The 59945-nt window shown below is 41.9% G+C and overlaps 2 protein-coding genes and 1 pseudogene across 5 annotated transcripts; all 3 read left to right on the forward strand.

The window, feature by feature from the left end:
- The first annotated feature begins 7565 nt into the window (after window positions 1-7565).
- On the forward strand, window positions 7566-22730 carry LOC115170024 (CMRF35-like molecule 8). 3 transcript variants are annotated; one of them, XM_029726250.1, is made up of 7 exons: window positions 7566-7691; window positions 7969-8298; window positions 8768-9088; window positions 20772-20870; window positions 21481-21585; window positions 21855-21904; window positions 22281-22730. In XM_029726250.1, exons 1-7 carry the CDS (start codon window positions 7646-7648, stop codon window positions 22605-22607), a joined length of 1278 nt encoding a protein of 425 aa, XP_029582110.1. In that variant the 5' UTR covers window positions 7566-7645; the 3' UTR covers window positions 22608-22730. The 3 variants fall into 3 exon arrangements, with proteins under 3 accessions (XP_029582110.1, XP_029582112.1, XP_029582111.1); XM_029726252.1 differs by lacking the exon at window positions 8768-9088; XM_029726251.1 differs by lacking the exons at window positions 20772-20870; window positions 21481-21585.
- A 7871-nt stretch (window positions 22731-30601) lies between these two features.
- On the forward strand, window positions 30602-37939 carry LOC115169208 (uncharacterized serine-rich protein C215.13-like; annotated as a pseudogene).
- Window positions 37940-49748: 11809 nt separating this feature from the next.
- On the forward strand, window positions 49749-55772 carry LOC115170026 (CMRF35-like molecule 5). Of its 2 annotated transcripts, XM_029726258.1 has the most exons (6): window positions 49749-49921; window positions 50197-50544; window positions 52746-52889; window positions 53949-54053; window positions 54279-54328; window positions 55029-55772. In XM_029726258.1, exons 1-6 carry the CDS (start codon window positions 49876-49878, stop codon window positions 55353-55355), a joined length of 1020 nt encoding a protein of 339 aa, XP_029582118.1. In that variant the 5' UTR covers window positions 49749-49875; the 3' UTR covers window positions 55356-55772. The 2 variants fall into 2 exon arrangements, with proteins under 2 accessions (XP_029582118.1, XP_029582117.1); XM_029726257.1 differs by lacking the exon at window positions 49749-49921 and having other exon boundaries at window positions 49945-50544.
- The last annotated feature ends 4173 nt before the right edge of the window (window positions 55773-59945 follow it).

Raw genomic sequence — 59945 nt, forward strand, 5'->3', positions numbered from 1 at the left:
TCTAGATCATTTTAAATGGTATCCTCTCTAGATCATTTTAAATGGTATCCTCTCTAGCTCACTTTCAATGGTATCCTCTCTAGCTAACTTTAAATGGTATCCTCTCTAGCTAACTTGCTGTAATAGTATCTGAGATACACATGAGATCACTTTTTCCACAATTTATTGAATAGCCAGATAATTTGCCAAATTAATTGATAAAGTCTAGTAGTTTAGGGACAGAGGCTACTGGGTCCGAGAGGTATAAAAGCACATTGTCTGCATATAACGAAATGTGTCTTTCTATTTTTCCTACTTTAAGACCTTGGATATAAGGATGAACCCTTATTTGTGTCGCTAGGGGTTCAAGGACGATATCGAAGAGCAGAGGACTGAGTGGGTAGCCCTACTGGACAGATCTATGTAGTTTAAAGGGACTGTATTTGTCACTGTTGGTCAGAATAGAGGATGTTGCGCAGACATAGAGAATTTTGACCCAGGCAATAAATGAGTCGCCATATCCAAACCAGTGCTTCAAACATATATGACCATTCTATTTGGTCAAACGCTTTTTGAGCATCTAGCGATATAATAGCCACCTTGGAGTCTTTCCCGTGATTTGCATATAGAATGTTAAGCAGCCTACGGGCATTCGAGAAAAAAGAGAACCTTCCGGGAATAAACCCTGTCTGATCTGGATGAATAATGGTTGTTACATGTTTGTTCAACCTATTAGCAAGCACTTTGGTGATTCTTTTTTTATTTCAATTAAGCAATGCTACCAGGGCCTGCAGACTTTCCAGGTGGGAAAGCTTTTATTGCCTCCAGTATTTCCTTTGTTGTGAAATTTGAGTTCAATTCTTTTTTGGCGCTGTCATCAAGTTTTGGCAGGCTGGTGGAATCAAAGAAGGCTGATACATCAGAACTAGAAGCATCAGATCTGGAGGAATATAACTGAGTAAAATTATTTGAAGCGGTTGTTTATCTCTTTAGGATCTGTCAGCAAGGTGCAACAGATGTAAATCGTACTCTCCTTGCGTTGTGTTTTGTCCAAATAAATCACATCAGCCAGTGCTCCCAGTTGAGCATCATTTATTTATGTTGCTGTTGTTAAATAGGAAACAGCACGTTAGTTGTACAGGGCTTAACGGTATTGATGGCTGTCGATGGCAAAATCCCTTGCACCACATTTTCATACTGGGCGAAAGCAGTCCTAGACGGATTACCAGGACGTGTACTCAGAACATGCTCTGACCAACTGGCAAGTAACCTGCCTAAATGACTACCGACCCGAAGCACTCACGTCTGTAGCCATGAAGTGCTTTGAAAGGCTGGTCATGGCTCACATCAACACCATCATCCCATATACCAGTCTGGGTAGCCATTTGATTAGCTGTCCAGGAGTCTTATGTCTTGGGAGCTAGAAGCCGTTAAGAAGCCTTTTGGACCGAGACTTGGCACTCCAGTACCATTTGCCGTGCGGTAGCATAGAAAACAGTCGATGACTAGGGTGGCTGGAGTCTCTGTCTCCCTCCCTTCATCTACACTGATTGAAGAGGATTTAACAGGTGACATAAATAAGGGATCATAGCTTTCACCTAGATTCACCTGGTCAGTCAATATCAATGGAAAGAGCAGGTGTTCCTAATGTTTTGTGTACTCAGTGTATATTAAGGTTACGACTGATTTTCCATTGTGAGACAGATTGATCAGGACACAGTTGTATGTCAGTGAAGTGAGAAGCTTAGATGGAATACAATGAGGGAGAGGGCTGGGTGTGTCTGTCTGACTGGAAGCGTGACAAACAGCTGGACCACAACTTAACTTCCTGTGTGCTCTATTAAATGTTTCTACATCTGTCTCAGATTCAGAAACCTGTCAGTATTACTCAACTGTCTTCAGATGACCTATATTTAGGGCATCCTGTGTATGAGAGATAGAGAAAGGGAGAGTTGATTTATTTTCCATTGTGTACTTTAACTATTTGCACATAATTTAGGCACTTTACATAGCCATACTATGACATTTAAAATATGTCTATTCCCTTGAAACTTGTGAATGTATTGTTTACTGTTTATTTCACTTTTGTTTATTATCTATTTCACTTGCATTGGCAGTGTAAACAGATATTATAGAATACATTTTTTCTGACAAGAAAAATTTGAGAGAGAGTGAGAGAGAGATGTGGTTAGCTAAATGACAACTAGATTAGAAACCACACTTCCTTCTTTACACCTGTCAGTTCAATTTCAGGGTACATTTACATTTCAAATTGAGCAAGTACACTGACATTACAATTCTCTTCAATCAGAATCATCTTTATTCACTAAGTACATTTACACATACTCAGAACGTTGCTTGGTATAACGGTGCTGCTAGTGATAGACAACATGCTAGTGATATACAACATGCTAGTGATATACAACATGCTAGTGATAGACAACATGCTAGTGATATACAACATGCTAGTGATATACAACATGCTAGTGATAGACAACATGCTAGTGATAGACAACATGCTAGTGATATACAACATGCTAGTGATAGACAACATGCTAGTGATAGACAACATGCTAGTGATATACAACATGCTAGTGATATACAACATGCTAATCAGCCCCTCCAGGATAAAAAAAGGAGTGATTTCCGCTGCCAAAAGTGCTTGATTTTGCGGCAGCTTTTCTGAAATTCTGCATTTTTTTAAACCTTAATTTCATATAAAGCAATAAAAAGTTATATGTGATCAGATTTAGGAAGATTTTAACAGAATACATAATACAAAAACAATTAGAAACATCTGAAGTGCTCAATTTAGTTTATTTTCCTGAACAAACAGCTCTGTCATAATCCACTCTCACATTCACTCACTCTCACCTCTCCTCTTCATTAGGCTTGGGGCTTGCTATCAACATGAGATATACCTCCCATTCCCACTCACACTCACCTCTCCTCTTCATCAGGCTTGGGGCTTGCTATCAACATGAGATATACCTCCCATTCCCACTCACACTCACCTCTCCTCTTCATCAGGCTTGGGGCTTGCTATCAACATGAGATATACCTCCCATTCCCACTCACACTCACCTCTCCTCTTCATTAGGCTTGGGGCTTGCTATCAACATGAGATATACCTCCCATTCCCACTCACACTCACCTCTCCTCTTCATTAGGCTTGGGGCTTGCTATCAACATGAGATATACCTCCCATTCCCACTCACACTCACCTCTCCTCTTCATTAGGCTTGGGGCTTGCTATCAACATGAGATATACCTCCCATTCCCACTCACACTCACCTCTCCTCTTCATTAGGCTTGGGGCTTGCTATCAACATGAGATATACCTCCCATTCCCACTCACTCTCACCTCTCCTCTTCATTAGGCTTGGGGCTTGCTATCAACATGAGATATACCTCCCATTCCCACTCACACTCTCTCTCTCTCTCTCTCTCTCTCTCTCTCAAAAAACCCATATAGATTCAAAGCTGATCAATCGCTTTCAATTTGAGGATCGATATTTCTTTTGCATAGATTGTCTTCAAAATACTTGAGATTGTGATTTTTTCTGAAAGGTCCTTAGCTGTTATTTTGTTGGCAAATGAGATTGATTTCTGTTCATTGTACTGCCTGTCAGCCACCAACAATCACCCATCATCTTCGCATGTGAACATGCTGATAGCCTGGGGGAAAAACGTTGTTGACGTGTGGTTGGATTGGGCCATATTCATGGCAGTAATTGGTCAAAATTACAAACCCGCTTTTGATTGGACCCTTTTATGCGCTAAAAGTGAGGGTATTGGTCAAAATTGCGAGCTCTCACATAATATGCGCTGATTGGTTGATTTTGCATTGAATTATAAGATCGCAGAATAGAGATAGACAACATCCTAATGATAGACAACATGCTAATGACAGACAACATGCTAGTGATAGACAACAGGCTAATGATAGTGATAGACAACATGCTAGTGATAGACAACATGCTAGTGATAGAAACATGCTGATGATTTACAACATGCTAGTGATAGACAACAGGCTAATGATAGTGATAGACAACATTTAGAGACTGAATACAGACAAAAGAGTTTACATACAGTATACACAGCTAGGTAGAGTGAGCATAGAGCTATAAGAGAATGAGCACATATGTAAATGTATAGTGGCTATACGGCTGATCTTTCCTGTAAGCTTCCTTGCCCTGGAGTCGTAAAGGACCTCGATGGAATCAAATCAAATTGCATTTGTCACATGCTTCACAAACAACAGGTGTAGACTAACAGTGAAATGCTTATTTACGGACCCTTCCCAACAATGCAGAGAGAGAAAAAAGAGAAATAATAAAAAAATAGAAAAATAATAACACAAGGAATAAATACACAATGAGTAAGGATAACTTGGCTATGTACACGGGGTACCAGTACAGAGTCCATGTGCAAGAGTACGAGGTAGTTTAGGTAGATATGTACATATTGCAGTGGAGGAAGGGGAGGACCATCCTTCTCAGTGAATTTCAGAAAAATGAAAATAGTGAAACATTAAAAAAGTTATCCTTTTTAGATAAAACTATACTAAATACTGGATATTCACGTCACCAAACAATTTATTAAAACACACTGTTTTGCAATGAAGGTATACAGTAGCCTCAGCAGCACTCTGTAGGGTAGCACCATGGTGTAACCGGAGGACAGCTAGCTTCTGTCCTCCTCTGCGTACATTGACTTCAATTCAAAATCTAGGAGGCTCATTGCTCTCACCCCCTTCCGTAGACTTACATAGTAATTATGACAACTTCCGGAAGACATCCTCCAACCTATCAGAGTTCTTGCAGCATGAACTGACATGTTGTCCACTCAATCAAAGGATCAGAGAATTAATCTAGTACTGAAAGCATAAGCTACAGCTAGCTAGCACTGCAGTGCATAAAATGTGGTAAACAGTTGACTCAAAGAGAGAAAGACAATAATTGAACAGTTTAAACAAATTAATTTATTCCATAATGAAGGAGAAGCAAGAGAGAGATAGAGAGTGCAATTTTTTTCAATTTCAGTTATACTTACTTAGCTATCAAATGCAGATAGCTAGTTAAGCCTTCTCAAACACCCTGTTCAAACAGAGGGATGCTTTGTTAGCTAGCTGGCTATGACTATCCAACACAACACTGGAACTTTTCCACGGTAAGGTTTTGGTTTTACTAATTTAGTGTAGCGCGTTTACTAACGCGTTACAAATATTGGCTATGTTGACTATGACGTTACTTTAGCTAATATGGTGACAATGACGTAGGCTGTGTGTAGCGGTTATGATATGGTTTGGCTTGGAAAGGTTTTTTCACCTGGTCACAAACAGATTATTTGTTGTGCATTGAAGTACACAAGCGAAGGGAAAAGGTGAGAGGAGGAGAGAACATATTTGCAAGAAGAAATACAACGTGGCTGCTATTAAAGTGTACTGTGTTTACGCGTGATCAGGGGTGTATTCATTCCGCCGATTCTGTTGAAAAAAAATTCCTACATGGAAGCAAACAGAACAAATAGGGGATAAACATACCTGAATTTGTCCAATAGAAACTCTCGTTTGCAACTGTTAGACTAATGATTACACCCTATATCAGCTAGATGCAGATAAGAGTTTTTATCTGGACCTGTGTGCACCTACATTGTAAACTTTTCATAAGCTAGGTTTTAGCAACTCATGATGGATATTGTGAACATTTTTGTATCATGTAGTAGCCTAAACCTATCGCTGTTACATTGAACTGGGTGAATGGAATATGAATGACAGTCATCCAATATGCTGTAATAGAAAACAATAATGCTCATGAATGTCTTTTTTTTACCGCACTGACCGCCACTGGAATGTATATATGGTCTCATTTCATGGTGCTCTGAACAATACGGAGTGTTGCTGGTCTTTTACTCCGCCCATTCCATTGGCGGCCACAACGTGAATCACTGTATATGGAATACATAATCATCATGTGCGCTTACTGCACTACAGTACAGAAAACCCGCTTACCAAACAAAAGTGCAGGGCATGCTCGCTGAATTAAAGGGCAACTACACTCAAACTATGTTATTTTTTTATTCCAGACATCAAAAGTCATCCCCTGATGTAATTTAAGAATTGTTGTGAAAATCAAATTTAGTTGTTTCTTTATTGAAAAAAATTGAAAAAACTGGGAAAATTAGAAAAAAACAAAACCAAGAAAACGGAATTTTGGGGAAAAAAACAGAATTAGGTTAAAAATGGAAATGGATTTTAAAAGTCCCCACCAACGTTTGAACGTTTTTTTGTTGTGCATGACTGCACTTAAGTGTGTGTCATCCTGCAGCACAGCATTTTGGTGAAGGTTGAGGTTACGTCCAATTTTGACTGTGTACCCAAGAGGGAAAGACGTTGGGCCATCGTAGAAATGTTTTTTAATAATATTATATAACATACACAATTTAGCAGACGCGTTTATCCAAAGCGACTTACAGTCACGCGTGAATAAATGTTTAAGTATGGGTGGTCCCGGGAATCAAATACACTATCCAAGGCCCAAATCCCTGTGATTCACATGAGAAAGAGATGGAGATAATGGGGACGTAGGTCGGGTGCCTTGTAAGGATCCGATAGGGAGTGGGTAATCTGCCTCTACCATCAGTCCTATTAGCCAAAGTACAATCTTTGGATAACAAAATAGACAAACTAAAATCATGAATATCCTACCAACGGGACATTAAAAATTGTAATATCTTATGTTTCACCGAGTCGTGGCTGAACGACGACATGAATAACATACAGCTGTCGGGGTTATGGACAGCTAATCAGACTCCTGGACAGCTAATCAAATGGCTAGCCAGGTTGGTATCTGGGATGATGGTGTTGATGTGAGCCATGACCAGCCTTTGAAAGTACTTCATGGCTACAGACGTGAGTGCTACGGGTCGGTAGTCATTTAGGCAGGTTACCTTGGCGTTCTGGGGCACAGGGACTACGGTGGCCTACTTGAATACATGTAGGTATTACAGACTCGGTCAGGGACAGATTGAAAACGTGAGTGAAGACATTTGCCAGTTGGTCAGAGCACATTCTGAGCACACGTCCTGGTAATCCGTCTAGGACTTCTTTAAAGTCCCTGGCCACTAGGAGCACCGCCTCTGAATGAGCATTTTCTTATTGGATTATGGCCTTATACAGCTTGTTGAGTGCAGTCTTAGTGCCAGCATCGTTTTGTGGTGGTAAATAGACAGCTAAAAATATCTCTTGGTAAATAGTGTGGTCCACAGCTTATGGTGGATAGGTCACACATTTAAGCCAAATGTATGAACCGTTTATAAAACAGGACAGGATTTGTAACACATTCATGTAGTTGTTATGAAGCCTTTAAGAATAATTTATGAAGGCTTTATAAGGTGCTCTTTAAAGCAGGATCATGTTGTTATTTAACATATATTGTAGGAATAAATGATTAAATCACGGTGAGCAAACTCTTTATAAATGTCTTAGAAATTGTTTATTGACGGACGTTATTACAAAGTGTTACTGAGAAGTGAAATGGTTTCAGGAAGTACTCAGTCAAACAGCAGGACTTCCTTGGCTCAGCGTAGACACACTCACACACACACACACTCAGAGAGGTTCTCGTACGCACTGCAGGAGCAGACCTTCCTGCCACAAATCATCATGGTTATCCTGCTGGTTCTCACACTGAAGATTGTCCTCCTCTTAGGTGAGTACATCAGACTGAATGAACACATCTCCAGTGACTCCTCTCTATAGTTGGATACATTTGGTTATAACATTTTACAGTGTAACTCCATTCACTCACTGATAATGTTGTTAGATAAAGGGGAGGGGACACTGAGGAACACAAGGTCCAGTATGTACTGATGGATGTGATGGGGAACACCAGTGGTGTACCAGACCAGAATCCACTCTTACAGTATGTGAAATGGAAGCTGGGGTGTTTGTACTGTTTTTAATAAGACTGTTGGTGTGTCCTACAGCTGCTGTGTGGAGTGTGTATACAGTAGAGTTGATCACAGTGGAAGGATATAAGGGAGGCAAAGCAGAGATCAGATGCCCCTATAGAGAGGAGTGGAGGAGCCACCAGAAGTACCTCTGTAAAGGCAGCAAAATGGAGTGTATAACATTTTTGGGAGACAATGATATTGAGACTGAGGATGAAGAATGGACCTCTAAATGGAGATACTCCCTACATGATGACAAAGGGGTCAGAGTCTTCATTGTGACCATCACCAACATGGTGTCAGATGGTGCTGGAAAATACTGGTGTGGAGTGGAACGATTTGGACTGGACCCTGAAGTGTATGGAGGTACTGTAAACCTTTGATTCTCATCCTCAAAACTTTATAACTTTCATACTCAACATTTGACTTAAAATATTCCTAGAGAGGCCTCTGCAACTGGCCCGAATCCTAACTTGAGATCCCTACACATTGCTTAACAGTTCATGCATACTGTGTTTTTAATTGACTCAACCTCAATCCATGATTTACATGATCATTGACATAAAGGAATTCATCTCAAGTTAGAATTCTGCCCTAAACTAGGTCAGCTCATTCAACTTCTGTGAACAATGGGATCAAACACACATGTATTTTGCATGTATTGGAGGACAGATCACAGATAACTAATACATTAGACAAGGAAGTTTCATGGTGTATAATTCTTTGTCATTGGAGTTTCCAAACCTTTCTTATGTTATGGTATATATTTATTTTATAATAAATCGTCTGAACTTCTTTCTGAGCTCTAGGCCTGCATGTTTGTTTAAAATGACAGATTGGTGCTGTGAGAATCCCACTGCAGTGACAGGCTATGAAGAACAGACAGTCTCCATCTATTGTATGTATGATGAAAAAACTGAAGACAATGAGAAATACTTCTGCAAAGTGACGACACAGTCGAGGTGCATAGATGACGTAAAAGTGACAACAACGAAAAGCCAGAACGGGAGGTTCTCACTGTTTGACAACAGGACAGCCGGAGCCTTCACCGTGACCATCACCAGACTAACCCAAGAGGACGCTGGGAGATATCTCTGTGGCGTACAGAACAACCAAGCTCTCGATACCCTGTCAGCAGTCCAGCTTGATATCAAGAGTAAGACTGTTTTTGAATTTGCCTGTTTTGCATTATGAGACAGATTGATCAGGACACAGCTGTATGTCAGTGAAGTGAGAAGCTTAGATGGAATTATAACGACAAAAGGCGAGACCCAGATGCAGACACTGGAGGCAGATGGTTTGAGCTCTGGTATTTATTGTAATCCAAGGGATAGACAAAAGGCAGGTCGGGGACAGGCAATAGTTCATTGCCAGGCCAGAGTCCAAAACGGTACAGGGGGGCAGGCAGGCTCAAGGTCAGGGGCAGGCAGAGGGGTCAGGCAGGTGGGCTCAGAGTCTGGACAGGCAAGGGTCAAAACCAGGAGGACAAGGTAAGAGAGAGACTAGGAAAAACCAGGAGCTGAGAGAAAACCACTGGTTGACTTGGCAACCGAGACAAACTGGCACAGACAGACAGAAAACACAGGTATAACTACCCAGGGGATAATGGGGAAGATGGGTAACACCTGGATGGGGGTGGAGACAAGCACAAGGACAGGTGAAGCAGATCAGGGTGTGACAGGAATATAATGAGGGAGAGGGCTGGGTGTGCCTGTGTGAGTTGAGGCATTAAAAACAACTGGAACACATCTTAACTTCCTATGAAATCTATTAAATGTTTCTACATCTGTCTTGGAAACCTGTAAGGCAGTTAAGATGTCAACAAGAACATAACAGAACATTAGTTTGGCATAGCTCATACAGTATTACTCAACCGTCTTCAACTGTGTTATATTTAGGAGAGAGAGAGATAAAAAGAGACAGGGGGGGAAGAGCGAGCGAAAGAGAGAGCAAGAAAGGGAGAGAGAGGGAAAGAGAGCCCTGACAGTAAATCTCAGTAAGACAAAAATAATGGTGTTCCAAAAAAAATTCAGCTGCCAGGACCACAAATACAATCTAGACACCATTGCCCCAGAGCAGACAAAAAACGATACATACTTTGGCCTAAACATCAGCGCCACAGGTAACTTCCACAAAGCTGTGAACGATCTGAGAGACAAGACAAGAAGGGCCTTCTACGCCATCAAAAGGAACATAGAATTTGAAATCCTAATTAGGATCTGGCAAAAAATACTTGAATCAGTTATAGAACCCATTGCCCTTTATGGTTGTGAGGTCTGGGGTCTGCTCACCAACCAAGAATTCACAAAATGGGACAAACACCAAATTTGATTCTGCATGCATATTTCTGAAAAAATATCCTCTGAGTACAACGTATAACATCTAATAATGCATGCAGAGCAGAATTAAGCCGATACCAGCAATTGATAAAAATCCAGAAAAGAGCCGTTAAATTCTAGAACCACCTAAAATGAAGTGATTCCTAAACCTTCCGTAACAAAGCCATCACCTACAGAGAGATTAACCTGGAGAAGAGTCCCCTAAGCAAGCTGGTCCTGGGGCTCTGTTCACAAACATAAACAGGCCCCACAGAGCCCCAGGACAGCAACATAATTACACCCAACTAAATCATGAGAAAACTAACAGATAATTACTTGACACATTAGAAAGAATTAACAAAAAATCTGAGCAAACAGAGAGTACACAGTGGCAGAATACCTGACCCCTGTGACTGACCCAAACTTAAGGAAAGCTTTGACTATGTACAGACTCAGTGAGCATAGCCTTGCTATTGACAGAGGCTGCCATAGGCAGGCCTGGCTCTCAAGAGAAGACAGGCTATGTGCACACTGACTGCTGAATGAGGTTGAAACTGAGGTGCACTTCCTAACCTCCTGCCAAATGAAAGACCATATTAGAGACACATATTTGCCTCAGAATACACAGACCCACAAAGAATTTGAAAACAAATCCAATTTTGAGAAACTCGCATATCTATTAGAGAGAAAGAGAGAGAGAGAGAGAGAGAGAGAGAGAAAGAGAGCTACATGACAACTAAAATATCTGAACAGAGCAGAAACCACACCTCTTTACACCTGTCAACAACAACATTATTTTGTGTTAACTTAGTTTTTAGCAGCACCAACAATAACCACCACCACAACAGAAACTACTACAAGCACAGGAACAAACCCAGCTTCACCAACTCAATCATCCTTAGCCACCTCCACCTAGCACCTTTGTATGAGAGAGAGAGAGAGAGAGAGAGAGAGAGAGAGAGAGAGAGAGAGAGAGAGAGAGAGAGAGAGAGAGAGAGAGAGAGAGAGAGAGATGTAGTTGGCTAAATGACAACTAAAATATCTGAACAGGAAGAGCAGAAACCACACTTCCTTCTATACGCCTGTCAGTGATTGCAGTGGTCAGGGTACATTTACAGTGCATTCAGAAAGTAAATCATACACCTTGACTTATTACACATTTTGTTGCAATACAGTCCAACTTCAAAATGGATTAAATTGGCACAATATCATTTTAGCAAAAGTATTGAAAATGAAATACAGAAGAATCTCATTTACATAAGTATTCACACCCCTAAGTCAATACATGTTAGAATCATATTTGGCAGTGATTATAGCTGCGAGTCTTTCTGGGTAAGTCTCTAAGAGCTTTGCATACCTGGATTGTACAATATTTAGACATTCTTTAAAAAAAGTTCTGTCAAGTTGGTTGTTGATCATTGCTTGACAGCCATTTTTAAGTCTTGCCATACATTTTCAAGCTGATTTAAGTGTAACTGTGCCACTCAGGAACATTCAATGTCCAACTCCAGTGTATATTTGGCCTTGTGTTTTAGGTTATTGTCCTACTGAAAGGTGAATTTGTCTCCCAGTGTCTTTTGGAAGGCAGACTGAACTAGGTTTTCATCTAGGACTTTGTCTGTGCTTAGCTCTATTCCATTTATTTTTATCCTAAAAAACTCCCTAGTTTTTGCTGATGACAAGCATACACATAACGTGATGCAGCCACCATGCTTGAAAATGGATAGTGTTACTCAGTGATGTGTTGTGTCGAATTTGCCACAAACATAACGCTTTGTATTCAGGACAGAAAGTTAATTTCTGTGACACATTTTTTGCAGTTTTACATTAGTGCCTCATTGCAAACAGGATGCATGCTTAGAATTGTTTTTATTCGGCGGCACTAGTGCGCCTGCGAATTGGGTAGAAGCGTTCCTTCAGATCTCCTCTCCGCAAATTTTGAAATCTTTATTTTATTTGCCAAAAATATACCCGTTGTTTAATATATTCCCCATGCACTAACTAGCAGTGAAAAAGTGAAATATGGTGACAAAAAACAACCAAACAGCTAACGCAAAGGCCCAGGCCCAGCAAGCAGCAGCTAGCGCCATTTTGAGTCTGATGATGACAACTCTCCAGATACCCAGCAACAAGATACGGCCACGGCAATGTGTCAAAAATGGAAGAGGCTGTAATAAAAACTATCAATGAATGTTTTGACAGGCTTGAAACAAAGTTAGAGTGTCTAAAGACAGCACAAGACGAACAGAAGGGTGAGGCCGATGAGGCCCTGTCTGATCATGACACCCGGATTGGAGGCCTGTAAACCACCAGAGCGCAGCTTAAAAAGAAGAATGAGGCGCTCCAAGCCAAGGTTCTCAATTTAGAAGACAGGAGTCGCAAGTTGAGCATCAAACTTGTGGGGATTTTGGAGGACGATGAACAAGGGAAACCCACAGAGTTTGTTTCCAAGCTCATTCCCAAGCTGCTGGGCAATGACAACTTCCCAAAGCCGCTCATCATTGGCTGTACACACCGCTCTCTACAGGCAAAGCCCTCACCAGGTGCCAAGCCGCACACCATAATCGCAAGGGAACATCACTTTCAGGAAAAGGAGCTCATTCTACGACTTGGACGACAGCGATCTATGGAATACAAAGACCAAAAGGTTCTCATCTTTCCCGACTACACCATGGAGGTGATGGAGCAATGTTGCAGACCATGAGAAAGGCATAGGTGAAATACAGCCTGCGTTTTCCAGCCAAGCTACATGTTCATCACAACGGCATGACAAGAGTCTTCACCAAGCTACATATAAAAACTACAGCAAACCCCTGAAAGGGTGAAATCACTTGCCACACATTTTTGGGATATTGACTGAGCAAACAGTGGATTTGATGTTTATTCATAAACGGTAGCATATTCAATTGTTTTCCAAGATCCGCGGAGAGAATCTGACTGCTTCTAGCTAGCTAGCGTAGTATTGGGTTTATTCTAGCCATCATGCCCGGCGGTCCTCATTTCATGAGATGTAGAGGAGGGTACTTCATTTGGGGAAGCAGTGGGGAGGGCGGGTTTCTCTGGAGAAGCAGTGGGAGGGAGGGTTTCTCTGTGGAAGCAGTGGGAGGGAGGGTTTCTCTGTGGAAGCAGTGGGGAAGGAGGGTTTCTCTGGAGAAGCAGTGGGAGGGAGGGTTTCTCTGTGGAAGCAGTGGGGAGGGTGCGTTTCTCTGTGGAAGCAGTGGGGAGGGCGGGTTTCTCTGGGGAAGCAGTGGGGAGGGCGGGTTTCTCTGGGGAAGCAGTGGGGAGGGAGGGTTTCTCTGGGGAAGCAGTGGGGAGAGCGGGTTTCTCTGTGGAAGCAGTGGGGAGGGCGGGTTTCTCTGTGGAAGCAGTGGGGAGGGCGGGTTTCTCTGGGGAAGCAGTGGGGAGAGCGGGTTTCTCTGGGGAAGCAGTGGGGAGAGCGGGTTTCTCTGTGGAAGCAGTGGGGAGGGCGGGTTTCTCTGGGGAAGCAGTGGGGAGGGCGGGTTTATCTGGGGTCTGCTACTGTGTTTTGTTTTCTGCTGCCAGAGAAATTTTATTTAAATTCGTACATATTTAAGATGTTTTATTTGAAATGCTCTTGGATATAAATGTGAGGAAACAATCTTGGGAATCAGTCAGATGTTAAAGGTGTCACATTAGTCTCGTGGAATGTGCACGGACTAGGGCACCCACACGAAAGGGCTATGGTATTTAAGCAATCCATAAATTAAGGCAGGCAGCTTGCTGACATTGTCACGGTTGTCGTAAGGAGAAGCGGACCAAAGTGCAGCGTGATTATCATTCAACATTTTTATTGAACTGTGAAACCATGCAATACATATAAATAAACTGAATAACACAACAACAAACCGTGACGCAGAGGTGAAAGATACACTAACTCAAAGACAATCTCCCACAAACCCAGGTGGGAAAAAGACCTACTTAAGTATGATCTCCAATTAGAGACAACGAGGACCAGCTGCCTCTAATTGGAGATCATCCCAAACAAAACCCAACATAGAAATACAAAACTAGAACATAACATAGAAAAACTAAACTAGAAACCCCCCCTGTCACGCCCTGACCTACTCTACCATAGAAAATAACAGCTTTCTATGGTCAGGACGTGACAGACATATTCTAAAGAAATAAACAACCGCTTCAAATAATTTTACTCAGTTATATTCCTCCAGATCTGATGCTTCTAGGTCTGATGTATCAGCCTTCTTTGATTCTACCAGCCTGCCAAAACTTGATGACAGCGCCAAAAAAGAGTTTAACTCAAATTTCACAACAAAGGAAATACTGGAGGCAATAAAAGCTTTCCCACCTGGAAAGTCTGCAGGCCCTGGTAGCATTGCTTAATTGAAATAAAAAAAGAATCACCAAAGTGCTTGCTAATAGGTTGAACAAACATGTAACAACCATTATTCATCCAGATCAGACAGGGTTTATTCCCGGAAGGTTCTCTTTTTTCCGAATGCCCGTAGGCTGCTTAACATTCTATATGCAAATCACGGGAAAGACTCCAAGGTGGCCATTATATCGCTAGATGCTCAAAAAGCGTTTGACCAAATAGAATGGTCATATATGTTTGAAGCACTCACTAGGTTTGGATATGGCGACTCATTTATCGCCTGGGTCAAAATTCTCTATGTCTGCGCAACATCCTCTATTCTGACCAACAGTGACAAATACAGTCCCTTTAAACTACATAGATCTGTCCAGTAGGGCTACCCACTCAGTCCTCTGCTCTTCGATATCGTCCTTGAACCCCTAGTGATACAAATAAGGGTTCATCCTTATATCCAAGGTCTTAAAGTAGGAAAAATAGAAAGACACATTTCGTTATATGCAGACAATGTGCTTTTATACCTCTCGGACCCAGTAGCCTCTGTCCCTAAACTACTAGACTTTATCAATTAATTTGGTAAATTATCTGGCTATTCAATAAATTGTGGAAAAAGTGATCTAATTTGTATCTCATATGCTATTACAGCAAGTTAGCTAGAGAGGATACCATTGAAAGTGAGCTAGAGAGGATACCATTTAAAATGATCTAGAGAGGATACCATTTAAAATGATCTAGAGAGGACACCATTTAAAATGATCTAGAGAGGATACCATTTAAAGTGGTGCATGACCACTTAACTTACCTGGGACTAAAAATACCTAGAAATCCAAAGCTCATCTTCAAGCTTAACTACAGTGAACTGGTTGCAAAGCTAAATCAAAACATAGAGAGCTGGAGAATACTGCCTCTTTCTATAATGGGGCACATTAATGCAATAAAAATGGTTTCTCTTCCCAGGATCCTTTATCTTTGCCAGGATCTTCCAATTTTTCTTACCTCTTCATTTTTTAAGACTTTGGACTCGACAATCTTGTCATTTGTCTGGGGTTACAAAAAACATTGTAAAGCCCAAGGAAAGTGGTGATTTAGGCCTACCCATCTTTAAGCATTACTACTGAGCTGAAAATGCCAGGGCATTAACATACTGGCAACTAGGTTTCCCTGATAAGTTGGACACTTGTCCACCTGTGGCTAAATATGGAAGTCAAGTCTGAAACAAGTTCCTCTCTTCCAGCCTTGCTTTGCTCCAAGGCAAAAGCAAGTGCCCGAACAAACTGACAGGCAACAACTTTGTTTTGTGAAATTCTTTAAGAATTAAGCATGTTTATAAGGTGCCTGATACCTCTGTATACACCCTGATATGCTTGAATCATTATTTTGTTCCATCTCGGTCTGATATGGTGTTTGTTGAATGGAGGGAGAAGGGGCTGGCCACAGTTGAAGACTTATGCATAGATTAGCATCATTCATCCAATTAAAGAATCAATTCAAAGTCAAACACTAAAGTCAGACACTATGTAACGGTTGTCGTCGGGAATAGAGGACCAAAACGCAGCAGGAATGTGGATGCTCATCTTGTATTTATTTTTAAATAAAGAGAACACCAAAATAACAAAAACGAAGAACTCACGAACAACAAAACAGTCTTGTCATGCTCACACAGACAAAACAAGACACAATCTCCCACAACACTACACCAAACAATTACCCATATATAGGACTCTCAATCAGAGGCAACGAGAAAGCACCTGCCTCCAATTGAGAGTCCAACCCCCCATTAACCTACACATAGAAATACTACAAACCAGAAAGAACATAGAAATACAAAACATAGAACATAGACCAAAACCCGGAAATAATAAATCAAACACCCTACTACAAAAATCACCACCCCGAACCACATAAACAAAATACCCTCTGCCACGTCCTGACCAAACTACGATAACAAATAACCCTTATACTGGTCAGGACGTGACACACTATATCAAAGGGAAAATTCAAAATGTTGACACCCTCCATTTACAACATTTGTTTTATGATTTCCTACAGCGCCCTCCCAACTCAAAACACCTCATTTCACAATTTGTCTCCTTTTTCTCCAACTACACAGAGGCCTCTACTGGTCATCTCAAGGAGACCTGCGGTAAAGAGTGAAATACTGAGATCTCAGATGATCTGTGTGTAACGTCTGCTTCCAACTCACACTCTCAAACACATAGATCCCGTGAACGCAGCTCACTCTCCAGATCCCAATCACCTGAATTCTGATCACCTGTTCACACACCTGTATGTCATTCACACACACTATTTAGTTCAGTTCTTTGCACCCCATCATTGTGAGGTGTTTGTTTTGATATACATTCTAGTCGGAGTGCTGTTATTTTCGTATTAGTCCTCCTGTGTGTAATACCCTTGTTTGAACCAGGTATTGAGTTTATTTGTTATAATTAATTGGTTATATATTTAAAAGATAATTGAATTGCTCCTAACCTGTAATGTTGTTAATGCATTATGCTTTTGAAGAAATATTTATTTAATGTATAAGTGAATAGTTTGTTTTACTTTGAATTGTAAGTTTTGACCAATAAGGTCGCTCGTTAAGTTGTGGCCAATGGGAATTTGACCTGGTTAACGGGAGGCCTGGGAAAAAAAGAGAGAAAAAAGACGTTGATGAAAAGGATGGACGTTTTTACCTTAGGACGGTTGGTAAATTAATGATAAAAGATGACAGAACTAGAACAGAACCCATACCTACTAGGATATGAAGGCAAATACATGTTTTATTTTATAAAAGAGTTATAATTTTGTTCAAACTCAGTAAAGACTGAAGCTACCGTCTCGTCGTGGAGGTATTTGTCAGCATTGAGGTTAGCCTAGCATCGTGTGACACTGGGAGATAATTGCCTGGGAAGCTTAACGAGTTCATGTTCCCATGGGGATATCGGTTACGGCTAAGGAGTACTGTCTGCATGGGTAGCTGTGCTTGCCTTGGACTTTGTGAGGAAACCTGCATGGAACTGCCATACTTCGCTGAGGGAATATCTACCAAGCAGTGAGTAACCACAACGTGAGGTGCTTCAGGATATTTTTGGGTGTAATCATGTTTTGAGCTCCAACGCGCGCCAACGGTTTATTTAAGCGAACTTGAAATAATTTGGACTCATTGGGGTTTATTATTTTCTATTTCTTTTGTTGTGTCTGAAAATGTATTTGTGTTTGACAATGTTCTAATACACATATGGAACGTTATGTATATTGAGTTGGTGGAGTCATTGATTGTCTCAATTTAATTTAATGCATGGGATGGTCTATCCTGATTCAATAACAAAAACCTATAATCATTTATTCTGAAGTTAATACCCTATTGTCATAACCCTAGATAGTTTACAATAGGAATTCTTATTGGAGATGTCCTTCTCACCTAACATCCCATGCTGCTGAGATACTCTGCATAAGTTAATATTGTGAGTTATATTCGAGCCTGGTGAGAGGGTTACATGTGTATTGTAGTTTTTGGGTCATCCTCACTAACGATGCCTTTTTGCCTATTCCCCTGCCTGTACTTTTGCCTATCAGATTACCTGTCATCAACCTCTTGCCTGATCTCCCAGACTACGTTATTAGACTTTTCCTTGCCTGTAACTGTTACCTTTCTGGAGTCCCTGTGTATGACTTTCTGCCTGCCCCTGGACCCGGCTACCTACCTCCTCCTATGGTCCTTTACAAATAAACACCTGCTGCGCCCTGTGCTTGAAACCAGCAGTCTGTCTCCCATCGTATTCAGTACACTATGGGGAGAAGCACTGCCTCTACTAGTCATCTCAAGGAGACCTGCGGTAAAGAGTTAAATATTGAGATCTCAGATGGTCTATGAGGAGAAGCCCTCCCGGTCTAGAATTCACTCCTGTTCCATCATTGCCAGATATAAATTGATACAATACAAAGTCATGCATAGACTTTATTACTCCAAATTACATAGAATTTATCCCCAGGTCTCCCCACTGTGTGACACATGTAAAGCCTCAGAGGGTTCATTAACTTGTCTTTTTTGGCTTTGCCCCTTACTTAATAATCTTTGATTGGTACTCAAAGGTATATGAGAGGGCCATTGAACATGATGCAGAACTTGCTCTCCTTGGCTGAGTCTGTTCTAAGATCATCCTATGAGGAAGGGTGACAGCAAAAAAATCCTCACAGATCCTCACAGAATGGAAGTCACCCACCCCCCCTTTGCTTCCGTAGATGGCTAGCAGAAATGATTAATACCATTTACTTGGAAAATATTCGTTTTTTCAGGACTAACTTCTCCAGCAGATTTCTCAAGATTCGGGGTCCGTCTCTGGACCATCTTGACAGACACTGATTGTGAACACTGACTAGGAACGCTTACTGTTGTAACTGTCACTGTTGCTCTATTCTTGTCCCATGTCTTGATTAAGCAATACTTAATTTCATGTCTGGCAGCTGTGTTTTTTTTGTTATTCTTTTGTGTTCTCAGTTTTCTCCTATCACAGCCATTAAACGATGTAACTGTTTTAAATTCCACATTGGCCTCATGGTGAAATCCCAGAGCAGTTTCCTTCCTCTCTGGCAACTGAGTTAGAAAGGATGCCTGTATCTTTGCAGTGACTGGGTGTATTGATACACCTTCCAAAATATAATTAAAAACTTTAATATGTGTCAGTTTATTTATTTATTTCCCATCTACCAATAGGTGCCCTTCTTCGCGAGGCATTGGAAAACCTCCCTGGTCTTTGTGGTTGAATCTGTGTTTGAAATTCACTGCTCAACTGATGGACCTTTTGTATGTGTGGAGTACAGAGATGAGAGAGTCATGTTAAACACTATTATTGCACACAGAGTGAGTCCATGCAATTTGTGACTTGTTAAGCAAATGTTTACTCCTGAACTTAACACTTTCAATAACAATGGGATGAATACTTACTGACTCAAGACAATTTCGCTTTTTATTTTAAATACATTTGTAAAGATTTCTGAAAACATCATTCCAATTTGACATTATGGGTTATTGTATGTAGGCCAGTGACACAAAATCTAAATTTAATAAATGTTAATTTCAGGCTGTAACGCAACAAAAGTGGAAAAAGTAAAGGGCTGTGAATACTTTCCAAGGTACTGTACATCTCAATCAATTCAGGAAGTAACCAGCAATGCAGATTCTCTTCTATGCTTTTCATTAACCACGTTTCCACCCACAGTTTGATGCAGATAAAGTCGTACAGTCTGAAAAAAAATCACATCTGTGGTAGAAACTGTAAGTTTAGGTACAATTTGATAAACGCTGACAGATCATTTGATCTTTCGATATGGTGGGGTCTTTTTGTGTCTGTAAAATTAATAATGCGAGAAAAGCTGGTGAAACTCCTTTATGCGCAAATATTTACACAATAACAATCATATCGAAGTAAACTTGGAGTCACGTAATGATGTGGTGTGTGGTCCTCCCACTACAACTCGGGAAACTATGCAGTTTATTCGGCTCCAGATGAAATAACTTTTGATGAACTTCATAGGGTAGTGAAAGTACACAGTGATGAGCTGGTTTTATTCTGGTGACACATTGATTGATTTTTGACTGCCATTTGATAAATACAAATATTCTCGCGCTTCCCATAATAATCTCATAATGAAGACTAGCCTAACCAGTACCCTCACAGTCTACTGTATCTTTGAGCTGTTGGCTAGAGCGCACATGCCAAGACCAGAGTAGAAACATTTGCTATTTAAAGTAACAGTTTTTGTTTTTGTGACAAACAATATGTGGAGTTTAAAATGTGATGGAAACTCATGGAACTTTAGATTTTTATTCGGTACATGAAAATTTAAGCGGAAAAGTACGTCATCACAAACCGCAACAAATTTGTTTAGTGTTATTTGTTTAGTTTTTCCCAACACCATTGTTGGGAAAAAAAAAATTTTTTTGTAGTTGCTGATTTTCGAATATTTTTATGAAATTCTGTCACCAATTGGATGGAAACCTAGCTAAATAGAAATATTTTTGGAATTGGAATTTGGTTTACTTTTCAAATGACTAATTTAAATGGAATTGACCCCAACTCTGATAGAAGTTGAGTGAGTTCATCTGTCAGACACTCAAGCATACTATATGTATGAGACACATTCTCTCTTTCTCTCCCTCTCAAACCCAGTTTCACCAACTCTATCATCCCCACCTACCGCCACCTCCCAACCTACTGCCAACTCCATCTCACCATCATCCATTTTACCATCAACACACAACAGATCTGGTAAATAGACGTTGAGCCTTTTTACACTGCGCTAGTTTGTAAACATATTTTTGTATTGTAAAGACATGGATCTGGTGTCAAATCTGACTTTGGAATCAGATTCCCAAGCCACATCCGCAGGCAGTGTGGGACACTTCTATACCAGATTCCCCACTCTCAGAGGTATAGTATAAAAACCGTGTCTCTCTGACAACACATGCCCTGCAAGAATGACTTTAATACCAGCACACAGCATTTGTAGTGTTAGCCAACTGAAAAATTAAACTCTTTTAAAATATCAACACATTTGTGAATTGATGCCTAATTAAAGTGTGCAATATGGTTTAGAAGAGAAGCTCCTGTATAGTTTGAACAGCTAGCCTTATTTTGTTAGTCTATATACTATGGTGTATACAGTATGCTAATAGCTGCACCCAGACAGGAAGCATGAATGTTGGCCAGCACATCCAAGGCTAATGTGAGGACAGGATGTAAACAGAAAAGATGCACATCTCATGAGGAAGAGAGGCAGATCTTACTTCACATATTAGTGTAAAAGGCCCTATGTAAGTTGAACAGAAGTGCTGATTGTAAAGTATGTGTTCTAATGGTACTGTTTGTCTGTGTTCAGATACATCAGTGGTCATCATAGTATCTGGGACTCTGGTCATGCTGCTATTGGTGCTTGTGGTCAGCCTGCTCATAGTCTATAGAGGGAAATTCAACAAGGAAACAGGTGAGAAACACTCACTCACTCACACAAACAAACAAACAAACACACACACACACACACACTGTGTCAAATAAAGGGAAATTACTATTTTCACACCCAGTTTTCGTTCAAAGAAAACATTTGCATATACAATCCTCCTTTGACCCTGGTTGAGAAATAGAGGTCTCATTGAGAACAGGGCTCTGAAAACCACCTGAACAGACTGCTGCAGCCCAATAGTAACATGTGTGAATTGTATGACAGTCTGTGTACGTGTGTGTTGTGTTCCACAGCTGACTCCTCAGCACCCAAGGTGAACACAGACACTAGGATCAACAGAGAGGTCAGTGTGTTTGCTGGCCTGTCTGTTTGACTGAGTGTGTGTGTGTGTGTGTGTGAGAGAGAGAGCATGTTCTAGTCTGTTATAAACTGAGTGGTTCGAGCCCTGAATGCTGATTGGCTGACAGCCGTGGTATGACAAAACATTTATTTTTACTGTTCTATTTACGTTGGGTACCAGTTTATGATAGCAATAAGGGACATCGGGGGGTTGAGGTATATGGTCAATATACCATCGCTAAGAGCGTTTCGTTGTGCATAAGAACAGCCCTTAGCCGTGGTATGTTGGCCATATACCACACCTCCTCAGGCCTTATTGCTTAATTCTTCCCTCTCTCATCATGTCCTCCCGTCCCTCTCCTCCTTTTCCTCCTCTCCAGGGTTGTCATGGTGATGGTGAGTATGAGGAGATAAAGGACCGCCCTCGACAGTCCAGTTCAGGTGGTGAGACCACCACCGTCTACGCCACCGCCAACTTACCCACAAGACCGTTTGACTCTCTCAACTACGCCAACGTCAACTTCCACAAGAACCCCAGCTGCCCTAATGAAGCCACTGTTGCCATCGCTAAAGAGGGCACTTCTCCTGGTGACTATGCCACTGTCAACATTGGTCAAAGCCCCGCCTACTCTACTGTCAATCATCCACACAGCACCTCTGAGGCTCCTCCCATCTACTATATAGTCAGCAAACCCAGAGACCCCTGATTCACTGACAACCAATCACAAGGGACATATTCACACTGGCAACAAATCATAAGTGACATGTTATTATAATCGTTTTTTTATTTTTATTTTTTAAAATTTTATTTCACCTTTATTTAACCAGGTATGCAAGTTGAGAACAAGTTCTCATTTACAATTGCGACCTGGCCAAGATAAAGCAAAGCAGTTCGACACATACAACAACACAGAGTTACACATGGAGTAAAACAAACATATAGTCAATAATACAGTAGAAAAATAAGTCTATATACAATGTGAGCAAATGAGGTGAGATAGGAGAGGTAAAGGCAGTTATAAGTATATGTTCCACCGACAGCCTCTGTTTTTAGAAAACAGCTGCACGATCAGGGCCTGACTTCCCAATAGCGATAGAACTTAGGCTTACGAGTGTTTTAACGATGCATAGTTCCTACAACGGCCGAAGATGTAACTTGCGTTTTCTAAAACACCACGCAGCGAGAACATTCGCTAAGTGATTCATTGGACCATGTGTCGATACTGATAGGATGGAAAGAAAAGCAGTGTCACTTTCTACATTCAAATCTGGAATTAGAATTAGAATTACTGCACAAGATTGTTGACTGTTCAGCTCCTAGAGAAATATACAGAAAATAAATATAAATGCAACAAGCAACAATTTCAAAGATTTTTCTGAGTTACAGTTCCTATAAAGTTATAAGTCAATTGAAATAAATTCCCTAATCTATGGATTTAACATGACTGGGCAGGGGTGCAGCCATGGGTTTCAAATCAAATCAGAGTTTATTTGTCACGTGCGCCGAATACACCTTACAGTGAAATGCTTACTTACAGGCTCTAACCAATAGTGCAAAAAAGGTGTTAGGTGAACAATAGGTAAATAAAGAAATAAAACAACAGTAAAAAGACAGGCTATATACAGTAGCGAGGCTATAATAGTAGCGAGGCTACATACAGACACCGGTTAGTCAGGCTGATTGAGGTAGTATGTACATGTAGATATGGTTAAAGTGACTATGCATAAATGATGAACAGAGAGTAGCAGCAGCATAAAAAGAGCGGGTGGTGGGACACAATGCAGATAGCCCGGTTGGTGGTGGGTGGGACACAATGCAGATAGCCCGGTTGGTGGTGGGTGGGACACAATGCAGATAGCCCGGTTGGTGGTGGGTGGGACACAATGCAGATAGCCCGGTTGGTGGTGGGTGGGACACAATGCAGATAGCCCGGTTGGTGGTGGGTGGGACACAATGCAGATAGCCCGGTTGGTGGTGGGTGGGACACAATGCAGATAGCCCGGTTAGCCAATGTGCGGGAGCACTGGTTGGTCGGCCCAATGGAGGTAGTATGTACATGAATGCATAGTTAAAGTGACTATGCATATATGATAAACAGAGAGTAGCAGCAGCATAAAAAGAATGGTTGGGGGGGGGGCACACAATGCAAATAGTCCAGGTAGCCATTTGATTACCTGTTCAGGAGTCTTATGGCTTGGGTGTAAAAACTGTTGAGAAGCCTTTTTGTCCTAGACTTGGCACTCAAAGTACCACTTGCCATGCGGTAGCAGAGAGAACAGTCCATGACTGGGGTGGCTGGGGTCTTTGAAAATTTTTAGGGCCTTCCTCTGACACCACCTGGTGTAGAGGTCCTGGATGGCAGGCAGCTTAGCCCCAGTGATGTACTGGGCCATACGCACTACCCTCTGAAGTGCCTTACGGTCAGAGGCCAAGCAATTGCCGTACCAGGCAGTGATGCAACCAGTCAGGATGCTCTCGATGTTGCAGCTGTAGAACCTTTTGAGGATCTCAGGACCCATGCCAAATCTTTTAGTTTCCTGAGGGGGAATAGGCTTTGTCGTGACCTCTTCACGACTGTCTTGGTGTGTTTGGACTATTCTAGTTTGTTGTTGATGTGGACACCAAGGAACCTGAAGCTCTCAACCTGCTCCACTGCAGCCCCGTCGATGAGAATGAGGGCGTGCTCGGTCCTCCTTTTCCTGTAGTCCACAATCATCTCCTTTGTCTTGGTTACATTAAGGGATAGGTTGTTATTCTGGCACCACCCGGCCAGGTCTCTGACCTCCTCCCTATAGGCTGTCTCGTCATTGTCGGTGATCAGGCCTAAACACTGTTGTGTCGTCTGCTTAATGATAATGATGGTGTTGGAGTCGTGTCTGGCCATGCAGCCGTGGGTGAACAGGGAGTACAGGAGGGGACTGAGCACGCACCCCTGTGGAGCTCCAGTGTTGAGGATCAGCGAGGCGGATGTGTTGCTACCTACCCTCACCACCTGGGGGCGGCCCGTCAGGAAGTCCAGGATCCAGTTGCAGAGGGAGGTGTTTAGTCCCAGGATCCTTAGCTTAGTGATGAGCTTTGAGGGCACTATGGTGTTGAATGCTGAGCTGTAGTCAATGAATAGCATTCTCACATACTGTAAGTGTTCCTTTTGTCCAGGTGGGAAAGGGCAGTGTGGAGTGCAATAGAGATTGCATCATCTGTGGATCTGTTTGTGCGGTATGCAAATTGGAGTGGGTCTAGGGTTTTTGGGATAATGGTGTTGATGTGAGCCTTTACCAACCTTTCAAAGTACTTCATGGCTATGGACGTGAGTGCTACGGATCAGTAGTCACTTAGGCAGGTTACCTTAGTGTTCTTGGGCACAGGGACTATGGTGGTCTGCTTGAAACATGTTAGTATTACAGACTCAATCAGGGACATGTTGAGAATGTCAGTGAAGACACCAGCCAGTTGGTCAGCACATGCCTGGAGCACACGTCCTGGTAAACCGTCTGGCCCCGCAGCCTTGTTTATGTTGACCTGTTCAAAGGTCTTGCTCACATCGGCTACGGAGAGCGTGATCACACAGTCGTCCAGAACAGCTGATGCTCTCATGCATGCCTCAGTGTTGCTTGCCACGAAGCGAGCATAGAAGTGATTTAGCTCGTCTGGTAGGCTCGTGTCACTGGGCAGCTCGCGGCTGTGCTTCCCTTTGTAGTCTGTAATAGTTTGCAAGCCCTTCCACATAAGACAAGCGTCGGAGCCGGTGTAGTATGATTCAATCTTAGCCCTGTATTGACGCTTTGCCTGTTTGATGGTTCGTCGCCGGGCATAGCAGGATTTAGCAGGGTTTAGCATCTGCTTCATCTGACCACTTCTTTATAGACCGAGTCACTGGTGCTTCCAGCTTTAATTTCTGCTTGTAAGCAGGAATCAGGAGGATAGAGTTGTGGTCGGATTCACCAAATAGAGGGCAAGGGAGAGCTTTGTATGCATCTCTGTGTGTGGAGTACAGGTGATCTAAAAAAAAAAATCCCTCTGGTTGCACATTTAACATGTTGATCGAAATTTGGTAGAACCGATTTAAGTTTCCCTGCATTAAAAGTCTCCGGCCACTAGGAGCGCCGCCTCTGGGTGAGTGGTTTCCTGTTTGCTTATTTCCTTACACAGCTGACTGAGTGCGTTCTTAGTGCCAGCATCTGTCTGTGGTGGTAAATAAACAGCCACAAAAAGATTAGCTGAAAACTCTCTAGGCAAGTAGTGTGGCCTGCAATTTCTAACAATATACCCTATTTCAGGCGAGCAAAATCTAGAGACTTCCTTAGATTTCGTGCACTAGCTGTTGTTTACAAATATGTACAGATTGCCCCCCCCCACCCCCTCGTCTTACTGGAGTGTGCCATTCTATCTTGCCGGTGCAGCGTATATCCCGCTAGCTGAATATCCATGTTGTCATTCAGGCCACGATTCCGTGAAACATAGGATATTACAGTTTTTGATGTCCAGTTGGTAGGATATTCGTGATCGTACCTCATCTAATTTATTTACCAATGATTGCACGTTGGCGAGTATTATTGACGGTAACGGCAGCTTTCCCAGACGCCTTCTCCGGGTCCTGACCAGGCATCCGGCTCTTTGTCCTCTGTACCTGCGTCACTTCCTCTTGCAAATAACGGGGATGTCGGCCCTGTGGGGTGTTTGGAGAATGTCTTGTGCATCGTCCTTGTTGTAGAAAAAATCTTTGTCTAATCCGAGGTGAGTGATCGCTGTCCTGATATCCAGAAGCTCTTTTTTGCCGTAAGATACGGTTGCAGAAACATTATGTACAAAATAAGTTACAAATAATTACGAAAAAAAACACATAATAGCTCAATTGGTTGGGCGCCGTAAAACTGCTGCTATTTCTTCCGGCGCCTTCCTAGCCTGGGAGGGAATTTCTGCTTTTTTACAGACAGAAGTTCGTTATGTAATTATGAACTCCTTATAAAGGGTGCCTTAATGTAAACTTTGATACAACCCATTGAAGGCACTCTCCTCCCAAGGAGCCGGTCTGCTTACCGTACCTAGATGCAGAAACAAGACGGGGGGCGAAGCGTTCTCTATCAAACCCTCAAATAGGGAACAGCTTGTCCTGTCAAGTAAGAGGGGTAGACACCATTGAGGTTTTTAAATCACGGTTTAAAACTCACCTTTTTAAAATCACAGTTAACAATGTACCTTTTAGCTTGGCCTGTAATCAATGATTGTTTAAGACATCCTCTTCTTTTATTCATCCTTTTTCTGCTTCCTGTTTGCTTCTACCTTAATTCTGTCATGCCCTGATCTGTTTCACCTGTCCTTGTGATTGTCTCCACCCCCTCCATGTGTCGCTTATTCTCCCTTTGGTACCTTTTGGACTCTGAACTGGTTTTGACCCTTTTGCCTGTCCACAACCATTCTCTTGCCTTACCTTGGATTAATAAATATTGTAAGACTCCAACCATCTGCCTCCTTTGTCTGCATCTGGGTCTCGCCTTGTGTCATGATAAACTAGATTGTTTTAATGTAAATTGTTTTGCAATTTTAAATGCACTTTAAATTAAAGGGTCAGTGCAGTTAAAAACATGATTTGCCAATTTTTTGTAATGATATTTCTCCACTATGAGGTCGAAATAACACTCTGAAATTGTGAAATTTATGATCATGCCCTTTTTTGCAAGAGCTGTTTGGAAAAAAATGGCTGAATTTTCAGCTTGGTCAGGTGGGATGGAGTTTTTGGCCTAGATCTTGATGTCACAATCTGATCGTATTACAATAGACCAATGACTGTTCCTCTGGGTAAAGGGGTGAGCTCTAGACCAATCAGGGCTGTGCATGTCAATATTTTCAAATTAGTTTTCTAACGCCCACACGAACAGACTAAGCATTTCAATGGCCAAAAGAGGCTCAGGGAAATACATTATAAAAATACATGTTTTTGTTATTTTTATTACATAAACACACACAGTGATTTATTAGACATACAATGATGATTAAAAAATACAAGACTGCATGGGGGCATTAAGTTTGATTTCATTAGATATTTTCACATCAATGGGAAAATGTAAATGTTTAGGAATGTGTGTTGTCCCTGTCAACTAGATACATGATACATAAACACACTCCCTGTCAAAACGATTTGTCATTTGCCTGAGAAAATCACATAGTGATTGTTGGTCAAATATTGAACTTATTTAACAGTCACCAGGGTTACAGTCACCTTACAAGTCACGTCTGTAACTCTGGTGCTGGACTCCCCCCAGTGGTGGTCTTCCGTCTTTGCAGTCTTTTACGCGTCCTGCATTCAATTTCACACTAAAAACTATATCTGCCATTTCTAAAATACATACCCATATTGCCCGTTCTAAATCAGACCCGTCCTGAAACTGTACATGTGTATATTACTCCGTCTGGAAAACGCGCCTCATTCCCCTATTATAACGGTATATTTGCTGAATAATTGGCAACAATATAGTATGGAATTGGCAGTTTCTAAAACGAAAATCAATAACAAATCTGATCAAATATTTTTGGGATGTTTCGGCAGAATGTTTTAATCTTTTGCAGTGACTTTGATGTATTTAACAAAGGACACTGACCGTTTCTGAAAAGAAAACGGAATGGCTGTAGATACAAATTCTCTGAAACCGTCTTCATACAAGTCAGAATGTCCTGCGCATGTGCAGGATTCTCTACTTCTCCCACAGTCTCTGCTGTACTGTTTGGCTGCCCAGAGAACAGACTACTACTACAAGTTTCAGTGATGACTGGAGAATGGTGCTTGGAATAGGCCGGTTACAATGATACATTGTTGTGGACCTGTTAGATCGTTTCAATTCAACAATGTTTTTCATTGACTTTTCCACAAATCTAAATATTCTGCACTGCTGCCAATTCTGAAACATTGTCTACTCAAGATGTTAAATTACAGTAGGACTACTTACAGTAGTAGCCTCAACTGTCTGTTTACCTGTTAAATTCTACTGTAAGCCTATGTTATAAACCACACTCCTATGTGATCACAGAGAGCAAAATACCTGAAATACATAACCTATTTATTTTCTCTAGGCTGTAGGGACAATTAAATGATAGATGGTAATTTGTTGTATGACTACTTTGAGAATATGAACCCATCAGGGCCTGAAAAGGGAAGTAATTTGTTCTGCAATGGATATTAACATAAAATAAATAGGAAAGATATTCCTTTGTCTAATTATTTTACATTTAAAAATTAAATACATACATTTTCACTATTCTCACTAACGAATGGATGCATCTTGCTATTATGTTTTCCAGTAAAAAAATAAAAATAATTATATGAATAAGTGTGTCATCATATCATCCATTTGCACAAAAAAAGACTTTCCTGCTTGCAATGCAATACTTCAACCACTAGAAATTGTGTGTACGCATTGTCTGAATTTTGCATGGAAATAAACACATTCTCACATCAGGTTCAGTTATTATGAAAGTCAACTTTTGGGTGAAACCTGGCGCACACGTTTTTAGTACCTTGATAGAGGCTAACCGTTTCTTGTCGACCTCCAGTCATTGTACTAAAGCTAATTAGCAATGACGTGTGAAAAGACCTTCAACTTCCTTCAAACTACATGCAGGGACATACAAATGGTATCCATGAGTTCATCTGACTCTGGGTAGAAAATAGCTTAATTGCCAAAATCTCACACTGTCCCTTAAATCATTATTTGTCTGATAGGATCTCTGTCACAAGTATTAATCCTTAATGTGTGACCATGTTTATACTGTCACCCAGATGGGTAACATTGCAATAATTTATAAATGTGTTATAAACCATTAATAAACCCTTTTAACTCATTTGTCAAAATAGTGTGATAGCTGTTCAATGCTTTTTACCAAATAGTATTTATATTTATTTACCTGCCGTTTATAACACTTTATGAAAACACTATCAAATGCTTACAACATGAACCCTGGTGTCATCATGCAGCCTAATTTCAATGGTTGCACAGCTGAACAAGAGTTCTTTTCTCACTGTTAGCTGTGATGCATTGGTCAGTGGGTTTGTGCTCAACAAAATGTGTCCTTTTAGATGTTATAGATGTTCTTAAATCATTTGTTAACGGTCAGTGGGTTTAAAATTACATTTAAGCAATCGTTTGGGCAGTTATTAATGTAACTCATTAATACATGTTAATACATGTTCATAGGTTTCCACTTTAAAATAAGGTATCCTTTCTGTAGTTTTACATGTTGGAAATGTATATGAACACGATCAGTGGGATTAAACTTTATTTTAATGTATCCTCACAGTAGTTATTAATGTAAATAATTTATTGATCATTTAAGCATCCTGATTTGCGTACTTATTCCTTTACCGTTGATATGTTCTAGGTCATTTATGACCTTGTGGAGTTTCATGAATCTTTACCAATGGTATGTCCAACTTTCTGGAAGATATTACACTAGTCATTCAAAACATAGAAGTGAAATGGTTTCAGGAAGTACTTAGTCAAACAGCAGGACTTCCGTGACTCAGCGTAGACACACACACGAATACACAGACTCACAAACAATCAGAGGGGTTCTCGTACACAGTGCAGGAGCAGACCTTTCTGTTCTGGAGGTGGTAAATGGACGTTCTGTAGAAGTCTGAGGTGACTGAAGTAAGCAGGATGTACAGGGTCTAAAGAAACTTGAACTAGCTGGGAGCCACAAGTCATCATGGTTATCCTGCTGGTCCTCACACTGAAGGTTGTCCTCCTCTTAGGTGAGTCCACCAGACTGAATGAACAGATCTCCAGTGACTCCTCTCTATAGTTGGATACATTTGGTTATAACATTTTACAGTGTAACTCCTTTCACTCACTGATAATGTTGTTAGATAAAGGAGAGGGGACACTGAGGAACACAAGGTCCAGTATGTACTGATGGATGTGATGGATCATCAGTGGTGTTTGTACTGTTTGTAAGAGACTGTTGGTGTGTCCTACAGCTGCTGTGTGGAGTGTGTGTTCAGCAGAGTTGATCACAGTGGAAAGATATGAAGGAGGAGAGGTTCAGATCAGATGCCCCTATAGAGAGAAGTGGAGGAGCCACCACTCTTGCCCCATAGACCTAACTTGAGATCCTTCCACTTTATTCCATATTTTTCATTCACTTTTGCAAATTGTTTTTTAAATTAATGATATATACCCATTTATTCTTTAAATATATAACTTTGAAATGACTCATGAGCTTAGTTCAACTGTCATACCCCACTAATATTCAAAATATTCACTTGTTTAACTTTAACTTGTAACCATAAACACTGTAAAGACTCAAACCATGGTTAAAACTACAATGTTGATCTTGTGGATGGTCAGTCCTTGCATCTATAGCTCTGTTTATAAATGTTAGTGGTTAAATTTCTCCAGCCCAAACCCTCAGCTGTTTACCAAAAACAGTGATGGGGTGGCCGCTTTGTTGATGTTTGAACTGCGGATATCCCCTTTAAGAGAACCGCGTCTCACATCAAAATTCTGCCCTAAATGAGTCCAGGTCATTCAACTGGCGTGAACAATGTGATCAAACACACACAGTATAGTACATGTATTGGAGGACCACAGATCACACATCATTAATACATTAGACATGGAAGTTTCATGGTGTGCAAGTCCTTTTCATTGCCGTTTCCAAACCACTCTTGTTCTGTTATGGTATGTATTTATTTGATAATAAATCGGCTGAACTTCTTTCTGAGCGCTAGGCCTACATGTTTGTTTAAATGACAGATTGGTGCTGTGAGAATCCCACTGCAGTGACTGGCTACAGTATGAAGAACGGTCAGTCTCCATCCACTGTGTTTATGATGAAAAGTATGAAGACAATCAGAAATACTTCTGCAAAGAGAAGACATGATCTAAGTGTCTAGGTGATGTTAAAGTGACAACAACCAAACGCCAGAACGGGAGGTTCTCACTGTTCCACAACAAGACAGACAGAGTTTTCACCATGACCATCACCAGACTAACCCAAGAGGACGCTGGGAGATATCTATGTGGCGTACAGGATAACTACCCAGTCGATACCCTGTCAGCAGTCAGACTATAGACTGAGAGGACAAAACATTAGGAACACTTTAATAATATTGAGCTGCACCCCCTTATGCCCTCAGAACAGCCTCAATTCGTCAGGGCTTGGACTCTACAAGGTGTCCAAAGCGTTCCACAGGGATGCTGACCCGTATTGACTCCAATGCTTCCCACAGTTGTATCAAGTTGGTTGGTAGTGGATCTCTACTCCGAATATCTTGTTCCATCTCATCCCACAGATAATCAATTAGATTGAGATCTAGTGACTGGGCAGGCCACTGCAGTGAGCTGAATTCACTGTTGTGTTCGTGGTCCAGACATCACTAGAGCACACAGATCATATTATCACCATTCAGATAAGTGAAGAGCATATTACTTCCTGGTACACATTATGATGCTGTGTTATTATTTAGTTATTATTAAGGCACATTTCATTCTATCACATAAACATATTTGTGTATTGTACATAGATGGATCTGGCATCAAATCTGACTTTGGAATCAGATCCCCCCTCTTAGTGGTGTAGTGTAAAGACATGGTGCTCCGACAACACATCTCTGTGCAATAACTACTTTAATACCAGTAGACAACATTTTGTTGTGTTAGCCCAGTGAAAAATGTCCACACATTGTCACAACAACTGTGTTTTGTGGTCCTTTGTTTTTAGCGACACCAACAATAACCACCACCACAAGAAAACCTGCTACAACAACAACAGCATCAAACCGAGGTTTACCAACGCTGTCATCCTTAGCCACCTCCATCTCACCATCATCATCCATCTCATCATCATCATCCATCTCTCAACTATCATCCATCTCATCATCATCATCCATCTCACCCCCATCATCCATCTCATCATCATCCATCTCACCACCATCATCCATCTCATCATCATCATCCATCTCACCCCCATCATCCATCTCATCATCATCATCCATCTCTCAACTATCATCCATCTCACCATCATCATCCATCTCTCCACCATCATCCATCTCTCCACCATCATCCATCTCTCAACTATCATCCATCTCACCATCATCATCCATCTCTCCACCATCATCCATCTCTCCACCATCATCCATCTCTCCACCATCATCCATCTCTCAACTATCATCCATCTCACCATCATCATCCATCTCTCAACTATCATCCATCTCACCACCATCATCCATCTCACCACCATCATCCATCTCATCATCATCATCCATCTCATCATCATCATCCATCTCATCATCATCATCCATCTCATCATCATCATCATCATCCATCCCACCACCATCATCCATCTCATCATCATCATCCATCCCATCATCATCATCCATCTCATCATCCATCTCATCATCAACACACAATGGATTTGGTAAATAAACGTTATGGCCAAAAAATCTGACCAATCAGATCAGCCCCAAAAAAGATTGGATGTGAAAAGATCTGGTGCTTGGTCAAAATACCAATTAGTGGAAAAAAACTGTGTCAATGTTGAACAGAAATGCTGATTGTAAAGTATGTGTTCTAATGGTACTGTTTGTGTCTGTTCAGATACATCCAGTTTTCATTTCCAAGAATCCATTTACATGTACAATAATCCTTTAGCCCTGGTTGAGAAATAGAGGTCTCATTGTGAACAGGGCTCTGAAACCACTAATAGTGACATGTGTGAAGTGTATGACACTGTGTGTGTGTGTGTGTTGTCTTCCACAGCTGACTCCTCAGCACCAAGGGTGAACACTGGGATCGACATAGAGGTCAGTGTGTGTGTGCGTGCAAGCGCCTGCATTTGAGCGTCGTTGCATGTCTGTCTTTGTGTGACAGAGAGAGAGAGTTAGAGAGAGTTAGAGATATATATATTCATATACACTGCTCAAAAAAATAAAGGGAACACTTAAACAACACATCCTAGATCTGAATGAAAGAAATAATCTTATTAAATACTTTTTTCTTTACATAGTTGAATGTGCTGACAACAAAATCACACAAAAATAATCAATGGAAATCCAATTTATCAACCCATGGAGGTCTGGATTTGGAGTCACACTCAAAATTAAAGTGGAAAACCACACTACAGGCTGATCCAACTTTGATGTAATGTCCTTAAAACAAGTCAAAATGAGGCTCAGTAGTGTGTGTGGTCTCCACGTGCCTGTATGACCTCCCTACAACGCCTGGGCATGCTCCTGATGAGGTGGCGGATGGTCTCCTGAGGGATCTCCTCCCAGACCTGGACTAAAGCATCCGCCAACTCCTGGACAGTCTGTGGTGCAACGTGGCGTTGGTGGATGGAGCAAGACATGATGTCCAGATGTGCTCAATTGGATTCAGGTCTGGGGAACGGGCGGGCCAGTCCATAGCATCAATGCCTTCCTCTTGCAGGAACTGCTGACACACTCCAGCCACATGAGGTCTAGCATTGTCTTGCATTAGGAGGAACCCAGGGCCAACCGCACCAGCATATGGTCTCACAAGGGGTCTGAGGATCTCATCTCGGTACCTAATGGCAGTCAGGCTACCTCTGGCGAGCACATGGAGGGCTGTGCGGCCCCCCAAAGAAATGCCACCCCACACCATGACTGACCCACCGCCAAACCGGCCATGCTGGAGGATGTTGCAGGCAGCAGAACGTTCTCCACGGCGTCTCCAGGCTCTGTCACGTCTGTCACGTGCTCAGTGTGAACCTGCTTTCATCTGTGAAGAGCACAGGGCGCCAGTGGAGAATTTGCCAATCTTCGTGTTCTCTGGCAAATGCCAAACGTCCTGCACGGTGTTGGGCTGTAAGCACAACCCCCACCTGTGGACGTCGGGCCCTCATACCACCCTCATGGAGTCTGTTTCTGACCGTTTGAGCAGACACATGCACATTTTGCAGGGCTCTGGCAGTGCTCCTCCTGCTCCTCCTTGCACAAAGGCGGAGGTAGCGGTTCTGCTGCTGGGTTGTTGCCCTCCTACGGCCTCCTCCACATCTCCTGATGTACTGGCCTGTCTCCTGGTAGCGCCTCCATGCTCTGGACACTACGCTGACAGACACAGCAAACCTTCTTGCCACAGCTCGCATTGATGTGCCATCCTGGATGAGCTGCACTACCTGAGCCACTTGTGTGGGTTGTAGACTCCGTCTCATGCTACCACTAGAGTGAAAGCACCACCAGCATTCAAAAGTCACCAAAACATCAGCCAGGAAGCATAGGAACTGAGAAGTGGTCTGTCGTCTCCACCTGCAGAACCACTCCTTTATTGGGGGTGTCTTGCTTATTGCCTATAATTTCCACCTGTTGTCTATTCCATTTGCACAACAGCATGTGAAATGTATTGACAATCAGTGTTACTTCCTAAGTGGACAGTTTGATTTCACAGAAGTGTGATTGACTTGGAGTTACATTGTGTTGTTTAAGTGTTCCCTTTATTTTTTTGAGCAGTATATATAGAGCGAGAGAGAGAGATTTAGAGATATATATATAGTTATATATATATCTATGTAGAGAGAGATAGAGAGAGAGTAGAGAGAGATTGAGATGTGTTACTCTCCACAATTCAAATGTTAAATGCCTACTCTTCGCAGATGCCTGCTGTCACACACAGCACATGGCCTACAGCAGAGCCTGAACCTGCTAGAGCAGTACTGCCAGACCTAGGCCCTGGTAGTAAACCCCAAAAAGACTAAAATAATGATTTTCCAGAGAAGATCCAGATCTCAAGGAATTAGACCAAAGTTCTCAATTGGTACAAAATATATAGAGTACTGCACACACTACAATTACTTAGGTTTAAAAATAAGCTCAACTGGACACCTTAATGAGGCAGTGAATGAACTGAGAGAGAAAGCACGCAGGGCATTCTACGCCATTAAAAAACTAATTCAAATTCAAATATGTGTCAATCTGTCATTGAACCAATTACACTTTATGGTCCACTTGCAAAACAAGATTTCACTAAATGGGACAAACACCCCATTGAAACCCTGCATGCAGAGTTCTGTAAGATTCTCCTACATGTCCAGAGGAAAACTACAAACAATGCATCCAGGGCAGAATTAGGCCAATATCCACTAATAATATATACTCAAAAAAGAGAAATTAAGTTGGGGAAACATTTATAATACAGTGACCCCCTATCATATCATTACCAAGCCCTGCAATGCCAAGAGCTGAGCAAAGAAAAGAGTACCCTCATCCAGCTGGTGTCATGGTTGTCGTAGGAAGGGGCGGACCAAAGTGCAGCGTGTGTATCGTTCCACATTTTTATTGAACTGTGAAACTATGCAATACATATAAATAAACGGAATAACAAAACAACAAACCGTGACGCAGAAGTGAAACAAACACTAACTCAAAGACAGTCTCCCACAAACCCAGGTGGAAAAAAACCCTACTTAAGTATGATCTCCAATTAGAGACAACGAGGACCAGCTGCCTCTAATTGGAGATCATCCCAAACAATATCCAAAATAAAAATACAAAACTAGAACCTGACAACATAGAAAAACTAAACTAGAACACCCCCCTGTCATGCCCTGACCTACTCTACCATAGAAAATAACAGCTTTCTATGTTCAGGACGTGACAGCGGGTCCTGGGGCTGAGTTCACAAACCTGTTCTACTAACACACTGAAGCCTCAGGACCAGAACATCCAATCAATCAGAATAAACCAAATTACAACACAATCAAAACAAAACTTAATTTCTTATTGGGAAACACAAGCACAAGCACAAAGCAAAATACAGTGCTATCTGGCCCTAAATCGACAGTACACCATGGCTAACTATTTGAACATGGTTACTGATCAAAACCTTAGAAAAACCTTAACAAAGTTCAGGCTCAGTGAGCACAGCCTTTCCATTGAGAAGGGTAGACACAGGAAAGCCTGGCTCCTTGTAGAGGAAAGGCTGTGCAACCACTGCACAACAGCAGAACCTGAGACAGAGCTGCATTTCCTGACAAAATGTAAAAAATATAAAACAATTAGAGACTGTCATTTCCCCAAATTTGAAACCCTTATTCAAGGTTTCAAAGACCTCTCTGATGAGAGTAGGCTACCCATCCTGTTGGGGGAGGATGCAGAGCTGTGGGTTGGCAGCGCACTACATTGCTGCCTGCCATAAGATGCGGGACAGTGTCTGACAGACCAATCAACCTGCACATGTCCTCTACTGTATGCTTATTGTTATTGCTCAATGTATGGTTATTTTGACCCTTGGGTATTGTTGTTACTGTTGTCCCGTTGACAATTTTGATTCTTATTATTTTCATATTGTAAATATCAAAAGTAAGCTTTGGCAATATGTACATCGTTACGTCATGCCAATAAAGGAAATTTAATTGAATTGAAAGAGAGAGAGAGAGAGAGAGAGATATATATATATATAGAGAGAGAGATAATGTTCTAATCTATGTTCTTCACTCCCTTATCATGTCCTCCCATCCCTCCTCCCTTTCCTCCTCTCCAGGGTTGTCATGGTGATGGTGACTATAAGGAGATAAAGGACCGCCCCCTACAGTCCAGTTCAGGTGGTGAGACTACCACCATCTACTCCACCACCAACTTACCCACAAGCTCCTCTGACTCTCTCAACTACGCCAGCGTCAACTTCCACAAGAACCCCAGCTGGCCTAATGAAGCCACTGCCGCCATCACTAAAGAGGGCACTTTTTCTGGTGACTATGCCACTGTCAAAGTCAGTTAAAGACACCCCTACTCTACTGTCAATCATCCACACAGATACTCTGAGGCTCCTCCCATCTACTCCACAGTGAACAAAACCAGAGACACCCGAGTCACTGACAACCAATCACAAGGGGCATACACTCACTGGCAACCAATCACAAGAAACATGTCATGAACTACGTTTGCCACTAACAGCCTCTTGAGCACTGAGCTCTGTTTTTAGCAGACAGCTGCATCATGTGCTTCATGTCCTCACAATCAGATGTGTTTCCCTGACTTCTCTCTTCCATCAGATGTGTTTCCCTGACTTCTCTCTTCCATCAGATGTGTTTCCCTGACTTCTCTCTTCCATCAGATGTGTTTCCCTGACTTCTCTCTTCCATCAGATGTGTTAACCTGACTTCTCTCTTCCATCAGATGTGTTTCCCTGACTTCTCTCTTCCATCAGATGTGTTTCCCTGACTTCTCTCTTCCATCAGATATGTTTCCCTGACTTCTCTCTTCCATCAGATGTCTTTCCCTGACTTCTCTCTTCCATCAAATGTGTTTCCCTGACTTCTCTCTTCCATCAGATGTGTTTCCCTGACTTCTCTCTTCCATCATATGTCTTTCCCTGACTTCTCTCTTCCATCAGATATGTTTCCCTGACTACTCTCTTCCATCAGATGTGTTTCCCTGACTTCTCTCTTACATCAGGTGTGTTTCCCTGACTTCTCTCTTCCATCAGATGTGTTTCCCTGACTTCTCTCTTCATTCTGATGTGTTTCCCTGACTTCTCTCTTCCATCAGATGTGTTTCCCTGACTTCTCTCTTCCATCAGATGTGTTTCCCTGACTTCTCTCCTCCATCAGGTGTGTTTCCCTGACTTCTCTCTTCCATCAAATGTGTTACCCTGACTTCTCTCTTCCATCAGATGTGTTTCCCTGACTTCTCTCTTCCATCAGATGTGTTTCCCTGACTTCTCTCTTCCATCAGATGTTTCCCTGACTTCTCTCTTCCATCAGATGTGTTTCCCTGACTTCTCTCTTCCATCAGATGTTTCCCTGACTTCTCTCTTCCACCAGGTGTGTTTCCCTGACTTCTTTCTTCCATCAGATGTGTTTCCCTGACTTCTCTCTTCCATCAGATGTGTTTCCCTGACTTCTCTCTTCCATCAGATGTTTCCCTGACTTCTCTCTTCCACCAGGTGTGTTTCCCTGACTTCTTTCTTCCATCAGATGTGTTAACCTGACTTCTCTCTTCCATCAGATGTGTTTCCCTGACTTCTCTCTTCCATCAGATGTTTCCCTGACTTCTCTCTTCCACCAGGTGTGCTTCCCTGACTTCTATCGTCCATCAGATGTGTTTCCCTGACTTCTATCTTCCATCAGATGTGTTTCCCTGACTTCTCTCTTCCATCAGATGTGTTACCCTGACTTCTATCTTCCATCAGATGTGTTTCCCTGACTTCTCTCTTCCATCAGATGTGTTACCCTGACTTCTATCTTCCATCAGATGTGTTTCCCTGACTTCTCTCTTCCATCAGATGTGTTTCCCTGACTTCTCTCTTCCATCAGATGTTTCCCTGACTTTTCTCTTCCATCAGATGTGTTTCCCTGACTTCTCTCTTCCATCAGATGTGTTTCCCTGACTTCTCTCTTCCATCAGATGTGTTTCCCTGACTTCTCTCTTCCATCAGATGTGTTTCCCTGACTTCTCTCTTCCATCAGATATGTTTCCCTGACTTCTCTCTTCCATCAGATGTCTTTCCCTGACTTCTCTCTTCCATCAGATGTGTTTCCCTGACTTCTCTCTTCCACCAGGTGTGTTTCCCTGACTTCTATCTTCCATCCGGTGTGTTTCCCTGACTTCTATCTTCCATCAGATGTGTTTCCCTGACTTCTCTCTTCCATCAGATGTGTTTCCCTGACTTCTCTCTTCCATCAGATGTGTTTCCCTGACTTCTCTCTTCCACCAGGTGTGTTTCCCTGACTTCTATCTTCCATCAGGTGTCTTTCCCTGACTTCTATCTTCCATCAGATGTGTTTCCCTGACTTCTCTCTTCCATCAGATGTGTTTCCCTGACTTCTTTCTTCCATCAGATGTGTTTCCCTGTCTTCTCTCTTCCATCATATGTCTTTCCCTGACTTCTATCTTCCATCAGATGTGTTACCCTGACTTCTATCTTCCATCAGGTGTGTTTCCCTGACTTCTCTCTTCAACTTGTCTTAATGTTTATGTCACTTAATTGCATGTTAATATCTGCAGATAAATATTGTCTCAATATTTTCCAAGCACTGAAAAAGGTATCACACCTTTTGACTAAGGCATTATAACAGTCTGTTAACAGTTTTTTTTTTACACATTTATAAATGATTAAATAAGCATTAATGACGTCATGATAAACTCCCTATAAAGGGTGCCATTAAAACCACCCATTTTCAGCTTGGCCTTTAACCAGTGATTGTTTTAGACATCCTCTGTGTTTTATGTTCTTTAATTCATCCTTTTACTGGTTCCTGTTTGCTTCTACATTTTTATTTGATTGTTTTTATGCAAATTGTGTTGCAATTTTCAATGCAATTGAAATTAAAGAGGCAGTGCACTTTAAAATTTTATTTTCCAATTGTTTTAATCATATTTCCACCATGTAAGGTCGAATTAACACTCTGAAATTGTGAGAATGATGATAATGCCCTTTTGTGTGAGAGCTGTTTGAAAAGAACACCTGGAATTTCAGCCTGTTCATGATGCCACAATCTGATCTGATTATAATAGACCAATGTCTGGTCATTTGGGTAAGTGGGTGGTCTCTAGACCATCCTATCAGCCAGTCAGGGCTGTTTATGTAAATATCTTCACATTTGTTTCCTAACGCCCACACGATCAGACTGAGAATTTCAATGTCCACAAGAGGCTCAGGGAAATACATTATAAAAAATATACTTTTGAGTTATTTTTTATCAAATATACACACACAGTGACTATATACAAACGACATTGAAATAACTGCATGGGGGCCTTAAGCTTGACTTGATATTTTCACATACAGTATTTTGCAGTTGATCCAAAACAGAGCAGCACGTATTGCACTTAGATGTACACGGAGGGCAAATGTCAACGACATGCATGTCTATCTCTCCTGACTCAAAGTTGAGGAGAGATTGACTGCATCACTATTGGTCTTTGTGTGAGATGTTGATGTGTTGAAGCTACTGAACTGTCTGTTTAGGCAGTTGGTTCACAGTTCGGACACTCATTGCTACCAGACAAGACATGCAACCAGAGGTCTCTTCACATTCCCCAGGGCCAGAACAGAGGCTGGGAAACACAGTATTAAGTAGAGCCATGACTACATGGAACTCTCTGCCACCCAGGTAACTCAAGCTAACAGATACAAGACCAGCTTATGGCAGGATAGAGACTGTGAAGAGACACAGACATGTTTATGCATTTTGTATTGTTTTCTGCATTGTATTATGTGTTGTATTATGTATGTGATACGTGGTTAGGATTCGACTGTGATATGTGGTTGTCTCGTCTGGCTATCTTAAGATGAATGTACTGGCTGTGGGTCACTGTGGATGGGAGCGTCTGCTGGATGGCTCAATTGTAATGTAAATGTAGTGCTGTATACTTTTGTATATTATGTCTTTTATTTGTTATTTTGTTTCATGTTTGGATCCCAGGAAGAGTTTAAGAGTTGCCTCAGCAACAGCTAAAGGGGATAATAATAAATACATCAATGTGAAAATGTAAATGTCTGGGAATGTGCTTTGTCCCTGTCAACTATAAACACATACCCTTTCAAAATGTTTTGTCATTTGCCAAAGAAAATCACACCGTGATTGGTGGTCATACGGTGAACTGATATAACAGTCTCTTACTGTTACATCCTGTGACGCTCTGCATTAGCATCGAATAGCCCCCGTGATATGCAACTTTTCAGGGAAGTTAGGAACAAATATACACAGGCAGTTAGGAAAGCTAAGGCTAGCTTTTTCAAGCAGAAATTTGCATCTTGTAGCACAAACTCAAAGAAGTTCTGGGACACTGTAAAGTCCATGGAGAATAAGAGCACCTCCTTCCAGCTGCCCACTGCACTGAGGCTAGGAAATACTGTCACCACCGATAATTCCACAATAATTGAGAATTTCAATAAGCATTTTTCTACAGCTGGCCATGATTTCCACCTGGCTACCCCTACCCCGATCAACAGCCTTCCACCTCCCACAGCAACTCGCCTAAGCCTCCCCCATTTCTCCTTCACCCAAATCCAGATAGCTGATGTACTGAAAGAGCTGCAAAATCTGGACCCCTACAAATCAGCCGGGCTAGAAAATCTGGACCCTCTCTTTCTAAAATGATCTGCCGAAATTGTTGCAACCCCTATTACTAGCCTGTTCAACCTCTCTTTCGTATCGTCTGAGATTCCCATAGATTGGAAAGCTGCCGCAGCCATCCACCTCTTCAAAGGGGAGACACTCTAGACCCAAACTGCTACAGACCTACATCTATCCTACCCTGCCTTTCTAAAGTCTTCAAAGCCAAGTTAACAAACAGATTACCGACCATTTCGAATCCCACCGTACCTTCTCCGCTATGCAATCTGGTTTCAGAGCTGGTCATGGGTGCACCTCAGCCACGCTCAAGGTCCTAAACGATATCATAACCACCATCAATAAGAGACATTACTGTGCAGCCGTATTCATCGACCTGGCTAAGGCTTTCTACTCTGTCAATCACAACATTGTTATTGGCAGACTGAACAGCCTTAGTTTCTCAAATAATTGCCTCGCCTGATTCACCAACTACTTCTCTGATAGAGTTCAGTGTGTCAAATCGGAGGGCCTGTTGTCCGGACCTCTGGCAGTCTCTATGGGGGTGCCACAAGGTTCAATTCTCGGACCGACTCTCTTCTCTGTATACATCAATGATGTCGCTCTTGCTGCTGGTGATTCTTTGATCCACCTCTATGCAGACGACACCATTCTGTATACCTCTGGCCCTTCTTTGGACACTGTGTTAACCTGTCTGGGCTAGGGGGCAGTATTTTCACGGCCGGATAAAAAACCTACCCGATTTAAACTGGTTACTACTCTTGCCCAGAAATGAGAATATGCATATTATTAGTAGATTTGGATAGAAAACACTCTGAAATTTCTAAAACTGTTTGAATGGTGTCTGTGATATAACAGAACTCATATGGCAGGCAAAAACCTGAGAAAATTCCAAGCAGGAAGTGGCCTGTCTGAGAATTTGTAGTTCTTCTTTTGATTCTCTATCAAAACTACAGTATCTCTGGGGTTACGTAGCACTTTCTAAGGCTTCCATTGGCTCTCTAAAGCTTTCAGAAAGCTGATTGAAGCGTCTCCTGTCTCTGGGCAGAGTATAGTGGCTCAGTTTGTCAGTGGTCTGCCTGGTGACAAAGAGATTGGATATGCTCGTTGACATGAGCACGCTGTTTTTTCTTTTCCTCTTTGAATGAATACACTATTGTCCGGTTGGAATATTATCGCTATTTTACGAGAAAAATACCATCAAAAATGATTTTAAACTGTGTTCGACATGCTTCTAAGTACGGTAATGGAACATTTTGATTTTATTTGTCTCGAAATGCGCTCGCGCGTTACCCTTTGGATAGTGAGCTGAACACACGAACAAAACGGAGGTATTTGGACTTAACTATTATTTTGAAAGAAAACTACATTTCTTGTGGAAGTAGCAGTCCTGGAAGTGCATTCTGATGAAGATCAGCAAAGGTAATGCAATTTTTCTAATACTAATTTTGAGTTTAGTGTGCGCCGAAGTTGGCGGGTGTCAAAATAGCTAGCCGTGATGGCTGAGCTATGTACTCAGAATATTGCAAAATGTGCTTTTGCCGAAAAGCTATTTTAAAATCTGACATAGCGATTGCATAAAGGAGTTCTGTATCTATAATTCTTAAAATAATTGTTATGTATATTGTCAATGTTTATGATGAGTAATTTAATAAATTCACCGGAAGTTTTCGGTGGGGATACATTTTCTGAACATCACACGCCAATGTAAAAAGCTGTTTTTTGATATAAATATGAACTTGATTGAACAAAACATGCATGTATTGTATAACATAATATCCTAGGAGTGTCATCTGATGATGATCATCAAAGGTTAGTGCTTCATTTAGCTGTGTTTTGGGTTTCTGTGACATATATGCTTGCTTGGAAATTGGCTGTGTGATTTTTTTGGGCTATGTACTCTCCTAACATAATCTAATGTTTTGCTTTCGCTGTAAAGCCTTTTTGAAATCGGACAATGTGGTTAGATTGACGAGAGTCTTATCTTTAAAATTGTGTAAAATAGTCGTAAGTTTGAAAAATTGAAATTATTGCATTTTTGAGGTTTTTGTATTTCGCGCCACGCTGTTCCACTGGCTGTTGAATAGAGTGGGACGGTCACGTCCCACTAGCCCAGAGAGGTTAACTAACCTCAAGACAAGCTTCAATGCCATGCAACTCTCCTTCCGTGGCCTCCAACTGCTCTTAAATGAAAGTAAAACTAAATGCATGCTCTTCAACCGATTGCTGCCCGCACCTGCCCGCCCATCCAGCATCACTACTCTGGACAGTTCTGGACAACTACAAATACCTAGGTGTCTGGTTAGACTGTAAACTCTCCTTCCAGACTCACATTAAACATCTCCAATCCAAAATTAAATCTAGAATCGGCTTCCTATTTCGCAACAAAGCAACCTTCACTCATGCTACCAAACATACCCTTGTAGAACTGACGATCTTACCGATCCTCGACTTCCGTGATGTCATTTACAAAATAGCCTCCAACACTCTACTCAACAAATTGGATGCAGTCTACCACAGTGCCATCCGTTTTGTAAGCAAAGCCCCATATCCTACCCACCACTGTGACCTGTACACTCTCGTTGGCTGGCCCTCGCTTCATACTCGTCGCCAAACCCACTGGCTCCAGGTCATCTACAAGTCTCTGCTAGGTAAAGCTCTGCCTTATCTCAGCTCACTGGTCACCATAGCAGCACCCACCCGTAGCACACGGTCCAGCATGTATATCTCACTGGTCACCCCCAAAGCCAATTCTTCCTTTGGCCACCTCTCCTTCCAGTTCTCTGCTGCCAATGACTGGAACGAACTGCAAAATTCACTAAAGCTGGAGGCTCTTATCTCCCTCACTAGCTTTAAGCACCAGCTGTCAGTGCAGCTCACAGATCACTGCACCTGTACATAGCCCATCTGTAAATAGCCCATCCAACTACCTCATCCCAATACTGTATTTATTTATTTATCTTGCTCCTTTGCACCCCAGTATCTCTACTTACACATTCATCTTCTGCACATTCTACCATTCGAGTGTTTAATTGCTATATTGTAATTACTTTGCCACCATGGGCTATTTACTGCCTTACCTCCCTTATCCTACCTCATTTGCACATGCTGTATATATACTTTTTCTACTGTATTATTGATTGTATGTTTGTTTCTTCCATGTGTAACTCTGTGTTGTTGTATGTGTCGAACTGCTTTGCTTTATCTTGGCCAGGTCACAGTTGCAAATGAGAACTTGTTCTCAACTGGTCAAATAAAGGTAGGCTAGGGCTACCCCTAGTGGTGGTCTATAGTCTTTGCAGTCTTTGACTTCAAATCAAATTGTATTAGTCACAAATACAACAGGTGTAGACCTTACAAAGAAATGCTTACTTACAAGCCCCTAACCAGCAATGCAGTTGCATTTTTTTGGGATAAGAATAAGAAATAAAAGTAATAAGTAATGTGTTCTGCAGTCAGGTCATTCAGTGGGACAGAGGAGTATTGTATAGAGCTGTTTCTCCCCCAGGCTCCTCTTCCTACTGTGGGACCCTCGAGACCCTCCAGGGAATCTCTTCCCCTGCTTTGAGCACATCACCTCCCTACCTGACTGAATGAACACCACCCATAGAATCTATTCTAATTAAATTACAGCAGTGCTCCTATATCACTTCAACTAAACTGCTTCAACTCAGCGACACAGCCTTTCAATCAAATTTGTTTTGCTCTCTCTGATGTATCCCGTCATGTGCAGTTGGTCAATATCTCAAGAACGTCTTGTGGATAGACCAATTACCCTCAGGGGTACTAAATACTACAGGTTGAGAAACGTTGCTTTAGAAGTGGGAACCTAACTGGTTGTATGCTGGTCAGGGGGGCCTGCAGTCTGGGGTAGCTGTCCTGGTTGTAGTCCTTAGCCAGGTTGGTCCAGAAGGCCTGGATGGTGGTCCTACTCTGCTCCAGGAGCCTGGAGAACAGGGAGTACATGGCTTTGTGGATCTCCTCTCTGCCCTCTCTCTCCAGGGTCTCCTATGGATGGTCATAACAAAAAATGTATCAGTCTTACAATGTTCCATGTAGAAAATGGTACAGTGAAACATAGACAGACTTTTAAAGAGATAAAGAATAAGATATTGATGATCTACAAGGTAATCTCTGCACCCAGAATCCAATCGGTCCACTAACCCATAGAGCAATGGAAAGGGATCATCGATTGCCATGGAGATGTCTGTGCAGAATTTCTTGAGCTGTGAACACGATTCAGAATCCCAGAAACCTCGACTCTGGACATGGCTCACAGTTAGCATAAATAGTAAGGTGTTTATTAATATTTGAGTTTAAGCTAGAGATATGTTTTATTGCATGGGCTGCATCTCAATCCACCGTATCCACGTATGCCGCAGAACTACAGTGCTGTTTGTAAGATATGAGACATCCCAAAAATGGGTCTTCTCACGAAAACGTCTGATGCATCCGAACGGTTTGGTTTTGCTCTATGACCCACCATGAGTGCCATGGGATTCGTCGGAAGTCAGTAACACCGATGTTCCAACTTTTGTCTGTAGCATCCGAACCATTTGGGCTACAAACTAATATGACCCCACTGTAGAAAGTGGAGACTGTCACAAACACAATTGTGTTCACGTGACTCATCTGAAGGTAACCCAAATGAATGGAAGTATGGAGGCAGTTTTGTGGCAACAAAAATAAGGGGTTAAAACTTCTTCGGGATCAGTGTTCCTTCCACGGGACGGTTGAGCTAACGTAGGCTAATGTGATTAGCATGAGGTTGTAAGTAACAAGAACATTTCCCAGGACATAGACATATCTGATATTTGCAGAAAGCTTAAATTCTTGTTAATCTAACTGCACTGTCCAATCTATTACAGTGAAATAATACCATGCTATTGTTTGAGGAGAGTGCACAGTTTTGAACATGAAAAGTTATTAATAAACAAATTAGGCACATTTGAGCAGTCTTGATACAACATTTTGAACAGAAATGCAATGGTTCATTGGATCAGTCTAAAACTTTGCACATACACTGCTGCCATCTAGTGGCCAAAATCTAAATTGCAGCTGGGCTGGAATAATACACTATGGCCTTTCTCTTGCATTTCGAAGATGATGGTTCAACAGAAAATACAAAAGAAAGGTTGTTTTTTTCTTTGTATTATCTTTTATCAGATCTATTGTGTTATATTCTCCTACATTTCCACAAACGTCAAAGTGTTTCCTTTCAAATGGTACCAAGAATATGCATACCCTTGCTTCAGGGCCTGAGTTACAGGCAGTTAGATTTGGGTATGTCATTTTAGGCGAAAATTGAAAAACTTCTTAGGGATAGGCATTCCGTCAACGGGACAACTGAAAATCATGTAGCGCCGTGTGTCATGATCGCACATTTTAGAGAAACAACAAATGTTGGTTCATATAAGTGTCTTATACTGGCTGAAAGTATAAATTCTTGTTAATATAACTGCACTGTCCAATTTACAGTAGCTATTACTGCGAAAAAATGCCATGCTATTGTTTGAGGAGAGCTCAAAACAACAAGACACTTTTCACCACGACAGGTTTGATAAATTCACCTCTGAAGGTAAAATTTGTACTTACATTCTGAAATCTTGCTCTGATTTATCATCCCAAGGGTCCCAGAGATAACATGAAGTGTCGTTTTGTTAGATAAAATCTTTTTTCATATTCTAAAAAGGTCTCTGTGAAAATCTAACCCTAAACGTTGTTTCAACCAGTCAAATTACTTTTGTATTTATTCTTCAGAGATCCTAGAACGTAACCAGACTTCACTATATCATTAGGAGTGTAGTATATCCTATAGGACACCAAATTTGGTCAGAGAGCGACGCCTTCATGGCGCGCCGATGATACGGGCGGCCTTCACTTGATTGACTATAACTTTGTCAAATAAGCATCTGTCGCACAACGCCATATCTGTCACACAACTAACCCCATATCTGTCGCACAACCCCATATCTGTCACACAATTTTGCTGCTAACCTTGTGCGACAGCAAGCCTTTTTCTTTTGGACAAAAATTGCAAGAATATGGAGAGTTATGAAGTTATGAAAACTGGGTGTTTTGCAAATGGTAGCCATTTACAATATGGCTACTAATACTATAAAAGCTAAATCAAAGTCCAAATATACAGATTTAACAATATTCTTGCAGAAAAATGTAATGTAAATGTAAACGTGTCCTTCACGATTTGGCCAAATGTACCTGGGTGACTTCACACTAAATGTCATGTAGCTTGCTCATACTTCAAGTTATCAGTCTGAAACTTTGCACATACACTGCTGCCCTCTTGTGGACACCATAGGAATTACAACTAGAGTGATGGCTATATTTGGGACCTTTCGGGACCTTTCTGTAGCATTTCAAAGATAAATCAATCAATCAAATGTATTTAAAAAGCCCTTCTTACATCAGCCGATGTCACAAAGTGCTGTACAGAAACCCAGCCTAAAACCCCATACAGCAAGCAATGCAGGTGTAGAAGCACGATGGCTAGGAAAAACATAGAAAAAAATATCCCTATAAAGGCCAGAACCTAGAAACCAGAAGGCCAGAAACCTAGAGAGGAACCAGGCTATGAAGGGTGGCCAGTCTTCTTCTGGCTGTGCCGGGTGGCGATTATAAGAGAACATGGCCAAGATGTTCAAATGTTCATAGATGACCAGCAGGCTCAAATAATAATAATCACAGTGGTTGTCGAGGGTGCAACAGGTCAGCACCTCAGGAGTAAATGTCAGTTGGCTTTTCATAGCCGATCATTCAGAGCATCTGTACCACTCCTGCTGTCTCTAGAGAGTTGAAAACTGCAGTTCTGGGACAAGTAGCACGTCCGGTGAACAGGTCAGGGTTCCATAGCCGCAGGCAGAGTAGTTGAACCTGGAGCAGCAGCACGACCAGGTGGACTGGGGAAAGCAGGGAGTCATCAGGCCACGTAGTCCTGAGGCATGGCCCTAGGGCTCAAGTTCTCCGAGAGAGTGAAACAAAGAAATAGAGAAAGAGAGAAAGAAAGAGAGAAAAAGAGAGAAAAAGAGAGAGCATACTTAAATTCACACAAGACACCGGATAAGACAGGAGAAATACTCCAGATATAACAGACTGACCCTAGCCCCCCGACACATAAACTACTGCAGCATAAATACTGGAGGCTGAGATGGTAGAATTTTTTTTTTAAACGGTTGTTTTTTTCTTTGTATTTTCTTCTACCAGATCATTTGTGTTGTATTCTCCTACATTCAATTATATTCTTCTACATTCAATTCACATTTTCCACAAACTTCAAAGTGTTTCCTTTCAAATGGTACCATGAATACGCATATCCTTGCTTCAGCGCCTGAGCTACAGGCAGTTAGAGTTGAAAATTGAAAAATAATTCCATATCTAAGTTTATAATATAAGGATCTATAGCTTATTAATCATTTACATTTTCATCATTTCACAGACGCTCTTATCCGGAGCGACTTACAGGAACAATTAAGGTTAAGTGCCTTGCTCAAGGGCACAGACAGATTTTTCATTTAGTCTGCTTGGGGATTTGAACCAGCAAGCTTTCAGTTACTGGCCCAATGCTCCTAACTGCTGGGCTACCTGCCACCCTAATTAATAACCATTAATACATATTTTAAAAGTTGTTTGAATAACTGTCCATATATATTATGATTAATGAATGACGAGAAAGCTATTTATAAATTACTCATATACGGTTTATTGCTGAATGTTATTAAAACGTTTTACAGAGTAGTGAAATGATTTCAGGAAGTACTTAATCAAACAGCAGGACTTCCTGCACTACACACACTAACAGAGTGGTTCTCATACACACTGCAGGAGCAGACCTTCCTGTACTGGGGTGGTAACTGGACGTAGAAGTATTGAGGGGACTGGAGTAAACAGGGTCTAAAGAGACTTGAACTAGCTGGGAGCCACAAGTCATCATGGTTATCCTGCTGGTCCTCACACTGAAGATTGTCCTCCTCTTAGGTGAGTACATCAGACTGAATGAACATATCTCCAGTGACTCCTCTATAGTTGGATACATTTGGTTATAACATTTTACAGTGTAACTCCATTCACTCACTGATAATGTTGTTAGATAAAGGGGAGGGGACACTGAGGAACACAAGGTCCAGTATGTACTGATGAATGTGATGGGGAACACCAGTGGTGTACCAGACCAGAATCCACTCTTACAGTATGTGAAATGGAAGCTGGGGTGTTTGTACTGTTTGTAATGAGACTGTTGGTGTGTCCTACAGCTGCTGTGTGGAGTGTGTGTTCAGCAGAGTTGATCACAGTGGAAGGATATGAGGGGGGCAAAGCAGAGATCAGATGCCCCTATAAAGAGGAGTGGAGGAGCCACCAGAAGTACCTCTGTAAAGGGGTTTGTCCTATTTTTAATAAAGACAAAGTTATTATGACTGAGGAGGGGGAAAACAGCACTTCTAGAGGGAGATACTCTCTGAAGGACAACAGAGAGGAAAGTGTCTTCATTGTAACCATCACGAACTTGACATTACATGATGCTGGGAGATACTGGTGTGGAGAGGAAACAGGCAAATGGAAACTAGATCACTACGTTGAAATCAACCTTATTGTCTCTGAAGGTACTGTAAACCTTTCATTCTCATTTTCAAAACTTTATCATTTCCAAACTAAACATATTATAATACACATTCCTAATCAAGCTTCCCCACTTGTCCTGAATCCTAACTTGAGATCCCTGCACATTAGTACATTTTTATCCACATTATTCAGTGACACAATGCATGAGTTTTGTACATGTTGACTTAAAGGGGATTGCTGTGATTGCTACATACTGTACTTTTAAATTATTTATATTTGCCCTTTGATTCTTGAAGAATATAACTTATAAATGCCTCATGAGCTTAGTTAAACCGTCATACCCCACTAAAACTCAAAATATACTTGTTTTACTCCATTGTTTGTAACCAATGTAATTCTTAACATAAACACTGTAAAGACTCAAACCATGGATAAAACTACAATGTTGATCTTGTGGATGGTCAGTCCTTGCATCTATAACTCTGTTTATAAATGTTAGTGGTTAAATTTCTCCAGCCCAAACCCTCAGCTGTTTACCAAAAACAGTGATGGGGTGTCGACTTTGTTGTTGTTTGATCTGCAGATTTTCCCTTTAAGGGAACTGCATCTCAACAAGATTCCACCCTAAATGAGGCCAGGTCATTCAACTTTCGTGAACAATGTGATCAAACACACCACACAGATCACATCATTAATACATTAGACAAGGAAGTTTCATGGTGTATAATTCTTTGTCATTGTAATTTCCCAAACCACTCTAGTTCTGTTATGACATAGAATCATCTTGTAATAAATTGGTTGAACATGTTTCTGAGCGCTAGGCCTAGATGTTTGTTTAAAATGACAGATTGTTGTTGTGAGAACCTCACTGAAGTGACAGGCTGTGAAGAACCGTCAGTCTCCATCCATTGTGTGTATGAAGAAAAGCATGAAAACAATGACATGTAAAAGTGACAAAAACCAAAAGCCAGAACGGGAGGTTCTAACTGTTCGACAACAAGACAGCCAGCGTTGTCAGCGTTACCATCACCAGCCTAATCCAAGAGGATGCTGGGAGATGTCTCTGTGGAGTGCAGAACAACCACACTCTTCATACCCCGTCAGCAGTCCAGCTAGATATCAAGAGTAAGGGTTCTATTGCATGAGCCTGTTCTGCATTGTGAGACAGATTGAGCAGGACAAAACTTAACTTTCTGTGTGATGTATTGCATGTTTATATGTCTGTCTCGGATTCAGAAACCTGCCAGTATTACTCAGTCTTCAGTTGTTGTATATTTAGGGTCTTTTCTCCTGTGTATGAGAGAGAGAGAAACAGAGAGAGAGAGAGATGTGGATCTTTAAATGACAACTACAATATCTGAACAGGAAGAGCAGATACCACACATCCTTCTATACGTCTGCCAGTGAGTGTATTGGTCAGGGTACTTTTACATTTCAGGAAGTATACAGAAATTCAGCTTCTCTTTAATGCTTATCATTAACCATGCTTCCATCCACAGTTTTTATGCGAGTAAAGTTGTACCATATGACAAAAAAAAAATCAGGACAGATGTGATGGAAACAGGAAGTGTCGGTACAATTTTATAAATGCTGACAGATAATTTGTTCTTTCGACATGGTTGGGTCTTTTTGTGTCGGTAAAATTAATTTTGCGAGAAATAGCAGTGGAAACACCTTTATGCACTAACGTTTATTTAATAAAGATCATATCGAAGTAAACTAGGAGACAAGCAAATATTCTCACACTTATCCATAATAATCTCATAGTGAATACTAGCCTACGCAGTACCCTCACAGCCGACTGTATCTTTGAGCTGTTGGCTAGAGCACACATGCCAAGTCCAGAGGTGAAACAGTCGCTATATAACACAGCAGTTTTTGGGAAAACTATTGGTGGAGTTGAAAATGATGGAAACACATTGAACTTCAGATTTTTATTCTGTACATGAAAACAGAAGCGAAAAAGTACATTTTGTGTGAAGTACGTCATCACGTTCCGCAACAAGTTTGTTAAGTGGAAACCGCTTATTCTTTATGCAGATTTTATAATATTTGCATGAAAATCTGTCACCAATTGGAGGGAAACCTAGATCAAGACAAGTCATTTTGGAATTTGGTTAACTTCCTTAATTGACTGTAATTGAAATGGAATTGACCCCAACCCGGGTAGTATTTGAGTAATTTCATCTGTCACACACTCAAGCATACTATATGTGTCTCTTTCTCTCCCTCTAAAACCCAGTTTCACCAGCTCTATCATCCCCACCTACCACCACCACCTCACCACCTACTGCCAACTCCATCTCACCCTCATCCATGTCTTCACCATCACCCTCATCCATGTCTTCACCATCACCCATCTCACCGTCAACACACAACAGATCTGGTGAATAAACAATGAGCCTTTTTACACTATGCTAGTTTGTAAACACATTTTTGAAGTGTAAAGACACAGATCTGGGGTCAAATCTGACTTTGGAATCAGATTCCCAGGGTCTAAAAAGACTTGAACTAGTTGGGAGCCACAAGTCATCATGGTTATCCTGCTGGTCCTCACACTGAAGATTGTCCTCCTCTTAGGTGAGTACATCTGTCACGTTCGTCTAAAGGAGTAGACCAAGGCGCAGCTTAGAGTTCCACATGTTTAATAAATATGAAACTCACCAAAACAATACAGACGAAAACGAAGCGTGACATTCTGTGCTGCTCACAGGCAGCTACACAAACACAATATCCCACAAAACACAGGTGGGAAAAGGCTGCCTAAGTATGATTCCTAATCAGAGACAACGATAGACAGCTGCCTCTGATTAGGAACCATACTCGGCCCAAAACAAAGAAATACAAAAACATAGAAAAAGGAACATAGAACGCCCACCCTAGTCACACCCTGGCCTAACCAAAATAGAGAACAAAACCCTCTCTATGGCCAGGGCGTGACAACATCAGACTGAATGAACACATCTGCAGGTATTGTGGGAATCTATTGTGGGACACTCATACCAAAACTATGTCTCTCCGAAAGCACATGTCCCTGCAAGAATAACTTTAATACTAGTACACAGCATTTGTTGTGTTAGCCAACTGAAGACTTAAACTCTTTAAAAATATCAACACGTTTGTGAATTGATGCCTAATTCAAGTGTGCAATATGGTTTAGATGAGAATCTCCTGTATAGTTTGAACAGCTAGCCTTCTTTTGTCAGTCTGCATACTATGGTGTATACAGTATGCTAATAACTGCACCCAGACATGAAGCATGAATGTTGGCCAGCACATCCAAGGCTAATATCAGGACAGGATGTAAACAGAAAAGTTACACATCTGATGAGGAAGAGAGGAAGATCTTACTTCACATATTAGTGTAAAAGGCCCTATGTAAGTTGAACAGAAGTGCTGATTGTAAAGTATGTGTTCTAATGGTACTGTTTGTGTCTGTGTTCAGATACATCAGTGGTCATCATAGTATCTGCGATTCTGGTCATGCTGCTATTGGTGCTTGTGGTCAGCCTGCTCACAGTCTATAGATGGAAACTCAACCAGGAAACAGGTGGGTAATAATCTCCCTCACACACACACAAGGGGAAGTTACTCACACCCCGTCTTCAATTCCAAGAATCCATTTGCATGTACAATCCTCCTTTGACCCTGGTTGAGAAATAGAGGTGTCATTGTGAACAGGGCTCTGAAAACCACCTGAACAGACTGCTGCAGCCCAATAGTAACATGTGTGAATTGTATGACAGTCTGTGTATGTGTGTGTTGTGTTCCACAGCTGACTCCTCAGCACCCAGGGTGAACACAGACACTAGGATCAACAGAGAGGTCAGTGTGTGTGTGTGTGTGTGTGTGTGTGTGTGTGTGTGTGTGTGTGTGTGTGTGTGTGTGTGTGTGTGTGTGTGTGTGTGTGTGTGTGTGTGTGTGTGTGTGTGTGTGTGTGTGTGTGTGTGTGTGTGTGTGAGTGAGTGTGAGAGCGAGAGAGAGAGAGAGAATGATCTAATCTATGTTCCACAGCTGACTCCTCAGCACCCAGGGTGAACACAGAGGTCAGTGTGTGTGTGCGTGCATGGGCCGGCCTGCGTGCGGCGTTGTGTGTGTGAGTGAGTGAGTGTGTGTGTGTGTGTGTGTGTGTGTGTGTGTGTGTGTGTGTGTGTGTGTGTGTGTGTGTGTGTGAGTGGGAAAGAGAGAGAGAGAGATCATGTTCTAATCTATGTAAAAAACTGGGTGGTTTGAGCTCTGAATGCTGATTGGCTGACAGCCATGGTATTTCAGACCGCATACCGTGGGTATAACAAAACAATTATTTTTACTGCTATAAATATGTTGGGTACCAGTTTATAATAGCAATAAGGGACCTCAGGGGTTTGAGGTATATGGCCAATATATCACAGCTAAGGGCTGTATCCAGGCACTCCGCGTTGCGTTGTGCGAAAGATCAGCCCTTTGCCATGGTATATAGACCCCCTCGTGCCTTATTGCTTAATTCTTTCCTCCCTCATTTTGTCCTCCTGTCCCTCTCCTCCAGTGTTGTCATGGTGATTGTGACTATGAGGAGATAAAGGACCGCCCGCTACTGTCCAGCTCAGGTGGTGAGACCACCACCATCTACTCCACCGCCAACTTACCCACAAGCCCTTCTGACTCTCTCAACTATGCCAGCGTCAACTTCCACAAGGACGCCAGCTTCCCCAATGAAACCACTGTCGCCATCGCTAAAGAGGGCACCTCTTCTGGGGACTATGCCACTGTCAACGTCAGTCAAAAGCCTGCCTACTCTACTGTTAATCATCCACACAACTCCTCTGAGGCTCCTCCCATCTACTCCACATTGAGCATAACCAGAGACACCTGAGTCACTGACAACCAATCACGAGGGACATACACACATTGGCAACCAATCATAAGTGACATATTATTATAATAGTTATAACTATATGTTCCACCGACAGCCTCTGTTTTTAGAAAACAGCTGCACGATCAGGCCCTGAGTTCCTGATAGCGATGGAACTTAGGCTTACGAGTGTTTTAACGATGTGTGGTTCCTACAACAGCCGAAGATGTAACCTGCGTTTCCCACGCAGCTAGAACGTTCGCTAAGTGATTAATTGGACCATGTGTTGATACTGATAGGATGGAAAGAAAGGCAGTGTCACTTTCTCCATTCAAATCTTACCTTGGCATTAGAATTATTGCACAATATTGATGACTGTTCAGCTCCTAGAGAGATATACTGAACAAAGAAATAAACGCAACATGCAACAATTTCAAAGATTTTACTGAGTTACAGTTCATTTACAGAAATAAGCCAATTGAAAGAAATGAATTAGGCCCTAATCTATAGATTTCACATGACTGGGCAGCGGCGCAGCCATGGGTGGGCCTGGGAGGGAATAGGCCCACCCACTTGGGAGCCAGGTCCACCCAGTGCGGAGCCAGGCCCAGCCAATCAGAATGAGTTTTTCTCCACAAAAGGGTTTATTACAGACAGAAATACTCCTCAGGGATGTGAACAAACTTGCGCACAAAATATGAGAGAAATAAGCTTTTTGTACGTATGGAACATTTCTGGGCTCTTTTATTTTAGCTCATGAAACATGGGACCAACACTTTCCATGTTGTGTTTATATACACTGCTCAAAAAAATAAAGGGAACACTTAAACAACACAATGTAACTCCAAGTCAATCACACTTCTGTGAAATCAAACTGTCCACTTAGGAAGCAACACTGATTGACAATAAATGTCACATGCTGTTGTGCAAATGGAATAGACAACAGGTGGAAATTATAGGCAATTAGCAAGACACCCCCAATAAAGGAGTGGTACTGCAGGTGGTGACCACAGACCACTTCTCAGTTCCTATGCTTCCTGACTGATGTTTTGGTCACTTTTGAATGCTGGCGGTGCTTTCACTCTAGTGGTAGCATGAGACGGAGTCTACAACCCACACAAGTGGCTCAGGTAGTGCAGCTCATCCAGGATGGCACATCAATGCGAGCTGTGGCAAGAAGCTTTGCAGTGTCTGTCAGCGTAGTGTCCAGAGCATGGAGGCGCTACCAGGAGACAGGCCAGTACATCAGGAGACGTGGAGGAGGCCGTAGGAGGGCAACAACTCAGCAGCAGGACCGCTACCTCTGCCTTTGTGCAAGGAGGAGCAGGAGAAGCACTGCCAGAGCCCTGCAAAATAACCTCCAGCAGGCCACAAATGTGCATGTGTCTGCTCAAACGGTCAGAAACAGACTCCATGAGGGTGGTATGAGGGCCCGACGTCCACAGGTGGGGGTTGTGCTTACAGCCCAACACCGTGCAGGACGTTTGGCATTTGCCAGAGAACACCAAGATTGGCAAATTCGCCACTGGCGCCCTGTGCTCTTCACAGATGAAAGCATGTTCACACTGAGCACGTGACAGACGTGACAGAGTCTGGAGACGCCATGGAGAACGTTCTGCTGCCTGCAACATCCTCCAGCATGACCGGTTTGGCGGTGGGTCAGTCATGGTGTGGCGTGGCATTTCTTTGGGGGGCCGCACAGCCCTCCATGTGCTCGCCAGAGGTAGCCTGACTGCCATTAGGTACCGAGATGAGATCCTCAGACCCCTTGTGAGACCATATGCTGGTGCGGTTGTCCCTGGGTTCCTCCTAATGCAAGACAATGCTAGACCTCATGTGGCTGGAGTGTGTCAGCAGTTCCTGCAAGAGGAAGGCATTGATGCTATGGACTGGCCCGTTCCCCAGACCTGAATCCAATTGAGCACATCTGGGACATCATGTCTCGCTCCATCCACCAACGCCACGTTGCACCACAGACTGTCCAGGAGTTGGCGGATGCTTTAGTCCAGGTCTGGGAGGAGATACCTCAGGAGACCATCCGCCACCTCATCAGGAGCATGCCCAGGCGTTGTAGGGAGGTCATACAGGCACGTGGAGGCCACATATACTACTGAGCCTCATTTTGACTTGTTTTAAGGACATTACATCAAAGTGTGGTTTTCCACTTTAATTTTGAGTGTGACTCCAAATCTAGACCTCCATGGGTTGATAAATTGGATTTCCATTGATTATTTTTGTGTGATTTTGTTGTCAGCACATTCAACTATGTAAAGAAAAAAGTATTTAATAAGATTATTTCTTTCATTCAGATCTAGGATGTGTTGTTTAAGTGTTCCCTTTATTTTTTTGAGCAGTATATTTGTTCAGTATATTACCACGTATAGCTGCCTGCAAGTATTGTGGCGGCTACCCAATAACGATGCACAAAATCACAGCTTCATTTAGCGTTTTCAAGTACAACTTTAGTAAAGATGGTTTTGGGAAACAGCTCAGAGATTTAACGATGCTCCTATGAAGGTTCTAACGATGAACTTAGCCTTAAGATGCTTTTGGGGAACCGGGCCCTTCTTCATGTCCTCACAATCAGATGTGTTACCCTGACTTCTCTCTTCCATCAAATGTGTTTTCCAGTCTTCTCTCTTCCATCAGATGTGTTTCCCTGACTTCTCTCTTCCATCAGATGTGTTTCCCTGACTTCTCTCTTCCATCAGATGTGTTTCCCTGACTTCTCTCTTCCATCAGATGTGTTTCCCTGACTTCTCTCTTCCATCAGATGTGTTTCCCTGACTTCTCTCTTCCATCAGATGTGTTAACCTGACTTCTCTCTTCCATCAGGTGTGTTTCCCTGACTTCTCTCTTCCATCAGATGTGTTAACCTGACTTCTCTCTTCCATCAGATGTGTTACCCTGACTTCTCTCTTCCATCAGATGTGTTAACCTGACTTCTCTCTTCCATCAGGTGTGTTTCCCTGACTTCTCTCTTCCATCAGATGTGTTTCCCTGACTTCTCTCTTCCATCATATGTGTTTCCCTGACTTCTCTCTTCCATCAGATGTGTTACCCTGACTTCTCTCTTCCATCAGATGTGTTTCCCTGACTTCTCTCTTCATTCTGATGTGTTTCCCTGACTTCTCTCTTCATTCTGATGTGTTTCCCTGACTTCTCTCTTCCATCAGATGTTTCCCTGACTTCTCTCTTCCATCAGATGTGTTTCCCTGACTTCTCTCTTCCATCAGATGTTTCCCTGATGTCTCTCTTCCATCAGATGTGTTAACCTGACTTCTCTCTTCCATCAGATGTGTTTCCCTGATGTCTCTCCTCCATCAGATGTGTTTCCCTGACTTCTCTCCTCCATCAGATGTGTTTCCCTGACTTCTCTCTTCATTCTGATGTGTTTCCCTGACTTCTCTCTTCCATCAGATGTGTTTCCCTGATGTCTCTCCTCCATCAGATGTGTTTCCCTGACTTCTCTCCTTCATCAGATGTGTTTCCCTGACTTCTCTCTTCCATCAGATGTGTTTCCCTGACTTCTCTCTTCCATCAGATGTGTTTCCCTGACTTCTCTCTTCATTCTGATGTGTTTCCCTGATGTCTCTCCTCCATCAGATGTGTTTCCCTGACTTCTCTCTTCATTCTGATGTGTTTCCCTGACTTCTCTCTTCAACTTGTCATAATGTTTATGTCATTTAATTGCATGTTAATATCTGCAGATAAATATTGGCTCACTATTTGGCAAGCACTGAAAAGGCTATCACACCTTTTTGACCAAGGCATTATAACAGTCTATTAATGTTTTTTTTTACAAATGTATAATTGATTAAATAACCTCTGTCCTCTGTGTTTTATGTTATTTTATTCATCCTTTTTACTGCTTCCTGTTTGCTTCTACTTTTTTATTTGATTGTTTTAATGTGAATTGTGTTGCGAGTTTAAATGCAATTTAAATTAAATGGGCAGTGGAGTTAACTTGATTTTTCTTTTTTTATGATATTTCCACACTATGAGGTGGAAATAACACTCTGAAATTGTGAAAATTATGATAATGCCCTTTTTGTGTGAGAGCAGTTTGAAAAGAATGCCTGGAATTTCAGCCTGTTCATGATGCCACAATCTCATCTGATTATAAGAGACCAATGACTGTTCATCAGTCAATCAATCAAATGTATTTATAAAGCCCTTTTTACATCAGCCGATGTCACAAAGTGCTGTACAGAAACCCGGCCTAAAACTCCAAACAGCAAGCACTAGAGATGTAGAAGCACGATGGCTAGGAAAAACTCCCTAGAAAGGCAGGAACCCAGGAAGAAACCTAGAGAGGAACCAGGCTCTGAGGGGTAGCCAGTCCTCTTCGGTGGAGATTATAACAGAACAGAACATGGCCAAGATGTTTAAACGTTCACAGATGACCAGCAAGGTCAAATAATAATAATCACAGTTGTTGTAGAGGGTGCAAAATGTCAGCACCTCAGGAGTAAATGTCAGTTGGCTTTTCATAGCCGATCATTCAGAGTTAGAGACAGCAGTTGCGGCAGAGAGAGAGAGTGGAAAACAGCAGGTCCGGGACAGGCCAGGGTTCCATAGCCGCAGGCAGAAACGTTAAAACTGGAGCAG

This window comes from Salmo trutta, chromosome 31 (genome assembly GCF_901001165.1).
Source record: "Salmo trutta chromosome 31, fSalTru1.1, whole genome shotgun sequence".
Lineage (NCBI taxonomy): Eukaryota > Metazoa > Chordata > Actinopteri > Salmoniformes > Salmonidae > Salmo > Salmo trutta.

What these genes read in the sequence shown, in the direction of transcription:
- LOC115170024 (XM_029726250.1), top strand. Translation starts at nt 7,646, where the DNA reads ATGGTTATCCTGCTGGTTCTCACACTGAAGATTGTCCTCCTCTTAG. An exon ending in GAAGATTGTCCTCCTCTTAG is followed by an intron (nt 7,692 to 7,968) that starts GTGAGTACATCA and finishes TGTGTCCTACAG; the next exon opens with CTGCTGTGTGGAGTGTGTAT. An exon ending in AGTCCAGCTTGATATCAAGA is followed by an intron (nt 9,089 to 20,771) that starts GTAAGACTGTTT and finishes TCTCAAACCCAG; the next exon opens with TTTCACCAACTCTATCATCC.
- LOC115170026 (XM_029726257.1), top strand. Translation starts at nt 50,142, where the DNA reads ATGGAAGCTGGGGTGTTTGTACTGTTTGTAATGAGACTGTTGGTGTGT. An exon ending in GTCAACACACAACAGATCTG is followed by an intron (nt 52,890 to 53,948) that starts GTGAATAAACAA and finishes GTCTGTGTTCAG; the next exon opens with ATACATCAGTGGTCATCATA. An exon ending in ACACTAGGATCAACAGAGAG is followed by an intron (nt 54,329 to 55,028) that starts GTCAGTGTGTGT and finishes CCTCTCCTCCAG; the next exon opens with TGTTGTCATGGTGATTGTGA.